At 48.7% G+C, this 72,089-nt stretch overlaps 2 protein-coding genes across 2 annotated transcripts in view; both read left to right on the top strand.

The window, feature by feature from the left end:
- SDE2 (SDE2 telomere maintenance homolog) overlaps positions 1 to 4,160 on the top strand; it is a 16,236-nt gene extending 12,076 nt beyond the window's left edge. The window contains exons 6-7 of the mRNA XM_073671844.1: positions 518 to 1,019; positions 3,829 to 4,160. Coding sequence (XP_073527945.1) covers positions 518 to 1,019; positions 3,829 to 4,044 — 718 coding nt within the window. The 3' untranslated portion in view covers positions 4,045 to 4,160. The remainder of the gene's footprint in view (positions 1 to 517; positions 1,020 to 3,828) is intronic.
- A 17,593-nt stretch (positions 4,161 to 21,753) lies between these two features.
- Positions 21,754 to 52,707, top strand: LEFTY1 (left-right determination factor 1). The gene is made up of 5 exons (XM_073673296.1): positions 21,754 to 21,813; positions 47,768 to 48,164; positions 48,715 to 48,958; positions 49,111 to 49,350; positions 52,234 to 52,707. The coding sequence occupies exons 2-5, from the start codon at positions 47,888 to 47,890 to the stop codon at positions 52,571 to 52,573; spliced, it is 1,101 nt and encodes a 366-aa protein (XP_073529397.1). The 5' UTR covers positions 21,754 to 21,813; positions 47,768 to 47,887; the 3' UTR covers positions 52,574 to 52,707.
- Positions 52,708 to 72,089: the final 19,382 nt, after the last annotated feature.

Consider the following 72,089-nt stretch of genomic DNA (forward strand, 5'->3'; position numbering starts at 1 on the left):
TGTAAGAAGCTGTAATCAGTCCGGAGCCTGTAGGTGCACGGAGGGGGCACACGTTTTACAGAATGTGGCTCAGATTGCACAGGCCAGTCTGCTCCCTGACCGCACGGCCCGTTCATGCCCTGCACCCATCTTATCCACTTACCTTCTCGTGCCGAAAGCACCGTACAAGAGGGAAGCCCCAGTGAAATGGTGATCGGTGGGGATGGTGTTATTCTTATTTAAAGTCACCTAACAATGACAGGCACGCATTAAATGTAAAGGTGTTGGCCCTTTATGATGCAAAAAGGTAAAAAAAAAAAAGTGAGTATTCCGGTCTCATTTTGTCTGCACCCCTAAAATATAATGAAATATAATACCGCCATACCCAAAAACTGTAAAACTTGAAAGCATTTACTGGGGAAAAAAAATCCCACAAAGCCTAGTTTATTAACATTGATGCAAAAATAAGTTTTATGATCCAGACTTAAAAAAATATATATATTTGTCTGTCCAGTCTAATAATTGCGTTCTCTCCTAGGACAGGATTGGAGGGCTTAGAGGCGTCATCCAGCTCTGACAGTGGGAGTGAGAGCGATTCGGAGTCCCCCTGTACATCGGCCTCAGGCAGCAGCTCCGACAGTGATTCTGATGGTCCGGCACAATGTCCATCCACTGATCCATCTTCCGAAAACAGCCCAGAGTGCAGCGGGGCAGGAAGTTCCCAGGCGGCAGATGTGGAGCAACCAACATGCGACCCTGAGGAGCGAGCACAGCGCTCCCCCAGTATTACAGTGACGGAGTCCGGTACTGAATACGGAGAAGCAGACAGATCCTTGCAAGAGTCTACAAATGTGGAGCAGCCAAAGGTTGATCCAGTGGAGCGAGCACAGTCCTCCCCCAGTATTACAGTGACTGAGCCTGGTACTGAATACGGAGAAGCAGACTGCTCCGTGCAGGAGTCTGCAGATGTGGAGCAATCAAAAGTCGAGCCAGAGAAAGCACCCGCTACTGGGGACGCGGAGCAAGAAACTCCCAGCGTGGTAAGTAACTGTTATATATTTATCAGGGACCACCACCGATCCTAAGAACTGGGGTCCCAAAGTCCCTGGTGTGAAGGGACAAACCCTTTATATCCCTCTCTAACATCTGCCATCTACAGTCCTGCTCATTGTTATTGACACCCATGAAGTTTAAGGACATAATGTGGAATATCTCCTGGAAAAAAAAAAAATCAAGTGAAACAGTTTTCTGTATAGAGACTCGTGTTAAATACAAAAGAGCAAAAGATAAACAATAATTTAAAACAAAAAACAATGGGCGGGAAAAATATAAAAACCTAAAGCTTGTGGTGTCACTGGTATTGGCACTCTTTACTGTAGTATGGAAACACATTTTGAGTCGCCTGTGGCAAATCACATAAGAGATTCACCTGTGATTAATAGTCGGTGTCCATGTGACATGAATTAGCCAATGAATGATGACTTCAGTGTTTTAAAAAGCCACATGGTGGGGGCCCTGTTCCTTTGTCACAATGGTGAAGACAAAGGAGCTGCCTGAGCACATCAGAACTGCTATTAGCAAGCTTAAAACTTCCAAAGGGTATAAGGCCATCTCCAAAGACCTTGGTATCCCAGTTTCAACAGTGCGCAGTGTTATTAAGAAGTTTGCCAAGCATGGAACCATCAAGAACCTCCCTTGACTTGAGGAAAATTGACTAGAGATGTGTTTGAAGGTTGATGCGAATGGTGGAAAAAACACTAGGTCACTAGGTCAAATATCCTAAGACCTGAAGGCCAACCTGGAACAGTCTGGGGTCATGGTTTCAACAAGTAGCATACACCACACACTAAACCAAGAAGAGCTTTATGGGCGAAGGCCAAGGAAAAAAAACATTGCTGAAGAAAAGACCTAAAAAGGAACAACTGATCTTTGCCAAAGAGTACCTTGGCAAACCACAATCCTTCTGGGAAAATGTTCTGTGGACAGATGAAACAAAAATAGAGCTTTTTGGCAATGCAAAGCAACAGTTTGTTTACAGACGGCGCAATGAAGCTTATTAGGAAAGCACCTTACCAACCGTTAAGCATGCTGGAGGATCCATAATGCTTTGGGGTTGCTTTGCTGCATCTGGTACTGGAGGCCTTGATATTTTAGAGCGAAATGTCCTACCCAGTATAAGAAAACTTGGTTTGAGTCGAAGATCAAGGGTCCTCCAGCAACACAATGACCCAAAGCACACATCCAAAAGTACACAGGAATGGTTAAAAAAGATAAAATGGACTGTTTTAAAATGGCCAGCAATTAGTCCTGACCTCAATCCCATTGAAAATCTTTGGGGTGAGCTAAAATCTGCCATTGGGAGAAAGACCCTGCAAACATTCAAGAGACTGAACAAACTGCAAAGGAAGAGTGGGCGAAAATTCCAGCTGAGAAGTTAAAAAGGAGCTTATAGATGGCTACAAGAAACGTTTGGAGGCTGTCAGCAATGCCAAAGGGTGTGCAACCAAGTGTTAATTAGGGGGGCCTTTATTCCTGCACATGCTGTTTATTTGGTTTCTTCTTTGAAATTGTAACATGGAAGTTGAAAATTGTATTACTTTTAGGGTATGTGCACACGATGCAGAAATGCTCAGGATTTTTTCCTGAGCGTTTCTGCATCTCTCTGGCAGGAAAAAACGCATGCGGATTGTACATGCGGTTTCCTGCCAGGGACATGCGGAAATGAAGCTGTCTTCACTATCATTTCCGCATGCGGGTTGACAAGCGCTTTCCAGGCGATTTTAGCATCACTTGGAAAGTGCTTGTCAACTTCACACTATATAAATCCATGCAACCGGCATGGATTTATATAGTGTGTGAATGTCAAAAAATAAAAAATAAATATATACTTTACCCTCTGATGGCCCCCGGTGTCCTGCTTCATCGGTCCCGGCTGCCGGCAGTGAAGACTGTAGGACCTTCCGACGTCAGCGTCACGTGACCCGGTCACATGACTCTGACGTCAGCGAAGGTCCTTCATTCAACCGCGAAGTGCGCGGGAAGCCGGCAGGACGCAGCGCGGGCCGTCAGAAGGTGAGAATATATATATATTTTTTATTTTATTCTTTTTTTTTTAATGGTACCTGGGTCTGGATGAGAGTCCTCTCCTCCACACCCGGGTACCATCCGCACATTAGACCGCATGAAAAGCGCATCAACATATACAGTGATGCGGATTCCATGCGGTCTAATGCAAGTCAATAGCGGCAAAAGAGCAGCGTTTCCGCAAAATTAATTGACATGCTGCGGATTTTTGACCGCAGCGTTTACGCTGCGGAAAAATCCGCATCATGGGCACAGCACATGCGGATTTCCATTGGGGAACATTGCTGCCCTTCTACCATGCGTTTTTCATGCGTTTACGCAACTGCAAAAACGCCGCGGAAACGCATGAAAAACGCATCGTGTGAACTCAGCCTTAGACAACTAATTAAAAAATCCTGAAGATATAACTTTGGTACATTTCCATTTATTTTTGAAGATATTGTACAGTCTATGAAAGAAAATGAAGGGGTGCCAATAAAGATGAGCAGCACTATATGGCGGCAGTATTATAGAAACTCCCTACAAAGCTCAGTGCACATTTGCTTAGGGTGGGTTGGACAGGACTAACAGTCCAGAACATGCTTCAGAATTACGTTACGTTATGAGGGTCTTTCTGCTGATCGGTGGGGTCTAGGGGGATCAGACCCCACTGCAGTTTGATGGCAGGTCCTCTGGCTCAATTAGTGGCCATCCTGTAGCATTATAATTTCTAATGAGCAGTCATTAAGGAATATGCATGCTCATGCTCTCTTGTCTTGCTGGCAGGTTACCGCTGCCTTCGACCTCTGTGCGGTCACCTCGGCTTCAGAGCTGGAAGTGCTGGGGCTGGAAAAGTTGAAGGTGGAACTCATGGGACTCGGCCTGAAATGCGGAGGAACTCTGCAGGAGCGCGCGGCCCGGCTCTTCTCAGTGCGTGGACTCAACAGAGAACAGATAGACCCTTCACTGTTTGCCAAACCAAGCAAAGCAAAGAAGAAATAGAAACTTCGTGGAGTATCAGACCTGGACTGTACATCAAGTGTTCATGGAGCCTCGCTCTAAAATAAGCCAAAAGCAATGTTTCCTGTGTTCATTTCTATTAAAGGTTCTATATTTTACATTTGAATTCTCCTTTACTTCTATCTGTGACATCAGCTGCTACAGGAGTAGGAGGAGGTGCGCTGTGATATCGGCGCTATTGTGAATCAGTCATTGTACCTGAGAAGGAGGTGAGCTGTGAAATCACGTTTTGTGAATGGTGGATCCTGTTAGCTACTGTATATAGATATCACAGGATTCACCTTTCACAATAGGTGATATCACAGCTCACCTTCTCCTGTACAATGACTGATAAGACTTCTAGATACCATAGGTACCAGGATCCACCATTTACAATACTTGATATCACAGCACACTACCTCCTCCTGTACAATGACTGATTGATAACACCTCTATATACAGTAAATAACAATCAGTCATTGTACAGGAGGAGTAGAAGGTGAGCTGTGACATCACCTATTATGAATGGGGGATCTCACAGCTCACTGCCTCCTGTACAACGACTGATAACACCTCTATATACAGTAGATAACACAGGATCCACCATTCACAATAGATGATATCACAACTCACCTCCTCCTCCTCCTGTACAATGACTGATAACACCTCTATATACAGTAGATAACACAGGATCCACCATTCACAATAGGTGATATCTACTGTATAAAGAGGTGTTATCAGTCATTGTACAGGAGAAGGAGGTGAGCTGTGACATCACCTATTATGAATGGTGGATCCTGTGTTATCTTCGGTATATAGAGGTGTTATCACTCATAGTACAGGAGGGGGAGGAGGTGATCTGTGATATGAATGGTGGATCCTGTTATCTACTGTATATAGAGGTGTTATCAGTCTTTGTACAGGAGGAGGAGGAAAAGTCTTCTATACAGAACATGAAGAGTGTGGGATAAGGTGCAGTGGCCAGTGTACAAACAGCAAGATTATTATTTTTTATTTTGCATGTCCCATTTCTTGAAGGAAGAAGAAGAAAAAAAAAAGCCTAATAAAATGGTGAAAAAAGTAACAAAAACCTTATTTAAACAATAGGTAATTTTCTAGTGATGCATTTCCTTTACATACCTGATTTAAGTCATTCCTTCATCTTACAGTGAGTACGGAAAGTATTCAGACCCCTTTAAGTGGGAGCCGTGTGGTCAAATCCTGACCAGTGAGATTGACAAAAATTTACTCCAGAAAATGGCTCATTGCTGTTAGATTTCAGTTACTGTCACACAGACATGCAATAGAAATGACAAAATATATTAAGAGGGATGCATCTATTAATTTGGTGTATCTTGCGCCAGCGGTGTATACAGTGGGTATCGAAACTATTCAGACCCCTTTAAATTTTTCACTCTTTGTTTCATTGCAGCCATTTGGTAAATTCTAAAAAGTTCTTTTTTTCTCATTAAAGTACACTCTGCACCCCATCTTGATTGAAAAACCCCCCAGAAATGTAGAATTTTTTGCAAATTTATTAAAGAAAAACTGAAATATCATATGGTCATAAGTATTCAGACCCTTTGCTCAGACTCTCATATTTAAGTCACATGCTGTCAATTTCCTTGTGATCCTCCTTGAGATGGTTCTACTCCTTCATTGGAGTACAGCTGTGTTTAATTAAACTGATAGGACTTGATTTGGAAAGGCACACACCTGTCTATATAAGAGCTCACAGTGCATGTCAGACTAAATGAGAATCATGAGCAAAGGAACTGCCCAAGGAGCTCAGAGACAGAATTGTGGCAAGGCACAGACCTGGCCAAGGTTACAAAAGAATTTCTGCGTTACTCAAGGTTCCTAAGAGCACAGTGGCCTCCATAACACTTAAATGGAAGAAGTTTGGGACCACCAGAAGGCTTCCTAGACCTGGCCGTCCAGCCAAACTGAGCAATCCTGGGAGAAGAGCCTTGGTGAGAGAGGTAAAGAAGAACCCCAAGATCACTGTGGCTGAGCTCCAGAGATGCAGTAGGGAGATGGGAGAAAGTGCCACAAAGTCAACTATCAATGCAACCCTCCACTAGTCGGGCCTTTGTGGCAGAGTGGCCCGACGGAAGCCTCTCCTCGGTGCAAGACATATGAAAGCCTGCATAGAGTTTGCTCAAAAACACATGAAGGACTCCCAGACTATGAGAAATAAGATTCTCTGGTCTGATGAGACAAAGATAGAACTTTTTGGTGATAATTCGAAGCGGTATGTGTGGAGAAAACCAGGCACTGCTCATCACCTGCCCAATACAATCCCAACAGTGAAACGTGGTGGCAGCATCATGCTATGAGGGTGTTTTTCAGCTGCAGGGACAGGACGACTGATTGCAATTGAAGGAAAAATGAATGCGGCCAAGTACAGAGATATCCTGGATGAAAACCTCTTCCAGAATGCTCTGGACCTTAGACTTGGCCAAGGGTTCACCTTCCAACAAGACAATGACCCTAAGCACACAGCTAAAATAACAAAGGAGTGGCTTCAGAACAACTCTGTGACCATTCTTCACTGGCCCAGCCAGAGCCCTGACCTAAACCCTATTGAGCATCTCTGGAGAGACCTGAAAATGGCGGTCCACCAACGTTCACCATCCAACCTGACGGAACTGGAGAGGATCTGCAAGGAAGAATGGCCGAGGATCCCCAAATCCAGGGGTGAAAAACTTGTTACATCATTCCCAAGAAGACTCATGGCTGTACTAGCTCAAAAGGGGGCTTCTACTCAATACTGAGCAAAGGGTCTGAATACTTATGACCATGTGATAGTTCAGTTTTTCTTTTTCACTAAATTTGCAAAACTTTCTACATTTCTGTTTTTTTTCAGTCAAGATGGGGTGCAGAGTGTACTTTAATGAGAAAAAAATGAACTTTTTAGAATTTACCAAATGGCTACAATGAAACAAAGAGTGAAAAATTTAAAGGGGTCTGAATAGTTTCGATACCCACTGTATACACCGCTGGCGCAAGATACACCAAATTAATAGATGCATCCCTCTTAATATATTTTGTCATTTCTATTGCATGTCTGTGTGACAGTAACTGAAATCTAACAGCAATGAGCCATTTTCTGGAGTAAATTTTTGTCAATCTCACTGGTCAGGTCATCTTCTTTTTAGCAAAGTAGAAAGCCAGTGCAAAACGGTACAAGCGTCCGACTCCTGTGCAGGCGGTTTTACTACACATGAGACTGATTCGGCACGCAAGCACAGGCTGGTGTCTACATTAGGCAGCCAATGGCCAGTCAAAGCTCTTCTCACAAAAAGACTGTCTCCGGCCCAGAGCCTTACTAACTCCGTACTCTGGTCTCCTCTCGGGTGTGCAGAGCCCAGCGGGTAGTTTATTTTGCGCTTCAAAATGGAGTAGGTTTTCCTGCAATCCTATGTAAATCCACCAATCTAAAGGCTCCTTGTCACCACCTGCATCATCTGAGGTTTTACATAGGACTGCAGGTAGAACCTGACAAACTGGGCTTTGCTACGCTGATATCAGCATGGCACAAATCACACTGCACAAATGTAGCCGAGTTAAGTCTATGCTTTTAGCCTTGATGTAATTGCAAGTAATGTAAAGTCCTGCTGTGCAACCTTGTAGTAGTGTTTGAGTTTAACTGTTTACTATGTGTTACGTTAGGACTGCAGAGAATTTATACTACCTTATCCTATGTAAAGCCGCATATATCAAGCACTTAATGTATAGAAATATAGCAGAGAGAAATTGACACAACACATTGAACATATCACCTTTCCTCAGTAGCTTTGTCATGGGACTGCAGGCGATTTATCACAACAATGTAGCCTCAGAATTAAATGTCAAGTTCAGCTCTTCTACATGGTGCAAGCATAATGCATTCCCCATGACTGGACCCTGCACTGGTCCTAAGGTAAAGTGGCTGGATCGGCCAGCTATATGATGTGTGGGGGCCTCCAACTCTGCCCGACAGATGATGAAGGGAGGGAGAAGAGGAGGAGGGCAGAGGAGTCTGGAGGGAGGGAGAAAGGAGGAGGGCAGAGGAGTCTGGAGGGAGAGAGAAAGGAGGAGGGCAGAGGAGTCTGGAGGGAGGGAGAAAGGAGAAAGGCAGAGGAGTCTGGAGGAAGAGAGAAAGGAGGAGGGCAGAGGAGTCTGGAGGGAGAGAGAAAGGAGAAAGGCAGAGGAGTCTGGAGGGAGAGAGAAAGGAGGAGGGCAGAGGAGTCTGGAGGGAGAGAGAAAGGAGGAGGACACAGGAGTCTGGAGGGAGAGAGAAAGGAGGAAGGCAGAGGAGTCTGGAGGAAGAGAGAAAGGAGGAGGACAGAGGAGTCTAGAGGGAGAGAGAAAGGAGGAGGACACAGGAGTCTGGAGGGAGGGAGAAAGGAGGAGGACACAGGAGTCTGGAGGGAGAGAGAAAGGAGGAAGGCAGAGGAGTCTGGAGGGAGGGAGAAAGGAGGAGGACACAGGAGTCTGGAGGGAGAGAGAAAGGAGGAAGGCAGAGGAGTCTGGAGGGAGAGAGAAAGGAGGAGGGCAGAGGAGTCTGGAGGGAGAGAGAAAGGAGGAAGGCAGAGGAGTCTGGAGGGAGAGAGAAAGGAGGAGGACAGAGGAGACTGGAGGGAGAGAGAAAGGCGGAGGGCAGAGGAGTCTGGAGGGAGAGAGAAAGGAGGAGGGCAGACGAGTCTGGAGGGAGAGAGAAAGGAGGAGGGCAGAGGAGTCTGGAGGGAGAGAGAAAGGAGGAGGGCTGAGGAGTCTGGAGGGAGAGAGAAAGGAGGAGGTCAGAGGAGTCTGGAGGGAGAGAGAAAGGAGGAGGTCAGAGGAGTCTGGAGGGAGAGAGAAAGGAGGAGGGCAGAGGAGTCTGGAGGGAGAGAGAAAGGAGGAGGGCAGACGAGTCTGGAGGGAGAGAGAAAGGAGGAGGGCAGAGGAGTCTGGAGGGAGAGAGAAAGGAGGAGGGCAGAGGAGTCTGGAGGGAGAGAGAAAGGCGGAGGGCAGAGGAGTCTGGAGGGAGAGAGAAAGGCGGAGGGCAGAGGAGTCGGGAGGGAGAGAGAAAGGCGGAGGGCAGAGGAGTCTGGAAGGAGAGAGAAAGGAGGAGGGCTGAGGAGTCTGGAGGGAGAGAGAAAGGAGGAGGGCTGAGGAGTCTGGAGGGAGAGAGAAAGGAGGAGGGCTGAGGAGTCTGGAGGGAGAGAGAAAGGAGGAGGACACAGGAGTCTGGAGGGAGGGAGAAAGGAGGAGGACACAGGAGTCTGGAGGGAGGGAGAAAGGAGGAGGGCAGAGGAGTTGGAGGGAGGGAGAAAGGAGGAGGTCAGAGGAGTCTGGAGGGAGAGAGAAAGGAGGAGGGCTGAGGAGTCTGGAGGAAGAGAGAAAGGAGGAGGACACAGGAGTCTGGAGGGAGGGAGAAAGGAGGGCAGAGGAGTCTGGAGGGAGAGAGATAAAAGGAGGGCTGAGGAGTCTGGAGGGAGAGAGAAAGGAGGGCAGAGGAGTCTGGAGGGAGAGAGAAAAAAGGAGGGCTGAGGAGTCTGGAGGGGGGGGAAAGGAGGAGGGCAGAGGAGTCTGAAGGGAGGGAGAAAGGAGGAGGACAGAGGAGTCTGAAGGGAGGGAGAAAGGAGGAGGACAGAGGAGTCTAAAGGGAGGGAGAAAGGAGGAGGGCAGGAGTCTGGAGAGAGGAGGAGGACAGAAGAGTCTGGAGGGAGGAGGAGTTTTCAAGGGAGGAGTCTGGAGGGAAGAGGAGGAGTTTGGAAGGGGGAGGAGGAGTCTGAAGGGGGAGGACAGAGGAGTCTAGAGGGGGAGGGGGAGGACAGAGGAGTCTGGAGAGCGAAGTCTGACAGTGGCTCTCTCATAGAGAACACAGGATTGCTCAGCTGTGACAAGTGCTGATGTTTATTTTTGGAGTTGCCTGTTGGGTGAATGATCAATCAGCTGATAACTATCTATTGTGTATGGCCAGCTTTATATTGTCAGAGGAACAGTGCAGGAAACCTAAGCACTGAGTATCGGGATACCCCCATATTCCTCTTTGGCTAAAAATATATCTCAAAAATGCTCAGCTGAGTATTTTTACCCTGCTGCAAAGTATGTAGCACGAGTTCTGGTCCAAAATTGTGCAACATTTTAATCCTGAAAATTGTACGGCCCATAATAAATGCACCACCCTCTTTTACATGTCCGGTGCTGATAGTCCCACATGCTCCGGCACTCAGTCCATCCTCGTGGATCCTCATGTCTGCAGGTGGTAGAGCGTCTCATCCGCACTTCCATCACTGCCACACATGTAAGCTTCATTCAGGTAACCGGTACAGCTGCAGAGATGTCTGCAATGAAGGCGACTCGTCTGCTTAATAGCCCAGAACCAAGAGAGATGCAGGTATGTCTCTATTCAGTCTCTGCTTGAAAATGTCCATCTTACCCAGGGTGTCAGGGCACCCCATTCTCCCAATAGTTGGGGGTCCAAGAACTGAATATGCCATAATTGTCACCTGTAATTGTAGTGAGCAGATCATTTCACTAGGTGGAGACATTTTACCTCCTTGATCAGAAAAAAAGCACAAAACTAGAAGAAATATAGACTAAAAAATGATTATTATTATTATTCTTTGAGATCTCTACAGACCCTAAAGCGTAATAAATATATGTAATGTAATTCCATGGATTATATTAAACTCATGCCTCTAGTACACCCACACATAGATCCTGAACAATATTGTATCTTTGTGTCCTTACATCATTTGTATGAAATTACAATTATAGTTTAGATTTATTTTTTTGCAACCTAAATTTGTATCTGCTTTTGCAGCTGCTGCCTGGCATTGAGTTCTAATATTAATTTAAAAAAAAAATTACAAATACATATGAGACTTACTCTTAATTTTAAGGCACCTAAACTTTTTTTTTTTTATAGGATCAGAATATAATTTGCGTAAAAATCCATCCTTTGTAGGACTGAAGGGCAATTTATTTTTTGGGCTGTTGAATAGTTTGTGGAAAATTGGAAGAGGGGAGCCATGACGGGCCTCTTAATCTTAAAGAGCCGCCTCAGTGGTCATGTGATGACGATAGGAGCAAGTTTCTGTTAACTTTTCATGAGGCCTCCTATTCGGCCTGAACTGACCCTAGTAAAGCAGGTGTATTGTCCCTCGGTCTGGCTGCTCCCTGCGGAGGTCGGGGAAGGTCGCAGGTGCAGGTCTGAATGGGGCGTATTCATGGAAGTGTTGATACAGAGAGATGCCACACGCCGTGAATCCCCGAGCTGTATGTACCTTGTCCAGAGGTTGGGAGAATATATACCATGCTGCTACATTGCTAAGTTTTTAGCATTATTTAATCCAAATTCTCCTTCCTTCCTGGACTAATTCTTCCAGAAAACAGCCATTAGTATGTACATCCCATTCTTTCCATGACCCATACAGACAGGAAAACAAACACGTTTACCAATATGCTTAAAAGTTCTTAACTGGGCAGGAAACTTGTTAACACTGCTGGGGATCAATGGGGTGGAAGTGCTGAAGGAGCCCATGGACAATGGTCTGAGCACACAGGAGCCATTATTTATAGGTAGGATGGGAATATAACATATATTTATTAGAAATGAGCAAAAAGATTTGCAGGACCCTGGTCCTCCGGCCATGTCGGCAGTCCGTGGTTGCTGACCAGAGACCTATGATTCTCCCACCACCTGCTGTGATCCCCGACACGTCTTCTTATTATTAGGCCATCCCTGTATAGTGACATCTCAGTGGCCAACTAGCCAAAGAGGTGCCGGGAATGTCGGCAGGTAGGAGGAGGATCATAGGGCTCTTGTCTGGCAACTATTGGCTGTCGACATGGCCGGTGGACCAGGTTCCGTGTCTTTATCACGTTCAGGTTCCACGTCTTTATTGCGTTTTTGACACTGCCGTTTTTGTCTTTTTTTTGGTTTGTCATGTTTTGTTTTTGAAACTTCCTAATATTTGGCTTTGACAAAATTTTATTGATACAGCCGTGTGCGGACTACATGCATTTTTAGTGCGTTTCTGCAGCTGAAATCCACAAAAAAAAACAGGTGTTTTTTACCTGCAAATTTTCCACATCGAATGCAATTCTATGGAGAAAATCCGCACGTAAAACTCAGCGTACTCGCAAAAGAAATGGTTTCAAACACGCACTGTAGGTCAGTTTACGCAGCCTTAAGAAAAAGCACAGTGTGCACGAGATGTCTATAGATCCCATTCACTTTGCTGGAACTGTAAGATGCTGCGTTTTTTTCACACAGCATCAAAAACGCAGTGTGAACTTAATCTTATAAGCCACATTTCTGCATGTTTTGGCCATCTAGGGGTCCATTTTTTTGCAGTGAGCAAATAGGTTAGTGTGGGCCACAATTTTATAACATTCATTCTATCATTGCAGGTTGTTCCATCTGCAAATCTTGCAACAGAAGTGCAGCACACAAACCCCATTTTTGCTGCCAAAATGCCCCCCCCCCAAAAAAAATACAACAGATTAACGGGCATATGATTTATGTGCCACCACGGATCCTGAGACTCTGCTATTCACTACATTAGAGAATAATATCCAATATAGTCGCCATTTGTTTCTTCCCTGCCAGTTTCGATAGAGCTTTCCCAGTCTTCCCAGTGTACATGAGATAATTCACTTTATAACTAGGTTAATTTGCCATTGATTTGGCTTGTACAAACCATGTGAAAACTATAATTTCCGCAGAATTAGCAGCTACTAAAGACCCCTCTGCTATATAAGAAAATGCCAGTATTTTACACCCCTCACTATTTATATTGCAACACCTAGAAGGAAAAGTTGTGGCATTCTGGAAATCACAGTGTTCATTTTCCACCACATTGCTTTTTGCATTTAGCCCAAAAAGTTCTCATTTGGTCTCATCTGACCAGAGCCCCTTCTTCCCCATGCTTGAAGTGTCTCTTACAGGGCAACTTCTGATAAATTGCTTCCAAAAATGTCTCTCTTCTTACCACCATAAAAAAAAGATTTTTGGAGTAAGCAACTAGTAGTTACCCTGTGGACAGATTCTCCTGAGCTGTGGATCTCTGCGGCTCCTCCAATGACCAAGGGCCTCTTGGCTGCTTCTCTAATTAGTGCTCTCCTTGCTTGGGATGTCAGTTTAGGTGGACGGCCATGTCTTTGTAGGTTTGCAGTTGTGCGATATTCCTTTCATTTTTGGATGATGGATTGAACAGTGCCGTGTGAGATGTTCAGAGCTTGAGCTATTTTTTTATAACCTAACCCTGCTTTACTCTACTCCACAGCTTTATCCCTGACTTGTCTGGTGTGTTCCTTGGTTTTCATGATACTGTTTGATCCCTAATGTTATCAAACCTCTGAGGCCTTCACAGAACAGCCGTAATTATACTGAGAAGAAATTACCCCCAAGTGGCCTCAATTTATTAATTATTTGATTTCTGGAAGAAAATGGTCACTCAGGATTTTATTTAAGGGTATCCGACTACAGGGGACTGAATACAAATGCACATCACAATTTTCAGATTTATATTTTTAAAATAATTAGAAAACCGTGTATAATTTCCTTTACACTTCACAAATACTTGCTTCTTTGTGTTCGTATATAACAAAATCACAGTAAAATACATTTAAGTTTGTGGGTGTAACGTGAAAAGAATGTGGAGAAGTTCACGGGGTATGAATACTTTTTCACCTCAAGGGGTAAATGAACCCTCCAACGCCATCCCTTTTGTAAGTGTATGGTGCAAACGACCTGCAGTAATCACACGGGCACCGTGCACCTGCAGAGCAAACCTCCAGAATCTAGTTGTGTCCTCGGTGGGATTCCCTGTCAGCCCCCCGCAGGGCACACCACTGATCCTATGTACTGTCTATGGGGTTAGGATTTCTCAGTTCAATAGCTCGCTATCTCCGGACGTAGAAATAAACAGATTATTACACTGGCTGCCCTTAACTGGATTATGTTAGACATGGAATCCACATCACATTAGGTGGACAACAAAAAACAGACTCATGTTTTCCTTTTGTGGTTTGGACAAGATAATGGAAGAATGATATAGGAGAAGACACAATGGCCGTCTGTCATTGCATCCAGTAGCCAAACTGCCCCACACGTCTGTTCATCCCCCTCTTTAACCCCCTCAGTGCTGACACCCTGTTGAGTCAATTGAGATGACTAAAGTAGACGGCGACATGTTCTTCACTTCTGCGTCTGCTGGGATCATTTCTGCATTCATTTCCTTGGGCTTCTTGCAATCCTCTCCTGGACATCTGCACCATTACAAGTGTCTGAACACTTCAGTATCTAACTTTTGTGGGGTTTTTTCAGATGCTGTTATATGCCGCTTCTGCATCAAACCAAGTTCACAGCTTGTTGCAAAGGTCCAGAAATCGCCCAGCAGAGCAGTCTGCATCTTGAACTCATTCACACACAGCACTTCTTCTCTACATAGAAAAACACTCAACTGGCCAGGAAGGAGACAAGGATCCTCATTTAATTTTTACATAACGGCAGGGCTTGTGGGATGTTCCCGGCATATGGCACGTCTTGTGGGGAGCTCCTGGTATACGGCAGGTCTAGTGGAGTGTTACCTGTATATGTCGGGTCTTGTGAAGTGTTCTCAATATACAGGGGGTCTTGTAGGGTGTTCTCGGTATATGGCAAGTCTTGTGGGGTTCTTCCGGTATACGGCAGGTCTTGTGAACTGTTTCCAGTAAACAGCAGGTCTTGTGGGGTGTTCCCAGTACACGACAGGTCTTTTGGGATAATTTTCGGCAGGTCTTGTAGGGTGTTGCCAGTATGGGACAGGTCTTGTGGGGTGTTTCTGGTAGATGTGATGTCTTCTAGAGTGTTCTCCATATAGAAAGGGTCATGTGGGGTGTGTTAAGTAAACATAAGCTTTTTTGGTTTGTTCCCGGTATATGGCAGGTTTTGTGGTCTGTTCCAGCTATATACAGCTAGCATTGTTGAATGTTCCTGATATACAGCAGGTCTCATGGGGGGTTCTCGGTAGACAGAAGGTCTTCTGGGATGTTCTCCGCCATTCAGTGCTGACACAAGGCTTACCATAGTGTCAGAGTCTGTGTTTCTATGGATTTGGCTGTGGGCTAAACCAGGGAGCCGAGTTTAAGATTCGACCCCTAGAGTAGTCTCCATTGAAATCCACTGATATGAAGACGGTCAGATGGCACAAGTTGCAGTATTATGTCGCTAAACAGGCTAAAGTTCAGGGCTAGCAAAATTTTTGCAACAAGAGTGACAGGCCGAGAGTCAAAAGCTGACGGCAGACAGAAGAAAGTGGTCTGGGGACATGGTGGGTGTATACAGAGGATCACAAAACAGAGGATACACCTTTGCACGTAACAGGAACTGAGGACACCCGTTTGCTCAGACAGTGAGTGTTGTGGGAAAGCGCCTTTAACTGGATAGAAATTTTCTGGAAAAGAAGAACTTTAGCGCATTCTGGCTAAGAGAGAAGTGCACGTCAGTAATAGGACTGGGTGGCTTTGATTTAACAGCTGCACCACCCTGTCAAAGTTCGGCACATTGCTTGGTGTAAAGGGGCTTATTATTGGACCTGACAGTTGAGACCTCAGGAGCACCTTAGAAATGACGACCATGGCCCATTACCCAGATCCAGACTGTAGCACAAGTTCTTGTTCTTGACACATCAGTTAATTACGTGTAATCTTTATCACTTTTGCAGTCTCCTCCCAAGGGCAGTGAGTTTAGATATCGCCATTTACACCTTTCGTGTCCCTGGAAAGTGTTAACTGAGTGTCATTGTTATGAGAAGGAAGATGCTTTTAGTGCAGGTAAGTAGTCAGAAGGGGGCATATAAAATAAAGGTTGCATCATTTAAAATAACATTTAACGAACAATGGTCCGCTGACAGCTCTCTCCCGATTCCTCCATATACAGGAGATGTCTGGCCGAGCGCTCCTGTGTTCTCTATCAGATATACATTGCCTGACTCAGATGGAGCCTTAAATCACAGAGAACAATGGGATCAGCAGTCTGAAATTGGACGTGCCAGATCCTTGTCTCCCCCTACATCATCTGTCGGGGGAGAGTCGGGAGGCCTCCATACACATTAGACATTGGATGAGCTTTGCAAGTATCTGTGCATTCGGCCAATGTTAATCCAATGTGTATGGAGGCCTTAAGATTCTTTAAAATTATATGACACTAATCTCATAGGAGGGATTTTCATGTTGTCCTTTACACTGGCCGATAATCGGCCCAACGAGCATTCACAAGATTGTTTGTTATTTTCCTCTGCAAACAGGGCAGCGATCAGCTAACAAACGAGCAAACAACTGATCGTTGGCTGATTGGATCATTTAGGTGGGTCTAAAAATTATCGTTGCCAACAATATGGAAACTGTATTGGGGACTGAATGATTGTATTAACAATCATTCGGTCCTGATTCTCTTTGGTTAGGCTCATGTGAAAGGGCTGTAAATGAGCTCTGATGAACTTTTTTATATGATCAATGCTCGCTATGGGCACAAGTACAAACCCACCTGCAGTTACACATCTATTACATGGCCAAAAATATGTGGACACCTGGACATCACATCCATATTCTCTTGAAGAACGCCATCAAAGTAATAAAAATTGGTTCAGAAAACCCAAAATATACACTCCATGAAGAAAAGCTAAAAAGAGTAAGAGAATGAAAACAGATCCCTTTAAATGAGAACAATGGAGATGACCGATCATTGTTGTCTTGAAGGTTCAACAATCCATCCAAAACACTAGTTAACATATGTGGATTGCGCCAGCCCTTTATGGAGCCCTGTTAGTCTGGGAGGGTTAAACTACAATGGTTCTCTTCAAAAGAGTCACCGGGGTGGAGAAGCCTAATACACAAGTGTTTTGGTAATGCTGAGAGCTACTGGAAGTATAAGCGCCATCAAAAACCTCCATTATCAGTCTCGACAGATCTGTAAGAAAGAATAGAGCTGAATGATCCTGACAAAATGAGGAAAGCCACTACAAATCCTGAAAATGCCCATGATAAGTCCACAGGATGCATATGTCAGATCCACAACAGCAGTTAGGAAGAATAGTCACAACACAGACTCAGAGAGTCGATTTCTTCACACAATTTCCAAGTCAAAATTTTAATTTTTTTTTTTACTTCGCTGGGTACCTCCTGCAATTAGCGCTAATCAAACTGATTCCGGATCAGTTTTTCTTTTTCTTCTATGCCCCTCTGTTCCAAAGTTAAGCCCCCCGGTAATAACGGTGCAAATTTTTCCTTCAACCAATTATACCAAATAACTTTTTTTGAGGGTGTTTGCTTTTTCTTCTCTAACGCTGGCCAATCAAAACACAGCCATACCCACAGAGACGTTCTGTGTATATACCCAGTAAAATTTTCAGTATTATTACCTTGGGCATAACTTTGTAAAGGAGGGGAACAGAAGGAAAAGATAGCGCTGTTTGAGAATCAGTGGTGCAAATTGCAGGAGATTAAAAGTAAAAAAAATCCAGTGAAAGGTCCCCTATAATAGGACATCTCTTAAGAGGGGTCTTGACTTGACAAAAGATACCATGTAATAAAATGTAATAAAAAAAATTAAATTGTCGATATTACTCCAGTTCTGGGTTTTGCTACAACAAAATTCATTTTCTGCTGGATTTATGTGTAATTTTTGGAATTATTTCCAATGCAATCTACTGACTGTATAATACAAGGTTTCAGTCCAGCAGATAGGACAATGTGTAGACGAGACAAAGCCATGGCAAACGCACACTTCCAATAACCAGATATAGAAAAGCATGTGGACTTGTAGACACTCAGTAATTAGTGGTCTTGGTGTTTACATCTGAAGGGTCATTTAGATGCAGATGTTTGGGCTGTGGAGTAATAATTCGTAGCTCCACTGATGAGAACCGTCTACTTCGTTGTCTCGGCTCTTCAGCCTTTCCTGTTAATTGGTGGCTGATGAGACTCAAAAGTCATCACTTGTGGAAATCAATATTTGGGGTAACACGGTGGCTCAGTGGTTAGCACTATTGCTTTGCAGTATTGGGGTCCTGGGGTTCACATCCCACCAAGGACAACATCTGCAAGGAGTTTGTATGTTCTCCCCATGTTGGCGTGGGTTTCCTCCAGGTTCTCCAGTTTCTTCCCATACTCCAAAGACATACTGATAGGGAATTTAGATTGACAGCCCCATTGGGGACATCAATGATAATGAATATGATGATGGTGCTATATAAGCAATGCATCAATAAAATAAAATTAAAAAAAATAGTCAAGCAAGAGAGGTTCTCCAAGCACTGAATTACTAGACCATCCTCTAACCAAATTTTTAGGGTACACGTCTTTTCTAGTTGCGTTTCGAATCACAGATATTTACCAAAAATTTCATTGTAGCTGAAAAGATGGTCCTTTACATGATTGTAGTCATCTGGGTTTTTTTACATTGGTCCAGTACATTTTTCCACTGGTGGAACAGATTTCAACATGGCCACCTTACCTATTTGTAGCTGCGATAGGGGGTCAGGTGGGGGGTCTGCAAACTAGAAATTGGATGGAGGATCCACCAAATGTGTGAGCCAAGGGCCCCTATCAACCTTTACTCAGGCCTAAATAACAAAGCCACCTTAACCTACACTTACAGACTTGGATCAGCACATTCAGAAAATAAACATTTGCTCAGTCCTTGTATGATGCTGTCAGAGTAATCCTTCCAGCTGCTAATTTATAGCATGGCGCCCTTAGGCTACAAGATTTATCCCACCTTAATTGTGGTTTTGGCACAAGCCTTAACACCTCTGTGCTGCAGTCACAACAAATCTATTATCACATGTGACAAGGTAGCCCGCATTTCCTGCCCCTCTAATATATACTGTATTTACCTATGATCGTACACATAGACTTTACTTGACTATATAAATTAATGTGTAATTAAACGGACCATGTTATATTTCATATCCAACTGTTATTTTTGCCCCCCAAAAAAAATTAAAAGAAAGGGGAGGAGACATTTAAGACCCTCATCTCTATAGAAAGCTTTTCTCTCTAGAAATTCTAGCATGCTCTCCAGTCACATGGGCTGCTAACTAATTTATTTGGGAATTGTGTAATACTTTTTTTGGCCTGCGGAGGTGCTGCAGATAAACTGAACACTCAGATTATAGTTACGGTAATTGTTTTTTTTTGTTTTTTATAAAACTGGACTGTTCAAAATCGAAAAACATTTTAAAGATAAATCCTGTACAATATATCCTAATAATATTTACAACTTGCTAATATATTACGTGCATTACCTACAAAGCACTAGTTCTCCTGGGTGAAAGCTTTGTAGTCACTCTTTAATCTTGCTAATACATTTGGGCACTGGGGATCCCCTTTCTATTAACTCAGAAGTCCATAATAGTTTGCAGTCTCTTTACTGACAAAGTGAAGTCCAAAAAATATCCTGAGATCCATGGATCAACAAAGGTAAACTACAATTTTTTTTCCACCACTCTTCTCACTGAGCATGAAGGGTATTGCAAACAAGATGACTATAGTAATCATATATAATATGTTATTTGGTATATGTATTCACAGAACAACCCAAACATACATGCAAAGATACATACATACATGTACATACATACTGTCAAGGGCTCAATAGGTGAAGTTGACGCGCCCCTGGGCCTGTGTCGCGCAGCGTTGTGTACGCGGGAGCTTACCCGGAGCCGGATCTGTTGAGGGTTGTAGTCTCGTGGCGGTGATCCGGTCCGTGCCCAGGGAGTCAGACTAAGTGGCGCTGTATCAGCGGTAGATGTTGGACGACTACGCCACCCGTTGAGTACAGCTAAGGAGCTGCTGCTGCAGGGCAGACCGCTGAGGCCGGTGGTAGGATTGTGCAGCGTGATAGTATAACCCCCAACGGGAGGGGTATGGCCTTAGGGCAGCCGACGTGGATGATGGGGGTAGCAGGAACCACTCGGAGACGGTACGGTGTAGTTCAGGGTCTTTACTGGTGACAAAGATAGACCCTCCCGTAGTACTGGCTAGCGATTGGGGCCTGGTCAGTCCTTGAGCAGATGGGATCTCCCCTGGCCAGGCGGAGTTGTAGGCCTCCCAAACTAACGATACTCTTCTGGCTACCTTGCTAGAGGCGGGTATAAGTAGCCCACGTCCCTGAGTGTACCGTGTGGTGCTCACCCGTATGGCCGGTGACTCGGGGCCTTCTAGTAGCTTTCGCTCCACGACGGCGGTGCTGGTCCCACGCGTGTGACCGTGCCTTCGGGTTTCTGGGCCAGAGGACCTGCAATCCCCTGCCGGTCGGTTTCTGCTGCTGGATAGGAGTTAGTCCCCACAGCCTCGGACTCCGGGTCCGGTGATAACTTCTCAGTCAGGGCGAGCTCTGCAGCTGCCAGCCCCTGACTCCTTGTAGCACTGCTCCCACAGAGCTCCTGTTGTTTCTTCCTATGCTGCTTCTCTTCTCTACTTCTTCTCTACTCACTCACCCTGCCTCAGCCCTAGGTTTATATAGGGGAAGTTCTTCCCCTCCCAGGACTGGGCAGGAGGTGTGGCATGCATAGGATCCCTGACCAAGAGACCTCCCACCTGCTCTCAGACGTAATATCTCTATCACTGTGGCAACCAGACCCCTGGGGTGTCACAATATGGGTCTGGGTGGGCACGCAGGCCATGGGCATTAGTGCAGAAGACAGGTGAGGTACACAGGACACAGACAGCAAACCGTTAGCAGAGGTACTGGAAGCCGCAGGCAGACCGAAGATGTCCGGAAGACCGCAGACAGGTAGCAGGGGAATTTAAGCGGCGGGCAGACCAGAGATATCTGGGAGAACGCAGACAGGTAGCAGAGGAATGGAAGCTGCAGGTAGACTGGAGACGTCCAAAAGACCACAGACAAGAGACAGGTAGCAGAGGAATAGAGCCGCAGGCAGACCAGAGCCGTCCGAGAGACTGCAGACAAGTAGCAGAGGAATGGAAGCTGCGGGCAGACTGGAGACGTCCGAAAGACCGCAGACAAGTAGCAGAGGAATAGAAGCCGCGGGCAGACAGGAAACATCCGGGAGACCGCAGACCGGAGACGTCAAGAAGACCGCAGACAGATAGCAGAGGAATAGAAGCTATGGGCAGACCAGAGACGTCTGGGAGATTGCAGACAGGTAGCAGAGGAATGGAAGCCGCGGGCAGACCTGAGACATCTAGAAGATCGCAGACAAGTAGCCGAGAAATAGAAGCTGCAGGTGAATAGGAGACGTCCTAGAATTAGAATTAAAGAATTAATAGTCAAGCAAGTATTCTGACCAGATCATAATTTTTATGCAGATTTACCATCTGCGCACTGAATAAATGTGAATGCTGATTGGATGAAGCAGAACAGGTAATGTGTACTTGTCAAATGAGGAAGGTGAGGCCTAAGGGAACATCACCCTTTATCAAGTTGCAGGGGCAAACACAGAGAGAAAGGGCCCCCCGTGCATGAATTGTGCATGAGCCTCCCCCCACCCCCCCTCTTAAAGGAGTCTTCCATTTTCTTTTTTTTTTTGGCTCATCGGCTTACGCTAGGGAAAAAATATTAGAGTTATTCATTTTCACCTGGTCCAGTGATGTCTGCTCTGCTCTGTCTATGTTTACAGGCGGCATTGGTAATGTCACACGTGGCTTGTGCCGTTGATCTTGGCATGTAGCTGAGCTCAGTGATTCGCTCCAGCAGTTCCTGTTTTTTAGTCATTACATAACAGCTGCAGACGGAAAACAAAGACCAGAGCAGTAACAAAGCGGTATTGCTGGCCCTGAGGAGGATGAGTAACCCTGATTTTATTGTTTTTTTTTCCTAGCATAAGCCTAAAGGCATTAAAATAATTAAAACAGAAAATCCCTTTAAATAACATTATTTCATATAACAAAAACATGATGCACACACATCAGAAAATCACAATACACATGTCATAAGTACAAAGCACATTGCACACACGTCACATCAATACAGTGCACACGTTCTATACATCACACAAGTAAAGTGCACATATAAACATCACACGAGTACAGAAGTGCAGGACACAATGAACACATACATCAGTCCAGCATAAACAGATATGGAATGTGCACAATGATAACTACACAAACTACATCATAAAGAAGTCACATATACTATATTTACACAGGCTCATACACATATACCATATATACAGTCACATAGACACATATACCATATATACAGTCACATACACATATACCATATATACAGTCACATACACACATATACAATATATACACAGTTACATACACACATATACCATATATACAGTCACATACACATATACCATATATACAGTCACATACACACATATACCATATATACAGTCACATACACACATCTAATATATATATAAAATTGTCTTATCCCGTCTGTCTGTCTGTCTGTCTGTCTTTCTGTCTGTCTGTCCAGGAAATCCCACGTCGCTGATTGGTCAGGCTGCGGCCAATCAGCGACGCGGGATTTCAGAACAAGATGACGGCCGTTAGCGGCTCACCCTCACACGCTCACCCTCTGACGCTCACCCTCTGACGCTCACCCTCTGACGCTCACCCTCTGACGCTCACCCTCTGACGCTCACCCTCTGACGCTCACCCTCTGACGCTCACCCTCTGACGCTCACGCTCGGACGCTCACGCTCACGCACTCACGCACTCACGCTCACGCACTGACGCTCACGCTCACGCACTCACACTCACGCACTCACGCTCACGCTCTGACGCTCACCCTCTGACGCTCACCCTCGGACGCTCACCCTCAGACGCTCACCCTCGGACGCTCACCCTCGGACGCTCACCCTCGGACGCTCACCCTCTGACGCTCACCCTCTGACGCTCACCCTCTGACGCTCACCCTCTGACGCTCACCCTCTGACGCTCACCCTCAGAAGCTCACGCTCTGACGCTCACCCTCAGAAGCTCACCCTCTGACGCTCACCCTCTGACGCTCACCCTCTGACGCTCACCCTCTGACGCTCACCCTCAGAAGCTCACGCTCTGACGCTCACCCTCAGAAGCTCACGCTCGGACGCACACGCTCACGCACTGACGCTCACGCTCACTCTCTGACGCTGACGCTCACGCTCACGCACTGACGCTCACGCTCTGACGCTCACGCTCACGCACTGATGCTCACACTCTGACGCTCACGCTCGGACGCTCACGCTCGCGCTCTGACGCTCGCGCTCTGACGCTCACGCTCGGACGCTCACGCTCTGACGCTCACGCTCACGCTCTGACGCTCATGCTCTGACGCTCACGCTCACGTTCTGACGCTCACACTCGGACGCTCACGCTCTGACGCTCATGCTCACGCTCTAACGCTTGGACGCTCACGCTCGGACGCTCACGCTCGGACGCTCACGCACGGACGCTCACGCACTGACGCTCACGCTCACGCACTGACGCTCACGCTCACGCTCTGATGCTCACGCTCTGACGCTGGGTGAACAGTGTAGAGGTTATTTCTCATAATGGGGGACAGTGTGGACTTCATCTAATATATATAATTGTCTTATCCTGTCTGTCTGTCTTTCTGTCTGTCTGTCCAGGAAATCCCACGTCGCTGATTGGTCCGGCCACGGCCAATCAGAGACGCGGGATTTCAGAACAAGATGGCGGCCGTTAGCGGCTCACACTCACACGCTCACCCGCACACGCTCACCCTCACACGCTCACCCTCACACCCTCAGACGCTCACCCTCAGACGCTCACCCTCAGACGCTCACGCTCTGACGCTCACGCTCTGACGCTCACCCTCGGACGCTCACCCTCGGACGCTCACGCTCTGACGTTCACGCTCGGACGCACACGCTCACGCACTGACGCTCACGCTCACTCTCTGACGCTGACGCTCACGCACTGACGCTCACGCTCTGACGCTCACGCACTGATGCTCACACTCTGACGCTCACGCTCGGACGCTCACGCTCACGCACTGACTCACACGCTCACACGCTCACGCACTGTCGCTCGCGCTCGGACGCTCGCGCTCGGACAATCACGCTCGGATGCTCACGCTCTGACACTCATGCTCACGCTCTGACGCTCACGCTCAAGCTCTGATGCTCACGCTCACGCTCTGACGCTCATGCTCTGATGCTCACGCTCATGCTCTGACGCTCACACTCGGACACTCGCGCTCTGACGCTCATGCTCACGCTCTGACGCTCACGCTCTGACGCTCACGCTTGGACGCTTACGCTCTGACGCTCACGCTCGCGCTCGAACGCTCACGCTCTGACGCTCACGCTCTGACGCTCACGCTCTGACGCTCACGCTCGGACGCTCACGCTCTGACGCTCATGCTCACGCTTGGACGCTCACGCTTGGACGCTCACGCTCTGACGCTCACGCTCTGACGCTCACGCTCGGACGCTCACGCTCAAGCACTGACGCTCACGCTCTGACGCTCACATGCTCACGCTTGGACGCTCCTACTCGGACGCTCACACTCGGACGCTCACGCTCAGACGCTCACCCTCAGACGCTCACCCTCAGACGCTCACCCTCAGACGCTCACCCTCAGACGCTCACCCTCAGACGCTCACGCTCTGACGCTCACGCTCGGACGCACACGCTCACGCACTGACGCTCACGCTCACTCACTGACGCTGAGGCTCACGCTCTGACGCTCACGCTCACGCTCTGTCGCTCATGCTCACGCACTGATGCTCACGCTCGGACGCTCACGCTCACGCACTGACGCTCACGCTCTGACGCTCACGCTTGGACGCTCATGCTCACGCACTGACGCTCACGCTTGGACGCTCATGCTCACGCACTGACGCTCACGCTCTGACGCTCACGCACTGACGCTCACGCTCACGCACTGATGCTCACGCTCGGACGCTCACGGTCACGCACTGACGCTCACGCTCTGACGCTCACGTTCACGCACTGATGCTCACACTCTGACGCTCACGCTTGGACGCTCATGCTCACGCACTGACGCTCACCCTCACGCTCTGACGCTCACGCACTGTCGCTCACGCTCTGACGCACGCGCTCGGACGCTCACGCTCGGACGCTCACGCTCATGCTCTGACGCTCATGCTCTGACGCTCACGCTCTGACGCTCACGCTCTGACGCTCATGCTCGGACGCTCACGCTCTGACGCTTATGCTCTGACGCTCACGCTCGAACGCTCACGCTCGGACGCTCACGCACTGACGCTCACGCACTGACGCTCACGCTCTGACGCTCACGCTCTGACGCTCATGCTCACGCTTGGACGCTCACGCTTGAACGCTTACGCTCTGACGCTCACGCTCGGACGCTCAAGCACTGACGCTCACGCTCTGACGCTCACACTCACGCACTGACGCTCTCTCACATGCTCACGCTTGGACACTCACGCTCGGACGCTCACACTCACGCTCTGACGCTCACGCTCTGACGCTCACGCTCGGACGCTCACGCTCTGACGCTCACCCTCAGACGCTCACCCTCAGACTCTCACCCTCAGACTCTCACCCTCAGACTCTCACGCTCTGATGCGGACGCTCACGCTCTGACGCACACGCTCACGCACTGACGCTCACGCTCTGACGCTCACGCTCTGACGCTCACGCTCATGCACTGACGCTCACGCTCTGACGCTCACGCTCGGACGCTCACGCTCACGCACTGACGCTCACGCTCTGACGCTCACGCTGTGACGCTCACGCTCTGACGCTCATGCTCACGCTCTGATGCTCACGCTCACGCTCTGACGCTCATGCTCTGACACTCACGCTCACGCTCTGACGCTCACGCTCACGCTCTGACGCTCATGCTCTGACACTCACGCTCACGCTCTGACGCTCACGCTCGGACGCACACGCTCACGCACTGACGCTCACGCTCTGACGCTCACGCTCGGACGCTCACGCACTGACGCTCTGACGCTCACGCTCGGACGCTCACGCTCACGCACTGACGCTCACGCTCTGACGCTCACGTTCACGCACTGATGCTCACACTCTGACGCTCACGCTCAGACGCTCATGCTCACGCACTGACACTCACCCTCACGCTCTGACGCTCACGCACTGTCGCTCACGCTCTGACGCACGCGCTCGGACGATCACGCTCACGCTCGGACGCTCACGCTCACGCTCTGATGCTCACGCTCACTCTCTGACGCTCATGCTCTGACGCTCACGCTGTGACGCTCACGCTCTGACGCTCATGCTCACGCTCTGATGCTCACGCTCACGCTCTGACGCTCATGCTCTGACACTCACGCTCACGCTCGGACGCTCACGCTCGGACGCACACGCTCACGCACTGACGCACACGCTCACGCACTGACGCTCACGCTCGGACGCTCACGCACTGACGCTCTGACGCTCACGCTCGGACGCTCACGCTCACGCACTGACGCTCACGCTCTGACGCTCACGTTCACGCACTGATGCTCACACTCTGACGCTCACTCTCAGACGCTCATGCTCACGCACTGACACTCACCCTCACGCTCTGACGCTCACGCACTGTCGCTCACGCTCTGACGCACGCGCTCGGACGATCACGCTCGGACGCTCACGCTCACGCTCTGATGCTCACGCTCACTCTCTGACGCTCATGCTCTGACGCTCACGCTCTGACGCTCACGCTCGGACGCTTAGGCTCTGACGCTCACGCTCGAACGCTCACGCTCGGACGCTCACGCTCAAGCACTGACGCTCACGCTCTGACGCTCAAGCTCACGCACTGACGCTCACGCTCTGACGCTCACGTTCACGCACTGATGCTCACACTCTGACGCTCACGCTCGGACGCTCATGCTCACGCACTGACACTCACCCTCACGCTCTGACGCTCACGCACTGTCGCTCACTCTCTGACGCACGCGCTCGGACGATCACGCTCGGACGCTCACGCTCTGATGCTCACGCTCACTCTCTGACGCTCATGCTCTGACGCTCACGCTCACGCTCTGACGCTCACACTCGAACGCTCACGCTCGGACGCTCACGCTCGGATGCTCACGCTCTGATGCTCACGCTCACTCTCTGACGCTCATGCTCTGACGCTCACGCTCGGACGCTCACGCTCGGACGCTCACGCTCGGACGCTCACGCTCAAGCACTGACGCTCACGCTCTGGCGCTCAAGCTCACGCACTGACGCTCACGCTCTGACGCTCACGCTCTGACGCTCACGCTTGGACGCTCACGCTTGGACGCTCAAGCACTGACGCTCAAGCACTGACGCTCACGCTCTGACGCTCACGCTCACGCACTGACGCTCTCGCTCACGCTCTGACTCTCACATGCTCACGCTCGGACACTCACGCTCGGACGCACACACTCACGCTCTGACGCTCACGCTCGGACGCTCACGCTCTGACGCTCACACTCGGACGCTCACGCTCACGCTCGGACGCTCACGCTCGGACGCTCATGCTCACGCACTGACGCTCACGCACTGACGCTCACGCTCACGCTCGGACGCTCACGCTCGGACACTCATGCTCACGCACTGACGCTCACGCACTGACGCTCACGCTCTGACGCTCACGCTCACGCACTGACGCTCACGCTCGGACGCTCACGCTCTGACGCTCACGCTCGGATGCTCACGCTTGGATGCTCACGCTCTGACGCTCACCCTCAGACGCTCACCCTCAGACTCTCACGCTCTGATGCGGACGCTCACGCTCGGACGCACACGCTCACGCACTGACGCTCATGCACTGACGCTCACGCTCTGACGCTGACGCTCATGCACTGACGCTCACGCTCGGATGCTCACGCTCACGCTCGGACGCTCACGCTCTGACGCTCACGCTCTGACGCTCACGCACTGACGCTCACGCTCACGCACTGACGCTCACGCTCGGACGCTCACGCTCACGCACTGACGCTCACGCTCTGACGCTCACGCTGTGACGCTCACGCTCGGACGCTCACGCTCTGACGCTCATGCTCACGCTCTGATGCTCACGCTCACGCTCTGACGCTCATGCTCTGACACTCACGCTCACGCTCTGACGCTCATGCTCACGCTCTGACGCTCACGCTCTGACGCTCACGCTCTGACGCTCACGCTCGGACGCTCACGCTCACGCTCTGACGCTCACGCTCGGACGCTCACGCACTGACGCTCACGCTCTGACGCTCCCGCACTGACGCTCACGCTCTGACGCTCACGCTCGGGCGCTCACGCACTGACGCTCACGCTATGACGCTCACGCTCTGACGCTCATGCTCACGCTCTGATGCTCACGCTCTGACGCTCATGCTCTGACACTCACGCTCGGACGCTCACGCTCTGATGCTCACGCTCTGGCGCTCATGATCACGCTCTGACGCTCACGCTCTGACGCTCACACTCTGACGCTCACGCTCGGACGCTCACGCTTGGACACTTACACTCTGACGCTCACGCTCGAACGCTCACGCTCTGACGCTCACGCTCAAGCACTGACGCTCACGCTCACGCTTGAACGCTCACGCACTGACGCTCACGCTCACACTTGGACGCTCACGCACTGACGCTCACGCTCTCGCTCTGATGCTCACGCTCTGACGCTCACATGCTCACGCTCTGACGCTCACATGCTCACGCTCTGACGCTCACGCTCTGACGCTCACACTCACGCTCTGACGCTCACGCTCGGACGCTCACGCTCTGACGCTCACGCACTGACACTCACGCTCTGACGCTCACGCTCACGCACTGACGCTCACGCTCGGATGCTCACGCTCTGACGCTCACGCTCACGCTCTGACGCTCTGATGCTCACGCTCTGATGCTCACGCTCTGATGCTCACGCTCTGACGCTTACGCTCTGACGCTCACGCTCGGATGCTCACACGCACGGACGCTCACGCTCACGCACTGACGCTCACGCTCACGCACTGACACTCACATGCTCAAGCTCGAACGCTCACGCTCTGACGCTCACATGCTCACGCTCTGACGCTCACGCTCTGACGCTCACGCTCGGATGCTCACGCTCTGACGCTCACGCTCGGACTCTCACACTCACGCTCTGACGCTCACGCTCTGACGCTCACGCCCACGCTCTGACGCTCACACTCTGACGCTCACGCTCGGACGCTCACGCTCACGCACTGACGCTCACGCTCACGCTCTGACGCTCACGCTCTGACGCTCATGCTCGGATGCTCACGCTCACGCACTGACGCTCACGCTCTGACGCTCACGCCCACGTTCTGACGCTCACGCTCACGCTCTGACGCTCACGCTCTGACGCTCACGCTCTGACGCTCACGCTCGGACGCTCACGCTCGGATGCTCACGCTCACGCACTGACGCTCACGCTCACGCTCTGACGCTCACGCTCTGACGCTCATGCTCGGATGCTCACGCTCACGCACTGACGCTCACGCTCTGACGCTCACGCCCACGTTCTGACGCTCACGCTCACGCACTGACGCTCACGCTCTGACGCTCACGCTCTGACGCTCACGCTCGGACGCTCACGCTCGGATGCTCACGCTCACGCTCTGACGCTCACGCTCACGCACTGACGCTCACGCTCAGACGCTCACGCTCAGACCCTCGCGCTCTGACGCTCGGACCCTCACGCTCTGACGCTCACGCTCACGCACTGACGCTCACGCTCAGATGCTCACGCTCTGACGCTCACGCTCTGACGCTCACGCTCACACTCGGACCCTCTGACGCTCACGCTCTCACGCTCACGCTCTCGCTCACGCTTGGACGCTCACGCTTGGACGCTCACGCTCGGACGCTCACGCTCGGACGCTCACGCTCTGACGCTCACACTGACGCTCACGCTCTGACGCTCACACTGACGCTCACGCTCTGACGCTCACACTGACGCTCACGCTCTGACGCTCACACTGATGCTCACGCTGTGACGCTCACGCACTGACGCTCACGCACTGACGCTCACGCACTGACGCTCACGCTGTGACGCTCACGCTGTGACGCTCACGCACTGACGCTCACGCACTGACGCTCACGCTCTGACGCTCACGCTCTGATGCTCATGCTCTGACGCTCACGCTCATGCTCTGACGCTCACGCTCAGACGCTCACATGCTCACGCTCGGACGCTCACGCTCGGACGCTCACACTCACGCTCGGACGCTCACGCTCTGACGCTCACGCTCTGACGCTCACCCTCGGACGCTCACCCTCGGACGCTCACGCTCTGACGCTCACCCTCGGACGCTCACGCTCTGACGCTCACGCTGTGACGCTCACGCTGTGACGCTCACGCACTGACGCTCACGCACTGACGCTCACGCACTGACGCTCACGCACTGACGCTCACGCTCTGACGCTCACGCTCTGATGCTCATGCTCTGACGCTCACGCTCATGCTCTGACGCTCACGCTCAGACGCTCACATGCTCACGCTCGGACGCTCACGCTCGGACGCTCACACTCACGCTCTGACGCTCACGCTCGGACGCTCACGCTCTGACGCTCACGCTCTGACGCTCACCCTCGGACGCTCACGCTCTGACGCTCACCCTCGGACGCTCACCCTCGGACGCTCACGCTCTGACGCTCACGCTCGGACGCTCACCCTCGGACGCTCACCCTCGGACGCTCACGCTCGGACGCTCACGCTCGGACGCTCACGCTCGGACGCTCACGCTCACGCTCTGACGCTCAGGCTCAGACGGTCACACTCTGAAGTTCACGCTCGAACGCTCACGCTCAGAGACTCACGCTCTGACGCTCATGCTCGGACTCTCATGCTCGGATGCTCACGCTCTGACGCTCACGCTCTGATGCTCACGCTCGCGCTCAGACACTCACGCTCTGACGCTCACGCTCACGCTCTGACGCTCACCCTCGACGCTCACGCTCGGATGCTCACCCTCGGACGCTCACCCTCGGACGCTCACGCTCTGACGCTCACGCTCGAACGCTCACGCTCGGATGCTCACCCTCGGACGCTCACCCTCGGACGCTCACCCTCGGACGCTCACGCTCTGACGCTCACGCTCGAACGCTCACGCTCAGAGACTCACGCTCTGACGCTCACGCTCGGACTCTCATGCTCGGATGCTCACGCTCTGACGCTCACGCTCTGATGCTCACGCTCGCGCTCAGACACTCACGCTCTGACGCTCACGCTCTGACGCTCACCCTCGACGCTCACGCTCGGATGCTCACCCTCGGACGCTCACCCTCGGACGCTCACCCTCGGACGCTCACGCTCTGACGCTCACGCTCGAACGCTCACGCTCAGAGACTCACGCTCTGACGCTCACGCTCGGACTCTCATGCTCGGATGCTCACGCTCTGACGCTCAGGCTCTGATGCTCACGCTCGCGCTCAGACACTCACGCTCACGCTCTGACGCTCACCCTCGACGCTCACCCTCGACGCTCACGCTCTGACGCTCACCCTCGGACGCTCACGCTCTGACGCTCACCCTCGGACGCTCACCCTCGGACGCTCACCCTCGGACGCTCACGCTCTGACGCTCACCCTCGGACGCTCACGCTCCGACACTCACCCTCGGACGCTCACGCTCTGACGCTCACCCTCGGACGCTCACGCTCTGACGCTCACCCTCGGACGCTCACGCTCCGACACTCACGCTCTGACGCTCACCCTCGGATGCTCACGCTCTGACGCTCACGCTCTGACGCTCACGCTCTGACGCTCACGCTCTGACGCTCACCCTCGGACGCTCACGCTCCGACACTCACGCTCTGACGCTCACCCTCGGACTCTCACGCTCCAACACTCACGCTCTGACGCTCACCCTCGGACGCTCACCCTCGGACGCTCACCCTCGGACGCTCACCCTCGGACGCTCACCCTCGGACGCTCACGCTCTGACGCTCACCCTCGGACGCTCACGCTCCGACGCTCACGCTCTGACGCTCACCCTCGGACGCTCACCCTCGGACGCTCACCCTCGGACGCTCACCCTCGGACGCTCACGCTCTGACGCTCACGCTCGGACGCTCACGCTCGGACGCTCACGCTCGGACGCTCACGCTCACGCTCTGACGCTCAGGCTCAGACGGTCACACTCTGAAGTTCACGCTCGAACGCTCACGCTCAGAGACTCACGCTCTGACGCTCATGCTCGGACTCTCATGCTCGGATGCTCACGCTCTGACGCTCACGCTCTGATGCTCACGCTCGCGCTCAGACACTCACGCTCTGACGCTCACGCTCTGACGCTCACCCTCGACGCTCACCCTCGACGCTCACGCTCGGATGCTCACCCTCGGACGCTCACCCTCGGACGCTCACCCTCGGACGCTCACCCTCGGACGCTCACCCTCTGACGCTCACCCTCTGACGCTCACCCTCGGACGCTCACCCTCGGACGCTCACCCTCGGACGCTCACCCTCGGACGCTCACGCTCGGACGCTCACGCTCGGACGCTCACGCTCACGCTCTGACGCTCAGGCTCAGACGGTCACACTCTGAAGTTCACGCTCGAACGCTCACGCTCAGAGACTCACGCTCTGACGCTCATGCTCGGACTCTCATGCTCGGATGCTCACGCTCTGACGCTCACGCTCTGATGCTCACGCTCGCGCTCAGACGCTCACGCTCTGACGCTCACGCTCTGACGCTCACCCTCGACGCTCACGCTCGGATGCTCACCCTCGGACGCTCACCCTCGGACGCTCACCCTCGGACGCTCACCCTCGGACGCTCACGCTCTGACGCTCACGCTCGAACGCTCACGCTCAGAGACTCACGCTCTGACGCTCACGCTCGGACTCTCATGCTCGGATGCTCACGCTCTGACGCTCACGCTCTGATGCTCACGCTCGCGCTCAGACACTCACGCTCACGCTCTGACGCTCACCCTCGACGCTCACCCTCGACGCTCACGCTCGGATGCTCACGCTCTGACGCTCACGCTCTGACGCTCACCCTCGGACGCTCACCCTCGGACGCTCACCCTCGGACGCTCACCCTCGGACGCTCACCCTCGGACGCTCACGCTCTGACGCTCACGCTCTGACGCTCACCCTCGGACGCTCACCCTCGGACGCTCACGCTCTGACGCTCACGCTCTGATGCTCAGACGGTCACACTCTGAAGTTCACGCTCGAACGCTCACGCTCAGAGACTCACGCTCTGACGCTCATGCTCGGACTCTCATGCTCGGATGCTCACGCTCTGACGCTCACGCTCTGATGCTCACGCTCGCGCTCAGACACTCACGCTCTGACGCTCACGCTCTGACGCTCACCCTCGACGCTCACGCTCGGATGCTCACCCTCGGACGCTCACCCTCGGACGCTCACCCTCGGACGCTCACGCTCTGACGCTCACGCTCGAACGCTCACGCTCAGAGACTCACGCTCTGACGCTCACGCTCGGACTCTCATGCTCGGATGCTCACGCTCTGACGCTCAGGCTCTGATGCTCACGCTCGCGCTCAGACACTCACGCTCACGCTCTGACGCTCACCCTCGACGCTCACCCTCGACGCTCACGCTCTGACGCTCACCCTCGGACGCTCACGCTCTGACGCTCACCCTCGGACGCTCACCCTCGGACGCTCACCCTCGGACGCTCACGCTCTGACGCTCACCCTCGGACGCTCACGCTCCGACACTCACCCTCGGACGCTCACGCTCTGACGCTCACCCTCGGACGCTCACGCTCTGACGCTCACCCTCGGACGCTCACGCTCCGACACTCACGCTCTGACGCTCACCCTCGGATGCTCACGCTCTGACGCTCACGCTCTGACGCTCACGCTCTGACGCTCACGCTCTGACGCTCACCCTCGGACGCTCACGCTCCGACACTCACGCTCTGACGCTCACCCTCGGACTCTCACGCTCCAACACTCACGCTCTGACGCTCACCCTCGGACGCTCACCCTCGGACGCTCACCCTCGGACGCTCACCCTCGGACGCTCACCCTCGGACGCTCACGCTCTGACGCTCACCCTCGGACGCTCACGCTCCGACGCTCACGCTCTGACGCTCACCCTCGGACGCTCACCCTCGGACGCTCACCCTCGGACGCTCACCCTCGGACGCTCACGCTCTGACGCTCACGCTCGGACGCTCACGCTCGGACGCTCACGCTCGGACGCTCACGCTCACGCTCTGACGCTCAGGCTCAGACGGTCACACTCTGAAGTTCACGCTCGAACGCTCACGCTCAGAGACTCACGCTCTGACGCTCATGCTCGGACTCTCATGCTCGGATGCTCACGCTCTGACGCTCACGCTCTGATGCTCACGCTCGCGCTCAGACACTCACGCTCTGACGCTCACGCTCTGACGCTCACCCTCGACGCTCACCCTCGACGCTCACGCTCGGATGCTCACCCTCGGACGCTCACCCTCGGACGCTCACCCTCGGACGCTCACCCTCGGACGCTCACCCTCTGACGCTCACCCTCGGACGCTCACCCTCGGACGCTCACCCTCGGACGCTCACGCTCGGACGCTCACGCTCGGACGCTCACGCTCACGCTCTGACGCTCAGGCTCAGACGGTCACACTCTGAAGTTCACGCTCGAACGCTCACGCTCAGAGACTCACGCTCTGACGCTCATGCTCGGACTCTCATGCTCGGATGCTCACGCTCTGACGCTCACGCTCTGATGCTCACGCTCGCGCTCAGACGCTCACGCTCTGACGCTCACGCTCTGACGCTCACCCTCGACGCTCACGCTCGGATGCTCACCCTCGGACGCTCACCCTCGGACGCTCACCCTCGGACGCTCACCCTCGGACGCTCACGCTCTGACGCTCACGCTCGAACGCTCACGCTCAGAGACTCACGCTCTGACGCTCACGCTCGGACTCTCATGCTCGGATGCTCACGCTCTGACGCTCACGCTCTGATGCTCACGCTCGCGCTCAGACACTCACGCTCACGCTCTGACGCTCACCCTCGACGCTCACCCTCGACGCTCACGCTCGGATGCTCACGCTCTGACGCTCACGCTCTGACGCTCACCCTCGGACGCTCACCCTCGGACGCTCACCCTCGGACGCTCACCCTCGGACGCTCACCCTCGGACGCTCACGCTCTGACGCTCACGCTCTGACGCTCACCCTCGGACGCTCACCCTCGGACGCTCACCCTCGGACGCTCACGCTCTGACGCTCACCCTCGGACGCTCACCCTCGGACGCTCACCCTCGGACGCTCACGCTCTGACGCTCACCCTCGGACGCTCACCCTCGGACGCTCACCCTCGGACGCTCACCCTCGGACGCTCACCCTCTGACGCTCACGCTCTGACGCTCACCCTCGGACGCTCACGCTCTGACACTCACGCTCTGACGCTCACGCTCCGACGCTCACGCTCCGACGCTCACGCTCCGACGCTCACCCTCGGACGCTCACCCTCGGACGCTCACCCTCGGACGCTCACCCTCGGACGCTCACCCTCGGACGCTCACCCTCGGACGCTCACCCTTGGACGCTCACGCTCTGACGCTCACCCTCGGACGCTCACGCTCTGACGCTCACCCTCGGACGCTCACGCTCCGACACTCACGCTCTGACACTCACCCTCGGACGCTCACGCTCCGACACTCACGCTCCGACGCTCACGCTCCGACGCTCACGCTCTGACGCTCACGCTCTGACGCTCACGCTCTGACGCTCACCCTCGGACGCTCACCCTCGGACGCTCACCCTCGGACGCTCACGCTCTGACGCTCACCCTCGGACGCTCACCCTCGGACGCTCACGCTCGGACGCTCACGCTCGGACGCTCACGCTCGGACGCTCACGCTCACGCTCTGACGCTCAGGCTCAGACGGTCACACTCTGAAGTTCACGCTCGAACGCTCACGCTCAGAGACTCACGCTCTGACGCTCATGCTCGGACTCTCATGCTCGGATGCTCACGCTCTGACGCTCACGCTCTGATGCTCACGCTCGCGCTCAGACACTCACGCTCTGACGCTCACGCTCTGACGCTCACCCTCGACGCTCACGCTCGGATGCTCACCCTCGGACGCTCACCCTCGGACGCTCACCCTCGGACGCTCACGCTCTGACGCTCACGCTCGAACGCTCACGCTCAGAGACTCACGCTCTGACGCTCACGCTCGGACTCTCATGCTCGGATGCTCACGCTCTGACGCTCACGCTCTGATGCTCACGCTCGCGCTCAGACACTCACGCTCACGCTCTGACGCTCACCCTCGACGCTCACCCTCGACGCTCACGCTCGGATGCTCACGCTCTGACGCTCACGCTCTGACGCTCACCCTCGGACGCTCACCCTCGGACGCTCACGCTCTGACGCTCACGCTCTGACGCTCACCCTCGGACGCTCACCCTCGGACGCTCACCCTCGGACGCTCACCCTCGGACGCTCACCCTCGGACGCTCACGCTCTGACGCTCACCCTCGGACGCTCACGCTCTGACGCTCACGCTCTGACGCTCACCCTCGGACGCTCACCCTCGGACGCTCACCCTCGGACGCTCACCCTCGGACGCTCACGCTCTGACGCTCACCCTCGGACGCTCACCCTCGGACGCTCACCCTCGGACGCTCACCCTCTGACGCTCACGCTCTGACGCTCACCCTCGGACGCTCACGCTCTGACGCTCACGCTCTGACGCTCACGCTCCGACGCTCACGCTCCGACGCTCACCCTCGGACGCTCACCCTCGGACGCTCACCCTCGGACGCTCACCCTCGGACGCTCACCCTCGGACGCTCACCCTCGGACGCTCACCCTCGGACGCTCACGCTCTGACGCTCACCCTCGGACGCTCACGCTCTGACGCTCACCCTCGGACGCTCACGCTCCGACACTCACGCTCTGACGCTCACCCTCGGACGCTCACGCTCTGACACTCACGCTCTGACACTCACCCTCGGACGCTCACGCTCCGACACTCACGCTCTGACGCTCACCCTCGGACGCTCACGCTCTGACGCTCACCCTCGGACGCTCACGCTCCGACACTCACGCTCTGACGCTCACCCTCGGACGCTCACGCTCTGACGCTCACCCTCGGACGCTCACGCTCTGACACTCACGCTCTGACACTCACCCTCGGACGCTCACGCTCCGACACTCACGCTCTGACGCTCACCCTCGGACGCTCACGCTCTGACGCTCACCCTCGGACGCTCACGCTCCGACACTCACGCTCTGACGCTCACCCTCGGACGCTCACGCTCTGACGCTCACGCTCACGCTCTGACGCTCACACTCACGCTCTGACGCTCACGCTCTGACGCTCACGCTCAGACGGTCACACTCTGAAGTTCACGCTCGAACGCTCACGCTCAGAGACTCACGCTCTGACGCTCACGCTCGGACTCTCATGCTCGGATGCTCACGCTCTGACGCTCACGCTCTGATGCTCACGCTCGCGCTCAGACACTCACGCTCTGACGCTCACCCTCGACGCTCACGCTCGGATGCTCACGCTCGGATGCTCACGCTCTGACGCTCACGCTCTGACGCTCACGCTCTGACGCTCACGCTCGAACGCTCACGCTCAGAGACTCACGCTCTGACGCTCACGCTCGGACTCTCATGCTCGGATGCTCACGCTCTGACGCTCACGCTCTGATGCTCACGCTCGCGCTCAGACACTCACGCTCTGACGCTCACCCTCGACGCTCACGCTCTGACGCTCACCCTCTGACGCTCACCCTCTGACGCTCACCCTCTGACGCTCACCCTCTGACGCTCACCCTCGGACACTCACGCTCTGACGCTGGCAACCACGACCAATCAGCAAAGCGGTGTTTAAATTTGGCGGCAATATAGGTGATTGGTCGCGGGCGGCGGCCGCGACCAATCAGCGAACCGTGTTAGTGAGGACTGGAGAGCGTGTTTAAATTTGGCGCCAAAATCGCTGATTAGTCGCGACCGCAACCAATCAGCAGAGGGGTGTTTAAATTTGGCGCCAAAATCAATGATTGGTCGTGGCCGGCGGTCGCGACCAATCAGCAGAGCGGTGTTTAAATTTGGCGCCAATACTGCTGATAGGCTATGGTATATCATAGTGCATATATGGGTGTTTGGGGTCATCATACTGTGTTTAGAGGGCCAAGGAGGCCATCATACTATGTATGAGGCTATGGGCCATCATATTGTGTATAGGGGCCATTTTGGCATCGAATTTTATATAGGGGTTATAGGTCATTATACGGAGTATAGAGGATGTTGGGGAATCATTGTGTGTTGGGGGGTGGGGCATCATACTGTGTATAATTCTGATTGGTCATGTTTGCAGGCCGCGACCAATCAGCAGAGGGATGTTAAAATTTGGCGCCAAAATCAATGATTGGTCGCGGCCGGCCACCGTTGTCAATGTCGCTGATTGGTCGCGGCCGGTGGTCGCGACCAATCAGCAGAGTGTTGTTTAAATTTGGCGCCAATCTCGCTGATTGTTCGCGGTTGGCGGCCGCGACCAATCAGCAGAGCGGTGTTTAAATTTTGCGCCAAAATCGCTAATTGGCCGCGGCTGGCGGCCACGCCAATCAGCAGAGCGGGGTTTAAATTTGGCACCAATAATGCTGATTGGTCGCGACCAGCGACCGCGACCAATCAGCAGAGCGGGGTTTACATTTGCCGCCCATATCGCTGATTGGTCGCGGCCGCCCACCGCGACCAATCAGCAGAGCGGCGTTTACATTTGCCACCCATATCGCTGATTGGTCGTGGCCGGCCACCGCGACCAATCAGCAGAGCGGTGTTTAAATTTGGCGCCAATAATGCTGATTGGTCGCGGCCGGCCACCGTGACCAATCAGCAGAGCGGGGTTTAAATTTTGCGCCAAAATCGCTGATTGGTCGCGGCCGGCCACCGCGACCAATCAGCAGAGCGGTGTTTAAGTTTGGCGCTAATAATGCTGATTGGTCGCGGCCGGCCACCGCGACCAATCAGCAGAGCGGGGTTTAAATGTGGCGCCAATAATGGTGATTGGACGCGGCCGGCGACCGCGACCAATCAGCAGAGCGGCGTTTAAATTTTCCTTCCATATCACTGATTGGTCGCGGGCGTCGACCGCGACCAATCAGCGTCGTATTAGTGAGGACCGGGGAGCGGCACTGCTTGTGCGGCTACTTCCGCTGCGAGAAGCCAGAAGATGAGCGGCTGCTCGCAGTAGAAGCATCCTGACGGGCGGCGCCGCTCCCCGGTCCTCCGTTCACACTTGCCGTCCGGACATCAGCGGGCCAAGCCGCTGATCTCCAGACATTAGCCGCATGGAGGTGAGCAGCGCCGCCTGTCGGGGTACTTGTGCTGCCAGCAGTGGGGAGATGAGCGGCTAGCGCTGCTCATCTCTCGGCTGCATCGCCGCTGACCTCCGTGCGGCAGATGAGCCGCTAACGGCCGCCATCTTTTTCTGAAATCCCGCGTCACTGATTGGCAGCAGCCGGACCAATGAGCGACGCGGGATTTCCTGGACAGACAGACAGACAGACAGAAAGACAGACAGACGGGATAAGACAATTATATATATAGATAGGGGTGATGATGTCTTATAGTTCATAAGGGTGGACAGTGTGGAGTCAATATTTTATAGAAGAGTACAATGTGGAGGCCGTGTACCATAACAGGGACAGTACATGAGTCATATTTAGCGCATGGAGCACAGAGAGGGGTAATTATTATTCAGGGGCACATGAGTAGATATTTTTATTCAAGAGCATTATAATGATACTGAAGATTTTAAGGCGACCATGTCGGGCTGTGCTTCAGAAGACCGGAAATGAGAGGGAAGTTTGCAGAGGCAAGCTGACGATTCCAGTGATGCATCATGTACTGACGGTTCTAGTGATGTATTCATGTACTGGTAGTGCTTCTGGTGATGCATTCATATACTGATAGTTATTCTGATGATGTTTTAATGTACTGATGGTGATTCTAGTACTGTATTCCTGTACTGATGGTGGTTCTGGTGATGTATTCCTGTACTGATGGTGGTTCTGGTGATGTTTTCATGTACTGATGGTAGTTGTGGTGCTGTATTCATGTACTGATGGTGATTCTGGTGATGTATTACTGTACTGATGGTGGTTTTGGTGATGTATTCTGTATTGATGATGCTTCTGGTAGTGCATTCAAGTACTTATGATGTTTCTGGTGTTGTATTTGTTGTATTCCTGCACTGATGGTGGCTCTTATGCTGTATTCCTTCATAGGAGACAGTAATTTGGTCTATATACTGCAATTCTGTGGAATTGCAGAATATAGTATAAGCATGTAGACTATCACAGGTTCATTCCTTAGGGGGGTTAAATAATAATGAATACCGTAAAGGAAAACCCTCAAAAAAACATTGATGGCATTGCTTTTGTTTGCTGTAGGTTTAAATTGCACTGGAAGGAGAGGCGCCAATTCAATTTACACCTCAGGCAGAAAAAAAATCCAGAATCGCATTGTGCATACATACACACACATATACATAGAAACACAGACATGCACACATAGATATCCATGCAGACTTAGTGTGTACAGTACATACACACACATAGCCACACAAGTGTAGACTTGCTTGTTACTAATACGTCTATATATACACATAATCTTCTGTTCTGGGACCATTTGCTGTCTATATTTCACTTTGTTCAGCCTGTTTAATCTCCTGTCTGACAAGCTAAAAGCACCACCTAACTCCCAATACACAAACCAGTCAAGAGCTTTTCCCAAATTCCAGGCTTCCCTTGTTTGCATGACAAGAGGAGCTAATAAATCCAGCAATGGGAACAGCACACTGTGAAGTGCACCCAATACACATCTTATTCTCCGCTCACTGTGTTTGCTCATTAATTTTATGCTATTTGAAAATCCCATAAAGCCACTTCTGCAATCCACACTGTAGGGCAAGAAAAAAAAAAGTGGGCCCCTACATGACCCAGGGTCATTAAGCCAGGCATTTTGAGTATCAGTGTCAGACATAAAGAAGTAGCAAAACTCATCATAGACCAGTGAGGGCAATCAGACAAGTGTAAACGGGCACAAGACATGTACATAGCCATGTCTGGGAGGTCATTTGCAGCATCTGCTGTCTGGGAGACTTCGAAAATTTTTCACATCTGCAATTCTTCATGATTATTCCTCCAGTCCTCACTCCCCAGTCCTTGTACTGTAATGTTTAAAAGCAACAGCACACAATTGGAGTTTTAAAGCTAAAAATATTTAGACTTTATTATTTAAAACACAAGGTCAGAACAATGAAGACGACATATCAGGTCATAGACAATAATGCAAGTGAGTATCACCTGTAAAGTAAGGATATTTGATCTCCTAAATAGATAAATCAATGTATAAATCTAATCAATAAATAATAGATACAATCATACCCAAAGTAGAGTGTGTTATGTAAAGTGAGCCCCAAATGCACCCTGATGCGCGTTTCGCTTAATCCCTCTTTCTTCCTCAGGGGGTGCAGAAAATAAATCCTCCCTTGGTCCCATAAATAGTAAGACATTCAGGTACGCACGTCCTCCTAGCATTGCACATGTCTGAGAAAGGAACACGGTATCTAAACTCCCAGACAAGCATGGGTGCTGGATTAATGCCAAGAGCTGAGCAGGGAAAGAGGGCATTGTGGCGCGCACATGCACCACCTATCAGATCTAGATGAAGAATCCCAGACATACATCAGCAGAAAACCAACCAAACACCAGACCGTGCAATAGTGCAAAAAAAGGGGTAAAGGGGGAACAGAGATAAGTGATTAAAATATACAAAAGCGCTCAGTGTTCATGCATAATAAAGTGCAAATCTAATAATTAATTTATATATCATAAAGTGCAATTAAATTAATTACATTTACAAACCACACAAATTAAAACATGATACATATTCATTTATGAAATGCAATGAAAATATAATAGAGAGATAGCAATGCATATATAAGTGTGAGAAGAAAAGGGAGAAGGCGGAGGAGACAACAGAGCATCAATAGTTGGATCAATACATCAAATTGGGTGAAATAATTCTGCCTGTTCATGTTCCAATTATTCTTTCTCTGAATTCAAAACATCTCATCTCAGTGGAAAACATCCAGACAAAGCTCCATAAAGAGCTTTAAGGTACATGCAAGGACTGTGGAGTGGGAAAAGAGCCAGTTTAGACAAAAAAAAGACGAACCATTGCAATTTAAAAGCCTAATTTACAAAATAAAAAAGGTGTTTCTGTAACCAATGGCTTGTCCTGTGTGTGTCCTGTCCCACGCCCCCTATGCACAATAGAGAAAAGATGTCCAAAGTCGCCAATGCCCAGAGCAATATACAAATGCGAATGGCCCAAGAAATTACATGTTCGTGTCTACTTGGCCTAAGGCCTTTTATATATCAGCCATTCAAAACCCCAATATGGACCGCGATGTCATGGGCATATACTATTTCGTTCGGGTCAGGAGAACTGATACCGGTCTGGACATCGCAACCCATAGTCAGACTGTGAATGTCGGACATGTGAAACTACCCTAACAGTGATGTCCAGTGGCATAAATAGAGTCTGATGGGCCACGATGCAAAATTTGGACAGCCCCCCCCCATCCTTGTATATGTTCTCCATCCTGGTATATATGTCCCTCATCTTGGTATATACATATGCCCTCCCTCCTGGCCCGCCCCACCCTGGTATATATATCCCTTATCCTGGGCCCAATCCTTATATATATATTCCTCATCCTGATATATGTGACACTTATCCTGAGCCCCATCCTAATATATGTCCCCCGCTCTGCCGCTGTTCTTTAATGCAAAAAAAAACAACCTTCATACTCACCTTCCTTCCCCTCCCCCGCCACGCGGCGTCCTTTTCTAATGCCGGCAGCTCAATGACTCCCCAATAAATTTACCCTTAATGTTTTTGTTTTTTTTACTTATTAAAAAATCAAGCAAAAAAAAAAAGTACAAGTTATTTTGCTTAGTAATAACAGCCACTATTTACTTTCACATATCTTTAGAAATAAAAACTTACTTAAATGCAAAAATATAAATTTGGTTGCAATTATTTTGTCAACATTCTCATAAAAATTCAAAATAATATTAATAATAGCCACTTATTTTACTTTAATGCATGGTAAGACCATTCAAAATTGTATCTAGAATTACCTTGAAAAAATTTTTTTTTACTCAAATTAGATTAGATTTTATTCCTAAATGTCCTAAAAATAATAGCCACATGTTTTACTTCGCATATAGTAGGAACTTAAAGGAAAAAAAAGAATTAAGAATCACCTTTAAAAGAAAAGTTGTCACATTGAAAGCACCACTCCAGCACTTTCAGCGCTGAAGTGGTGCCACTTAAAAAAAAAAAAGATTTTTAAAAATGTCTTTAGACTTTAGAAATCTTGATTAAATTAATAGTCACTGTCAAACATTATAAGATAGTGTAAGATAATATTGACATACAAAACATTTATAAGTAGTTTTAAACCCCTATTTGTATGGTGGGAAACTATAAAAAATTAGCTTAATAGACACAAATAAAAATGCAGTATCAAGTTTTCACATTATTCTTTCAAGACGTATATTTTAACCACCTATTTTTACTAAGATCACGAGATCTTAAAGTTTTGGATATGTTGTGTTGGCCGATGTTGTTTCCAATGGGAAACAATTCTAGCTATCTTTTGTATATAGTCTGTATGAGAGAGTCACCTACTCTGTGGACAAAACAGACCAAGCTGAATGTGTACTCTATTAGGACCCCAGGCTCCTTCAACAACTATTAAATGTGTATTTCAGCTCAAGGTCCATAAGGAGCTAATAAAGCCAAATAAAATCATCATTGTCTACATTTGTATATTTTCATCCTTTTTATCTTTTGGAAAACAAAACAGAGATATCCACACAGAAACTTACCATTAACAGGATATTCAGTATGTTTTGGTTTAGATCAAACATACCCTATATATTTACGATGCATCAAGATGACTTCTACTGTGTCTTGTTTAATAGAAGCCATTGTGTGGCTGCCTTAACCAACCAATTGAAAAGATATGGAACTCAAGACATTGTGAATGTCGAATTTCACTTTTACTGGCCTTCAATATTGTGAACAAGAAAGATATCATCAATGCGGAGGACTGCCGGCACGCTCTTCACCTGTATGCCGTTGTCTTGGCAAGATCTAAGAATATATTGGTAACAGTCTTTTTCATCAGATATCCTTGCGAATATCTTACCTTGAGACCCCTATGGCCAAAGGCACCCATCTTGGCTTTTGAGGAACTTAGAATTCAAAAGGTTTATTCTGTTGATACAAACACTGGTTGACAACAAATGGCTTTGAAGGAAATTAGAATCAATTTATCACTAACCTGTCAGTCACCAGTTCATTTCCTATCTGCTCAAATCATATCCTTGCAAGGTTCCCTTCTAGGAATTAACACCTTTTGAGCGGGAGCAGAAACATTCATAATAAGCACTATCTATGACAATGGAAGCTATTGTTAAAAGGAAAGGACTTGGCGCCAGGAGCCAACTGAAGACTAATGATCCCCCATGCACTGCAGATAGCTGTAAGACAAACCATAATTTGGATGATGATTCGGTCGACAGCTATGTCTCCTGACTCCTCCATATACAGTAGTTCTCAATGATAGAAACGATGAAAAGCTGGCCATACACATTAGACTTATGTCGGCCGAACTCGCCAATATTGACAAGATTGGCCAATAGTCTAATGTGTATGGGGTGCCGGCTGACTGATGGTTGGGAGAAATGTCAATCAAGAATGTCTGATCGTGGAGTGCCAATCGTATTATTCTCTCTGAGATGAGTCAGTTGACAGCTTTCTCATAGAGAACACTGGACCCCTCGACTAAATAAGTGCTGCTGGAAATTCGGCTGAGATGGCTGTCGGCTAAAAGATCTTTTGGACAACAACAATTTAATGGACATATAATATGCATGGCCAGCTTAAGACTCCTCTGGCGGTGGTTTATCTCATGGAGAACAAAGGCATCATCAGTCCGAAATCAGTCGAGAGTCGGAAGCCCCCATATACATCAGACTGTCAGCAGAGCCCGCTGATATCGGCAGGATCATCTGACATCCTGACTAACGTGTATGGGAGCCTTAAGAAGTGCATAGATGTGACCAATACCCCACAAGTGGGAAGGACCGAGGCTATGAGGTCATTTTGTTTTATTTTAGCGGCCTTTGACTCGATCTTGCGCTAGATAGATCCACCATGGTCTTCTTCTATCAAGTCATCGGGTTTCTGGTCTTCCTCTTTGCCTTGTTCCTTATATTCTTCTGACCATGATGTCCTTCTCCGGTGATTGCTCTCTTCGTATGATGTGTCAAAAGTGGCAAGTTCTAGCTTAGTGATCCTTGCTACCAGTGACATATCTGGCTTCATTTGTCCCAAAATTGATCTGTTTGTTCATTTTGCCATCCATGGCATTGATAACATCCTTCTCCAGTGCCACATTTCGAAAGCGCTGATTCTTCTTCTGCCTTGTTTCTTTACCGTCTAGCTTTCACATCCGTATGTTACCACAGTAAAGACCAAACTATGCACGAGTCGTGTATTAGTCGCCAGTGAAATGTTACTCCATTTGAAGACCTTGTCCAGTGACTTCATTGCTGATTTGTCCATAGCTATTCTCCTATTGACTTCCGGTGTCGCCGCTGCATCTTGAGTTATCATTAATCTGAGTATATTGAAGTCCTTTACAACTTCCAGTTCATCACCGTCCATCTCAAATGTGTCCCAGTTGTACCTGGCAGTAGTCAATATGTTTGTCTTTATGTTGAGTAGCAGACCCATGTTCAAGCTTTCCATCTTGACACTCCGTATTAAGAACTTCATTCCATCTACACTTGTAGCTATCAATGTTGTACATACAGTAGCTAAAAGCTTCAACCTCTTATATAGACCAGCACGTTATTGTTTAAAGTCCACTAATGTAACATAATCCTTAACACTTGGTTAAAAGACCCCATCAGTTCTCTGAAAGAATTTTATGGCCTGCAACAACAGACATTTGCATATAATATGTTTGTTACACCTGGGCGGTGTTCATCTTTTCAACCACAAGATTAAGATCAGTACACAATAGAGAATGGTCAACTCCAAAGTCAATGCAAAAACTAAAGTTTCATTTACAGGAGCAGATAATTTTGTAAACGATGAATGATACGATCATAACTCATGACCAGCAAACAATGTCAGACAAGTGTTTATGCAGGACGAAAATCATATCCTCTTGTATAAAAGTATAGTCACATTCTATAATTTTAGAAATATTCAGTTCCCAAACTTGTGACATATATTTCACCCCAATGTTTGGTTTAGAACATCAAGGAACATTTCTCTGGCGATGAAGACACGGCTCGTACAGAGTATGGTCTTTTCTGTGGTAACATACGGATGCAAAACCGGGATGATAAAAAAAAACAAGACAGAAGAAGAATCAACACCTTTGAAATGTGGTGGTGGAGAAGGATGTTATCAATACCATGGATGGCAAGAAGGACAAACAAATCAATTTTGGAACAAATCAAGCCAGACATGTAACTGAAAGCAAAGATCACCAAGTTATGACTTGTCTACTCTAAACACATCATATGAAGAGAGCAATCACTGGAGAAGGACATTATGGTCTGAAGAATAATGGCTTGATACTATCAAGATAACGGCGGAGAAGACCCTGGTGGACCTATCTAGGCTTGACCAAGATAGATATTCCTACATCCATCAAGTCGCCATGGCTGAAGAGTGAACCGAAGGCCGGTTCTGTATATATATATTTCTGTACAGTAAATTATATTTGATATTATAAACTTATTTTTCCTAGTAAATAGTCTATAAAACTAGGACAGCCTCAACGATTTTATTTGAATCAATACTAAGTTTATTTTAAGTATTTTATTTTATGTGTAATCTATCTATCTATCTATCTAATATTTATCCATTATTTATCTCTCTATCTATCTATCTATCTATCTATCTATCTATCTATCTATCTATCTATCTATCATATAGCTATCTATTATCTATCATCTATCTATTATCTATTTATCATATATCTATTTATTATCTATCATCTATTATCTATTTATTATCTGTCTATTATCTATCTATATATCTACTATCTATTATCTATATATCTAATTTCTATATATTATCTATCTATTATAGATCTATTATCTATCTATTATCTATCTATCTATCTATCATATATCTATCTATCTATGAAATGCAGACAATAATACACAATCTAAAAGCAATATATGCAAGTTATTTTTCTTTGCTGTTACTTAATATTTCCACCTTTGGAAAAAAATCTAGAAATAAAAACTAAAAAATAAAAACAGAATTGTTATAATAAAAAAATCTATTATTATTATTTTTTGATTTAAAAAATTGTTACACAAGACACAAGTTGATCTGTATTTTGGGTTTTGAAACATTTTTGAAAATAAAATTTAAACTGTATAAAAATTTGCTGAAAACCCACAACACAGCCTCATTAGTAACAGAATATATAAAAATTGACATAATCGACTAACTACACTACCAAACTGAAAAAAATGTGACTTTGATTTTTAGTTAACACTTTTCAAGTAAAGAATATTGTGAAATTCAGTCATTTTCTAAATAAAAATTATACAAGAAAATCCCCAAAAATCCAAATATGTATCAATTCATCCTAAAAAATATAGTCAGTCATTTCAGTGGCCGACTGATTAAAAAAAACTTAATTATTAGTGTATTTCTTGTCTGAAGATTAAGCTAAGAAAGTGTCAGACTCTTAATGGGGGTAATGTTGCCCTGTTGTCTTAGCTTTGCTTCTTCTTTTACATTATTGGCTCTCACAGCAGGGCGTCCTTAGGTTTCAATATAAAAGGAGGGCAGGTCTCCATCTGAAACCTTGAGAACAAGAAGATATCATATCCTCCTGACATCCTGGACATTTCTCTTGGCTTAGAGAATAAGTAATGAACTCCAATCTGGTTATGGGACTCATCGGGTTCCTCTTTGCCTTCCTCATATCGACGACTTGTGGGTTTACTCCTGATGACCTCAAAGACTCCCTGTTAAAGAAACTCAACGTAAATTATCTGCCTAAGCTGGTGAAGAGAGACATTGACAATCTGATGATCCCACGACACATCCAGAGCAAGTATATCGCCATGCTTCAAAAGTACAAGAAGAGGACAAAGAGATCTCTACCCAGCTTGGCCGGCATCCTGAGGGGCATCCCTGGCAATGCAGGTAGGTTCATGTATTTTTCTAAAGTTGGCCATTGTAGCTATATGATATATTTTATTTATTTCATTCACTTACATAGCGCCATTAATACCACAGCTCTTTACAAATATCATACTCACTGAGGTTCACAATCTAATTCCCTAAATTTGGAGAGTAAGAGGAAACTGGAGAACCCAGAGGAAACCCTCTCAAACACAAGGAGGACATACCAACTCTTTGCAGATGTTGTCCTTGGTGGGATTTGAACCCAGGACCTCAGTGCTAACAACTGAGCCACCGTACAGTGCCAACCACTGAGCCACCATACGATACACCATAATGTGCCAGTGTATTTCGGGGCAGTGTACCAGACAGGACTACAAGTTCATTACACAATATATAGACATTGTTATGGAAGGATAAGTTGCCTTTCATGTCCTAATCCAGAGCGTGGAACCATATGTCCATATGTTAACGACATAGTGATAGCTACAATAATTATGTGCCCCCTCTCCGGTAGAGCATTGGTACAACTGAGCACATACTGATGGGTTTATTTATTCATTCTTCATAGACATCTCTGGTGAGGTGCTATATGCAGATCCCATCAAGCAGACCTTGGCATTTGGGATGGACTCCAGGATACCCCAAAATAGCGAAGTAACCATGGCTGAACTGAAACTCTTCAAGTTGCCTCCTAATGCCAAAGAGCATCCTGATAGACGCTTCAACAGGCCTGTCAATAACGCCAGGGTCAGCGTCTACTATGTGGAGACGACGAAGGATGGAAACAACAGGACGTCATTGGTGGATTCCAGGTAAGGCAATTTTAGTTTTTCAAAACTGAAAGTGATAAATTAATTACGGTACTCTACATTTTTACTCTACTATCTTTTTTCTTTTTTTTTTTCTTTTTTTTTTTATACATTTGTAATTACAGGGATTTTGTTTTTTTTATGTAAATTTCCAGGCTTGTACCCATTACTGAATCGGGCTGGAGGAGTTTCGATGTCACCCACGCCGTGCACTATTGGATGAGGAGCAGTGGGCAATCTAATATGCATCTGGAAATCAGGATAGATGGAGAAAGACATGGAAACTATGCTGCCGAGATGGCAAAACTGGTCCAATTTACTACCCAAAACCCATCCGACAACGGGGTGGGCAAACCGGAGCTGGTCCTCTACACGCTCAACCTGGACGACCATGGGTAGGTTCTTGTCTCACTTATATGTAAATATTATTACTAGTATTATTAGTATAATAGTATTTATAGCTATAGTATAGTAGAAGTAGTAATATATAGTATAAATAGTGGTAATATAATGGTACAACTACTGCTAACAATAGTACTAGTATAATATTAGAAATGGTAATATAATAGAAGCATTAGTAGTGATATAATAGTAGAATATTATATAATAGTAGCAGTAGAAGTAATACTACTAATATAATAATATAAAAGTAGTAGGAGCAGCAGGAGTAGTAGTGATGGTAGCAAAATAATAATAGGAGTAATAGTATAATACTAGAAGTAATTGTAATTAATGTAATTGTAGCAATAGTAGTAGTAATATAATAGTAGTAGTAGAGAATAAAAAAGTAGCAGTAGTAGTGGTAGTAAGATAATAATAATGGTGGTATTATTACAGTAGTAAAACCAATAAGAAACAAACTCCTCCATAAGTAAAATATAATATAAATCTTTATTAAATATATATAATAATATAGAAAAAAAAAACATAAAAAAATACATTAAAAAATGTGTTTTTAATATTGTTATATATATAAAGATTTATATTATATTTCAGTTATGGAGGAGTTCATTTCTTATTGGGTTTTTTTTCTAGTTAGTTCTTGGAACTCCCATGTATATTTATTTCCCCTGTTTTTGGGTTATATTATTACAGTAGTAGCAGATAATATGAGAGTAGCGGTACTATTATTATTATTATTATTAATAGTTAAATAATAGTGGTAGAAGAAATACTGCTACTAATGATTATATAAAAGTAGTAGGAGCAGCAGGTAGTAGCAGTGGTGGTAGTAAAATGATAATAATAGTAGTAGTATAATAATAAGAGTGGAAGTTAATATATTATTGTTACTACTAGTAGTAATGATATAGTAGCAGTAGACAATATAACAGTATTAGTAGTGGTAATAAAATAGTGGTAGTAGTAGAAATGTAATAGTAGTAGAGGTTAATATATTAGAAAAAATAGTAGTAATACAATTGTAGTAGATAATATAATGTTATTAGCATTAGAAGTGGTAGGAAAACAGTAGCAGCAGAAGTTAATGTAATAGTGGAAGTAGTAATTTTAGAGTAGTCGTAGATAATAGTACAATAATAGCGGCAGTACAAATCCAATAGAAGGAGCAGAAGTGAGGAGGAAGCAATACATAGACATGATAATAGCACACAACTGTGACACGCATTACAATACAAGAGCAAAACACGAAGTGCAACACAAAACAATATAAAGATACAAAATCACAAAGACATCAAATGTATAAATAGTCAAAATAGTCTTTCAGGGTCTGGTGAGGGGAAGTCGCCCACGTGTGGGGTAAACATGACACATTTACCATTCTGGTGTTTTGCAAGTGGATAAAACACCTAAACTCCATGTCTGTATCAGATTACTAACCGGGAATATTTAATTATTAAATGTAATATCATATACCGTATATATCATTTACACAACTATTAGGATTACTGTCAATGATTACACAACAAAACTGATGTTACTAATAATTGTATTAGTGCTACTATTATTACTGATAACATTACAATAAGTTATACTACTACTAATAATAAAACATACATATCCTACTAAAATACTAATAAAATGCTACTATTAATAATAGACTGCTACTAACAGTAAAGTATTGATACTACTACCAAATAATAATAATAATAATAATAATAATAATAAAAAAGCACTGATACTACCAAATAATAGTAATGATAATAATAATAATTATAATAAAAAGTACTGATACTGCTACCAAATAATAATAGTAATAATAATAATAATAAATCACTGATACTATCAAATAATAATATAAAGTACTGATACTACCAAATAATAATAATAATAATAATAATAATAATAATAATAATAAAAGTACTGATACTACTACCAAATAATAATAGTAATAATAATAATAAAAAAAGCACTGATACTACCAAATAATAATGATAATAATAATAATAATATGAATAAGAATAATAAAAGTACTGATACTACCAAATAATAATAATAATAATAGTAATAATAATAATAAAGCACTGATATTACCAAATAATAGTGATGAGAATAATAATAATGTTAATAATAATAATAAAAGTACTGATACTACGAAATAATAATAATAATAAAAGTACCAATACTACAACCAAATAATAATAATAATAATAATAGTAATAATAATAACAATAAAGCACTGATACTACCAAATATTAATAATACTTTAAAAAGTAACGATAATACTACTAAATAATAACAGTAATAATAATAATAAAGTACACATACTACCAAATAATATTAATAATAATAGTAAAAATAATAATAAAGCACTGATACTGCCAAATAATAATAATACTTAAAAAAGTACAGATAACACTGCTAAATAATAGTAATAATAAAGTACATATACTACCAAATAATAATAAAAAGTACTGATACCACTGCCAAATAATAACAATAATAATAATAATAATAATAAAGCACTGATACTACCAAATAATAATATAAAGTATTGATACTACCAAATAATAATAATTATAATAAGTACTGATACAACTAACAATTATAATGCTAATACAATTGCTGCTAGTAAATATTGATACTAAAATAATAATTATACCACTGTTACCCTTAGTATGACTTATAATACAATTCTTATGATACTAAAACTATAATGATATAATGCTGTTCTTTATTCTACCGTTATTACTTATTATAAGACTTCTTTTACCACTGATAATAAGAATATTATATATAGCAATAATCATACCCACTCACAAACTCTAAAAAGTAAAATCCCCGGATGGTATAATGAGCCTTTCCTTTCTGTATTATAGCGCCCGTGGAGACTGTTCAGCCCCCGGAGCCAAGAAAGACAATATCTGCTGCAGAGAAGAAAATTTTATCAACTTCCGTGAGCTGACCTGGACCCAGTACTGGATCATCGAGCCGGCGGGATACAACGCATACCGCTGCACCGGAAGCTGCCGCCAGCCGCACTCCCAGGCCTTAAAATACAGCTATGGGGAGAGGACCTGCACCGTGGCGGAAAGCTCCCCTCTGCCGGTCATGTACTTGGTTAAGAAGGGCGACTACACGGAAATAGAAGTGGCAGAATTCCCGAATATGATCGTGGAGAGATGCGGCTGCACCGCGAACAATATTTCCATCCTCTAACGACATAACTCCATTGATGTGCTCCATATCTAACAATGTTTGATGTACATCCCCGCGGCTGCCAAACTCTGCTGGAAAAATGGCCGGACACATGAACGCTTCTGTCTTTGGAGTAATAGGAACGTTAATCATGGCTGAGTAGAAGCACTTACCTGTATATAGCTCCTGTTTATTTATCATTGTCACTCGATATAGCCTAACATGTTCATTTTGACTTTCTATGTCTGGATACAAATTAATAAATAACTTTATTACATGTGTGTTTACATTAGCATTTACGGACAAGTGTTCAATTTACCGTCAGCGCCTCCACAGGGTAAATGTAGCATTATACAGTTCCTAATGGGCTGTACAAGTAAAGCATAAGCGAGTCGGTCCTCCAAGGCAGGAGTCACTTTTTGTAACTGCCCTAGATGATAGTTGAGGGTTATAAAGAGGGGACCCCCAACGTTTAAGAATTTCCCATTGAGGGTAGTTGACATAGGGTCTTTAAATTAAGAAAACTTTTAAAGGGGTATTCACATCTGAGACATCTATGGCATATCCACAGTATATGTCATAAATGTCTGATAAATCTATGCCCCTGGATACAGTGTAATGTCCTATAATGTCCCCCAGAGTCCCTCAGACTTTATGAAGGTCAGCACAGTCTACGACACAGTATGAGGACACCCATATGTATCCCACAGATCCCCAAGCAGTATGAGGGCCCCTAAACCCAATATGATGTCCCTCACAGCCCAAACAAGCAGTATAAGGGCTCTAACCCACAATATGATGTCCCCCACAGGCAGTATGAGGGGCCCACCACCCCCACACAGTAGGAGGTCCCCCACACAATATGATGTCCCCTACTACTCAAACAAGCAGTATGAGGTCACACACACATAATATGATGTCCCACAACAGCCAATATAGGCAGTATGAGGGTACACACAGCCCCCCACACAGTAGGAGGGCCTACACACAATATGATGTTCCCCACAGGCAGTATGAGAGGCCCCTCCACACAGTATGAGGACCCCACACACAATATGATGTCCCTCACAGCCCAAACAAGCAGGATGAGGGCTCTAACACACAATATGATGTCCCCCACAGGAAGTATGAGGGGCCCACCACCCTCCACACAGTAGGAGGTCCCCCACACACAATATGCAATATGATGTCCCCCACTACTCAAACAAACAGCCACTACTTAAACAAGCAGTATGAGGTCCCATACACAAAATATGATGTCCCCCGACAGCCAATATAGGCACTACAAGGGTACACCCCCTCCCACACAGTATGAGGGTCCCACACACAATATGATGTCCCCCCCAGAAGCCCCACAGGCAGCATGAGGGCCTACACAGCCCCCACATGCTATAATAATCCCCATTGCCCCCAACACAGTATGATGCCCCCACAATGCATCATGTGACCCCAAGTACAAGTACTGTCAGGCTATGTGCCCACGATGCAGAAATTAAGTAGAAAATTTCTGCAGCGTTTCTGCAGGTAAAAACGCTTGCGGATTTTACAAGCGTTTTTACATGCGGATTTGACTTGCTTTTTTCAAATGCATTGGGACCTCAAATCCGCACGCAGAAACGCACAAATAATGGACATGCTGCGGATTTTTCCGCAAGGAAAATCCGCTGTGGAAAATTCCGCAGCATGGGCACAGAACATGCAGATTTTCATTGGGGATCATGGGTCACGGATTACCAAGCATTTTGCAAGCGTTTACGCTGTGGAAAATCTGCATCAAAAACGCTTGAAAAATGCATAGTGGGCACGCAGCCTCAATAATTCAATAATAAAAAAAATTAGAAACTGCTCACTTTCCGCCTTTCCCATGATGCTCCGGTCAGTGCACTGTGCAGACTGAGGCTCTGTCCACACAGGAGGCACGATCTAACGACGTCATCGCGCTTGCTGTGCTGAGTCACTATCAGACGCGCAGGCTGAATGGTGCAGCAGGGAGCTAACGGCTCCCTGGTTCACCATTCCATTCCCCTGTATCTACACCCTATAGATGCTGATACCATTGAAATTGTGACAACAGGCGTGGGACTGGGCCCCCCACAACTCACGGGCCCCATAGTGGCCTTGCAGTTTGCCGCTATGGACGATACACCCGTGATGCGGGCACAAAGAGGGAAATTGACTGCTGCATGGAGACACAAAAGAGGAACTATGACTGTGTGGAGGTACAGGAGTCACTTTATGGTGGTAATATAGGTCTTGCTATAGTGGTCTTTATTAAAGGGGTTGTTCAGATTATGGACAAAAGTCTGCAGGTACTCTATGTGACTGGAGACTGCTGAATTGTTACCATATAGTGGTAGATACCAGTTGTACAAAGTTGGTGTGTATACCATTTGCATTCTCTCTGATCAAAGTCATTCCCCTCCCCTGTTCTTCTCCATCCAGCCCAGACCGCAATGACTGCATCTTTCATTCCTTAGTATTGGCAGTTTAAGCGGGTGGTCACGTGACCACATGTATGTGATTTGCATAATTGCAGTCACAAGCTGAACAAACACGCTCGACTTCTCCCCATAGAAGTGAATAGAGAGAATATGGACAGGCCTAGTTAGCGCATGACCGCACGTATGTGACGCGCCCCTGGGCCTTCGTCGCGCGGCATCGCGCGCACGGGAGCTTACCCGGAGCCGGATCTGTTGAGGGTTGTAGTCTCGTGGCGGTGACCCGGTCCGTGCCCAGGGAGTCAAACTGAGCGGCGATGTATTAGCGGTAGATGTTGTACGACTACGCCACCCGTTGAATGCAGCGAAGGAGCTGCCGCTGCAGGGCAGACCGCTGAGGCCGGTGGTATGATTGTGCAGCGTAGATGATATAACCCCCAACGGGAGGGGTATGGCCTCAGGGCAGCAGATGTGGATGATGGAGGTAGTGATGGTGCAGCAAGGAGAGTCAGAAACGTATAATGCAGTTTCAGGGTTTTTACTCACAGGTGTTACTTCAGTCACTTCGGCCGGGAGTGACCACCCGAGCCGTGCTGCGTCCACCAGGTGCGGGACTCGGCTAACCCCCAGGCAATTCCGGAGCGTGGTCCTGAGCTCCCCTCTCTCTCTCTCTCTCTCTGGCCGTCCCCACCAGGGATCCACCTTTGTCCGGTTCCCTCGGGCCTCTCAATGGTAAAACCTTTTATGGCTTTCCTGACCCTACTCGTGGTGTACCTTCCTGGTGAATGTGGTGAGGGTCGTGGCAAAACTTGACCACGACCTCCGGTTCCTGACTAAGGATGTTTTGCCTCCGTCAGTTTGGGATCCGGTGCCCTCTTCTGCCAACCCTTCACCCTTTTGGTTCACTCGTGGGATCTCGGGGTTCCCTCTTGGTCTTATGTCTCCGGGCCTTTCTTCCTCCTTTTCTCTGCTTCAGGCCTGGCCCTGGAGCTGGGCCCAGCCGGAGCCACAGCTCCCTGTCAGCCCTCTCTGGCTGAGCTCCTTTCTGAACTCTCCTGGACTCTCCCTGTCTCAAGATGGTGCCCACCATATATACTCCCTCTATGTGTGAGCCCAGGTGACTAGCACCCAATGGGCTCCTACCTCTATGCCCAGAGCCCCTCCCCTATCTGCCCCTACACTACTGGGATGTTCCTCCCCCCCTCCCACTCCAGCCAGGGACAGACGCTGTCGTACCTGCACATCTAACTGGTGGGAGTACCGTAGTTCTGTCCCCCGGAAATGGGATGAGTGTAGTGCATGCAGCTTACTGAGCTCAGTCCCACACTCCATCCTTACCCGGGAGTGGAATACCACACCTCTGGTTTGAGGTGCAATACCCCTGTAGCAGCCGAGCCCTCGGGGTGCTACATATGCAAACTAGCTACCAACCGTCCTGGATCCAGATTGACTTTCTCGATTGGAGGAAGGTGTCTTGCTGTCCCGGGAGGTCAGGGCTGTGTTCCAACTTTCACTCGCTCTCTGCGATGTCTTCTCTCCTGCCATCTTCACTGCTCCTTAGCTCCTCCACATCGGGGGCCGGTACCTCTCTGCTCTCTACACACTTACATTCAAATAAATAAACAATTGATATCTATTTTCTTGTGATCTTGTGTTCCAGGGATTCAAACCCCCAACCTGCATCATTGTGGGCAGTAGCCAAACCTACACTGACAATAATGGGAGAATTTTCTATACTTGAATGTGCAGTGTAGGTTCTGAAATCACAGACAGATTATACTGGTACATAGAGATATATCTGTACATAGCAGTGTATTTCAATGTCCTTGCATTCTAGAGGGAAAATAAAAGTCGTTTTTTTTCTTACTAACATGACTAAAAAATTTTAATGCACTTTAAAAAATAAAATAAACATTACAAATCAGCAAATAACAAACACATTTGATATCCTTGTAATCGTAACAATCCATGCAAGACAGTGAACAGATTATTTACAGTGATCTGTAAATGTCGTAAAAAAAGTGGCATGATTAGTTTTTTTTTCTCCATTATCCTATAAATATGTAATGCTGGGGCCGTGTTCACGCGTAGCATAAATGCTGTGTCTTTTTCTACTGCTTTTTTTTCTGAATGTTTTCTGCAGGTGTCCGCACCATATGATGCAATAACAATCTTCTCTGATTATTGCATTTTTTATGCTTTTTCCCTCTTATTTTTTTAATTGTTTTTAGAATTTATACAAAGTATCCTGAAATAACACATCCTATATCAGGGACTTGACTATTTCTCAGAATGGAGCTAAATTAGCACATGACCAGAAGATATGTGGTAAGGTACCAACGGAGGACCCACAGCACCAGCAGAGATCTGAAATTTGGGGATTCATTTTATTTAGGAGGTCTGGTGTATGGTATCAAAACACGAGAATCTTGTATTGATTCTTTTTATACAGGGTACATATCGAAGTTTTAGCTGCTTTAGACCAAACAGTCTGCCAAAGCTGAGGTGCCAGTTCCTTACCCCAAAAAATCTCTCATTCAGTCACATAAGAAAATCTAATAAATGAATCCCGCTGAGGATATGGACACACCATCGTATTTTCTCTCATCCGAGAGAATCGGGCTAATTATGTTAATCACACAGAGTTTGATCATAGTATGATCTGATTTTCTTCACCTTCACTATTTTGTCAGTCGTGAAAATCGAACTGCAGTCAGAAGTCAATCGGGTGCAGTCCGATTTTTTCCACAGACTCATTGACTTGCATGGCCGAGTGCGATCCGAATACTGGATGCAAATCGAGTCTCCTCGGTCAGAGGAAAAAATTTGCCTTTTGCACGGCCTCAAGGAATAACATTGATCCCAGTGCAATGTAATATTTTGTTGGATTGCACTCGGACCAAAAACACGGTCGTCTGCACGAGCCCTAAAAGGGATTAATGATCCTTTAGATATCGAATATCAGCTCCTTTGTGGAAGGATCTCTTCTATGCAACCTTTCAAAATCAGTTGGGGATGAGACTCTGGAGGATCCAAACAAAGATACAAAGAAACTAACTGTTTGATCTGCATATATTGGAGGAATTCACAGTCACTAATAGAAAAATTAGATTTAAGATATTCAATGAGTGTAGTGCTAATGAATTCCTATCAACTAAGTCTGAAAATGTAAATTAACCCCCAGAAATCCAGGAGTGGACCATTGGCGCCTGAGCCGCGCCTCCATACTATGCCGAATTAAGATGCAAAGAAAAGAATGGATTTGTAAGGCTATGTGCACACGATGCGTATTTCATGCGTATTTTGTGCGGAAAATTCCGCAGCGTAAACGCATGAATTACGCATGTTAGCCTTCTGCCATGGTCCCCTATGGCATTCCGCAATTGTAATGCCCACGCTGCGGAATTTTCCGCGGCGTTTTGTTGTGCGGAAAATTCCGCAGCATGTCAATTCTTTGTGCGTTTACGCATGCGGAATTGCCATCTACAATGCAGTAGAAAACGCAAGGCAATTCCGCATGTGCAAAACGTGCAAAAAACGCATGCCAAATTCCGCATGCGTTTTCCAGGAAAAAGGACATTCGGAAATGAAGCGGAAATTTCCGCTTCAAATACGCATCGTGTGCACTTAGCCTTAGCCGGAGTCTTTCTTTCTTAGACTATGTGCCCACATAGCAGATTTGATGCAGAGCGTTTTTGCCTCTCTCTGGCAGAAAAAAACGCAGGCAGATTTACATGCGTTTTTTGTGCCAGAGAGAAGCGTTTTTACATGCGTTTCCGCATGCGTTTTTTCAAGCAGTTTTCCAAGTGATTTTAGCATCACTTCGAAAAGTGCTTGACAAGTTGGTCACACAATATAAATCCATGCAACCGGCATGGATTTATATAATGTGACCAAGTAATAGTTAAAAAAAAGAATAAGAATGGTAAAAAATAAAAAAAAAAGATTATACTCACCTTCCGGTGTCTTCCCGGTGTCATCTCTGCTGCGTCCGGTCTCTTGCATTGCTTGCGGTGGTGTGAAGGACCTGCGGTGACGTCATTGAGTCATGTGATGGGTCACATGACTCAGTGACGTCATGGCAGGTCCTTCACACCAGCGCGAACATTGCAAGAGACCGGACGACGTGGACAAAACACCAGGAGGACATCGGAAGGTAAGTATAAACTTTATTTTTTATTTTAAATTCTTTTTTTTACAGATTCTATGGTACCTGGGTGTGGATGAGAGTCTCCTCTCCTCCAGACTTGGGTACCATCCGTACATTAGAACGCGCCAATTAAGCAAGTACAGATGCAGTCTTGCGGAATTGGCGCATTCTAATGCAAGTCAATGGCGGCGATTACGCTGCGTGTCCGCAAAATTAATGGACATGCTGCGTATTTTTGAGCGCAGCATAAACGCTGCGGAAAAATCCGCAGCATGGGCATTGAAAGTGCAGAATTGCATTGGAGACCATGGGGGGGGGGTTACCAAGCGTTTACGCTGCGGAAATTCCGCAGCGTAAACGCTTGAAAAGCGCATCGTGGGCACATAGCCTTACACGACATGGTGGTTGTGAAGAAGAAGAATGACATTAGAAGAGCAGAGCTTACAGGATCTTCAGCTCCTCCATGGACGTCAGCCGTCTCCTTTGCTTCCGGACATGCACAGTGCCTCTCAGAAATCGAGAAGCGTACGCCCGGCTTCAGAGGCTCAATCACGTGTAGGATAGAAAGTCGCGCATTTGCGTGAGACGCCGGCTCTTGCAAATCATGTTATCATGTCCAGAGGAGTGTGATAAAATGCTGAGTGGGATGACAAGTTTGGGGAAACAAACGCCCCATCAACTAGTCAAAAGGATATTTGCACATTAAAAACGGGCTTTATGGCTGTGTGCCCACGTAGCATTTTTCAAGCGTATATGCTGCGGAATTTCCGCAGCGTAAACGCTTGAAAAACGCATGTATATCCGCACCCCATGGTCCCCAATGGCATTCCGCAATGTCAATGCCCATGCTGCGGATTTTTCCGCAGCGTATATGCTGCGGTCAAAAATCCGCAGCATGTTCATTAATTTTGCGGAAGCGCAGCGGAATCAATGTGCGGATGGTACCCAAGTCTGGATGAGAGGAGACTCTCATCCAGACCTGGGTACCAAAGAACCTGTAAAAAAAAGAATAAAATAAAGTTTATACTTATCTTCTGATGTTTTCCCTCCGTCGCGCTGTTGTCTGAAGGACCTGCCACGTCATTGAGTCATGTGACCCACCACATGACTCAATGACGTCACCGCAGGTCCTGCACACAATAGCGTGAGCCGCTCAAGCCTCCGGACGGGGCAGAGAATGCATCAGAAGGTGAGTATAAAGTTTATTTTTTTATTTTTTACCTTTCTGAACAAGTTGTCAAGCACTTTTCCAAGTGATGCTTGGAGAAGTGCTTGATAACCCGCATGCGGAAATGCATGCAAAGACGCCTCACAAACGCTTCTACCTGGCGGGAAAACCGCATGTAATATCCGCATGCGATTTTCCCGCCAGGGAGAAGCGTAAAAAATATGCTTCAGGTCCGCAACGTGGGCACATAGCCTAAAAATACTTTTCAGGATAAAGGGTATTAACCCCTTTACCCCCGAGGGTGGTTTGCACGTTAATGACCAGGACAATTTTTCCAATTCTGACCATTGTCATTTTATGAGGTAATTACTCTGGAATGCTTCAACGGATCCCGCTGATTCTGAGATTGTTTTTTTTCGTGACATATTGTACTTCATGATAGTGGTAACATTTCTTCAATGTCACTTGCGTTTATTTGTGAAAAAAATCAGAAATTTGGCGAAAATTTAGAAATTTTCAAAATTTTAATCTTTATGCCCTTAATCAGAGAGATATGTCACATAAAATAGTTAATAAATAACATTTCCCACTTGTCTACTTTACATCAGCACAATTTTGGAACCATTTTTTTTCATTAGGGAGCTATAAGGGTTAAAAGTTGACCAGCGATTTCTCATTTTTACAACAAAATTTACAAAATCATTTTTTAGGGGCCACATCACATTTGAAGTGACTTTGAGGGGCATTTATGACATAAAATACCCAAAAGTGACACCATTCTAAAAACTGCACCCCTCAAGGTGCTCAAAACCACATTCAAGAAGTTTACTAACCCTTCAGGTGCTTCACAGGAATTTTTGGAATGTGGAAGAAAAAAATTAACATTTAACTTTTTTTCACAAAAATGTTACTTTAGACCCCAATTTTTTTATTTTTGCAGGGGTAACAGGAAAAAATGGACCCCAAAATTTGTTGTACAATTTCACCTGAGCATGCAGATACCCCATACGGAAAAAACACTGTTTGGGCGCACGGCAGGGCTCGGAAGGGAAGGAGCGCCATTTGACTTTTTGAATGTAAAATTTACTTGAATAATTAGCGGACGCCATGTTGCATTTGGGGAGCCCCTGATGTGCCTAAACAGTGGAAATCCCCCACAAGTGACACCATTTTGGAAACTAGACCCCATAGGGAACTTATCTAGATGTGTGGTGAGCACCATGAACCCTCAGGTGCTTCACAGAAGTTTATAACATGGAGCCATGAAAATAAAATTTTCACATTTTTCCCACAAAAATGTTTTTCAGCCCCCAGTTTTGCATTTTCATAAGGGTAACAGGAGAAATTGCACCATACAATTAGTTGTGCAATTTCTCCTGAGTAAGCCTATACCCCATATGTGGGGGAAAACCAATGCTTGGGCGCACGGCAGGGTTCGGGAATGGAAGGAGCGCCATTTGACTTTTTGAATGTAAAATTTGCTTGAATAATAAGCGCACGCCATGTTGCGTTTGGAGAGCCCCTGATGTGCCGAAACAGTGGAAACCCCCCACACGTGAGACCATTTTGGAAACTAGACCCCTCAGGGAACTTATCTAGATGTGTGGTGAGCACCTGGAACCCCCAGGTGCTTCACATAAGTTTATAACATGGAGCCGTGAAAATAAAATGTTCACATTTTTCCCACAAAAATGTTTTTCAGCCCCCAGGTTTGCATTTTCATAAGGGTAACAGGAGAAATTGCACCATGCAATTTGTTTTGCAATTTCTCCTGAGTAAGCCGATACCCCACATGTGGGGGAAAAGCAATGCTTGGGCGCACGTCAGGGTTCAGAAGGGAAGCAGCACTGTGTGACTTTTTGAACGCAAAATTGGCTGGAATCAAGACCGGACGCCATGTCGCATTTTGGGAGCCCCTGATGTGCCTAAATAGTGGAAACTTCCCACAAGTGACTCCATTTTGGGTAGTAGACCCTTCAAGGATTTTATCAAGGGGTATAGTGTACATTTTGAACCCAAAGGTACAACAGAATTTGATAACATTAGGTCATCATATTGAATAAGTTGTCATTAGTCTTGAGCTTAAGTGCTCACTACTTGAGTTTGCATCGGGTACTCGGGTATGCACCATGTATCACGGGTGCTCGAGTGACATGTTGGAGTCCCCACCCCACACGTTTCATGGTTGTTAGACACCCCACAAAAAATGAGGGGATTGCTCGTGTATTGCAGGCGATCCCAGCAACTTTTTTTTTGGCTGTGAAGCATATGGGGCAGAGATTCGAGCATGTCACTCGAACACTTGCGATACTCAGTGCATACCCGAGCACCCGATGCAAACTCAAGTAGCGAGCATTTGCGCTCAACACTAGTCGCCATATCGTCATCATTTTTTTTTCTTTACTTTTGAAAAAATCCCAACCCTAACCCCAACCATAATACAACCCCAACCCTAACCCTAGCCCAACCCTAACCCTAGCCCAACCCTAACATAACCCTAACCCTAATACAACCCCATCCCTAACCATAGCCCAACCCTAACCCGACCCCAACCCTAACCCTAGCACAACCCTAAAACTAACCCTAGAGTTTATTTTTTACGCCGTTCCTCGTGCGGTATTATTATTATCATTTATTATAGCGACATTTATTCCATGGCGCTTTACATGTGATAGGGATATACATAGCAAAAACATTTACATAATCTTAACAAAACGAGTCAGCGACTGGCACAGGAGGAATGAGGACCCTGCCCGTGAGGGCTCACAGTCTACAAGGGATGGGTGAGGATACAGTAGGTGGGGGTAGAGTAGGTCATGCAGTAATGTGGTGGAGCGGTGGTTACTGCAGGTTGTAGGCTTGTCGGAAGAGGTAGGTCTTCAGGTTTCTTTTGAAGGCTTCCATGGTAGGCGAGAGTCTGATGTGTTGGGGTAGAGAGTTCCAGAGTAGGGGGGATGAATGGGAGAAATCTTGTATGCGATTGTGGGAAGAGGAGATAAGACGGGAGTAGAGAAGGAGATCTTGCGAGGATCGGAGGTTGCGTGCAGGTAAGTACCGGGAGACTAGGTCACAGATGTATGGAGGAGACAGGTTGTGGATAGCTTTGTATGCCATGGTTAGGGTTTTGAACTGGAGTCTCTGGGCAATGGGGAGCCAGTGAAGGGATTGACAGAGGGGAGAGGCCGGGGAATAGCGGGGGGACAGGTGGATTAGTCGAGCAGCAGAGTTTAGGATAGATTGGAGGGGCGCAAGAGTGTTGGAGGGGAGGCCACAGAGCAGGAGGTTGCAGTAGTCAAGGCGGGAGATGATGAGGGCATGCACTAGTGTTTTTGCAGAGTCTTTGCTGAGGAATGCACGGATCCGGGAGATTTTTTTGAGTTGGAGTCAGCAGGAAGTGGAAAGGGCTTGGATGTGTGGTTTGAAGGAGAGATCAGAGTCCAGGGTTACCCCAAGGCAGCGAGCTTGTGGGACTGGGGAGAGTGAACAGCCATTGACGTTGATGGATAGGTCAGATGGGGGATATGAATGAGAGGGTGGAAAGATGATGAACTCTGTTTTATCCATGTTGAGTTTTAGAAATCTGGAAGAGAAGAAGGATGAGATGGCGGACAGACATTGTGGGATTTTTGTTAGTAGGGAGGAGATATCGGGTCCAGAGAGGTAGATCTGTGTGTCATCAGCATAGAGGTGATACTGAAAGCCGTGAGACTCTATGAGCTGTCCCAGGCCAAAGGTGTAGATGGAGAAAAGCAGAGGTCCTGAACCTTGGGGGACGCCGACAGATAGGGGGCAAGATGAGGAGGTGGTGCGTGAGTGGGAGACGCTGAATGTCCTGTCTGTTAAGTATGAAGAGATCCAAGATAGGGCCAAGTCCGTGATGCCAAGAGATAAGAGAATCTGTAGTAAGAGGGAATGGTCCACTGTGTCGAAGGCAGATGACAGGTCCAGAAGGAGGAGGATGGAGTAGTGTCGCTTGGATTTGGCGGTTAGTAGGTCGTTGGTGACTTTGGTCAGGGCAGTTTCAGTCGAGTGATGCGGTCGGAAGCCAAATTGTAGGTGGTCGAAGAGGGTACAGGAGGAGAGGTGGGAGGACAGTTCAAGGTGGACATGTTGTTCTAGTAGTTTTGAGGCAAAGGGGCGGTAGCTAGTCAGAGAGGATGGGTCAAGGGAGGGCTTTTTGAGGATGGGTGTGATTGCGGCATGTTTGAAACATGAGGGGAAGACACCGGTTGTTAGTGACAGGTTGAAGAGGTGGGTTAGGGTTGGGATGAAGACTGTGGTAAGGTTAGGGATGAGGTGGGATGGGATTAGGTCAAGTTTGCAGGTGGTGAGGTGTGATTTGGAGAGTAAAGAGGAGACTTGACCTTCTGTAATGGTGGAAAAGTGGGATTTGGAGGAGGAAGGTTGAGTAGATATGAGGAGGGGTTGTGCGGACTTTAGGCAAAAGCTTTCTCTGATGGTGTCAATCTTCTGCTTGAAGAATGAGGCAAAGTCTTCGGCTGAGATGAGAGAAGAGGGAGGGGGTGCTGGGGGACGAAGGAGAGAATTGAAAGTGTTAAATAGCTGTTTAGGGTTGTGAGACAGGGAGGATATGAGATGAGAAGTAGGTTTGTTTTGCTGTAGTGAGTCCGGACTTGAAAATAGTGAGGGACTGTTTGAATGCGATGAAGTGCTCGATGGAGTGAGACCTTTTTGATCTCCGCTCCGTAACTCTGGAGGCCCGTCGCAGTTCTTTAGTAAGTTTGGTGTGCCAGGGTTGCCTTTTGATTGTTCGAGATTTGGTATGTGTGAAAGGGGCGATCGAGACGAGAGCTGCAGCTATTGTGGTGTTATATGAAGCGGCAGCAACATCTGCATTGTGTAAGGAATTTATGTCTGTAAGAGGGAGGAGGGATTCAGAGAGTGAGTGTAGGTCAAGGTGTTTGAGGTTTCTGCGAGCGTGTGTAAGTTTGTGCACCTAGAGAGGAAAGGGTAGAGAATGTGAGGAGGTTATGGTCAGAGAGAGGGAGAGGTGAGTTAGAGAGGTTAGATAGGGAACAGAGGGGAGTGAAGATGAGGTCCAGTGTGTGGCCATCTTTATGAGTAGCTGCAGAAGACCATTGAGCAAGGCTGAAGGAGGAAGTGAGGGATAGAAACTTAGAGACAGACGAGTGGGAAGTGTCAATGGGGATGTTGAAGTCGTGCATTATGATAGTCGGGAAGTCAGCGGAAAGGAAGTGAAGCAGCCAGGTGGTGAAGTGGTCTAAGAAAGTAGTGGCTAGCCCTGGGGGTCGGTAAATGACGGCCAATTGGAGGTCAGAGGGGGAATAGATGCGCACACAGTGCACCTCAAAAGAGGGGAGTGTAACGGAGGGTGGCAGTGATATTTGGGTGAAAGCGCAGGTATCTGACAGGAGAAAACCTACGCCTCCGAAATGTTTGCCGTTGGGGCGGGGGGTGTGGGAAAGGTGGAATCCGCCATATGAAAGTGCAGCTGGGGAGGCTGTGTCAGAGGGGGTGAGCCAGGTTTCGGTGATGGCGAGGAAGGAAAGTTTGTTAGTAATGAAAAGGTCGTGGATGTAGGAAAGTTTGTTGCAGACGGAGCTAGCGTTCCATAGAGCTCCTGTTAGTGCAACTGAGGAAGTGGGGATTAGTTGGATGGGTATGAGGTTAGAAGGGTTGTGACAGTTTGTGGAAGGTCGTGGATAGGAGGTAGAAGTAACTGTAGGGATATGGCGAGGAGGACCAGGATTTGGAGAGATATCTCCAGCAGTGAGGAGGAGCAGAGAAAGTGTTAGCAGGTGGGAGCAACAGAGGGCATGAGGTGGCTGTCTGTGTTTGGAGATCCAGGATTGAATGTTGAGGAATAACTCGGAGGAGGAGGTTGTAACATACCTGGCGGCGTCCTTGCATAGTGGTCCATCTCCCACTGTGCAGGAGCGCGCACTTGATCTCCTGTCCAGAATGTCTCTCTGGCTTCCCTCCATGCTGTCTGTTTGTGTCTGTCTCTGCTGCTTAAGGGCGGCGCCCGATCACTTCCTGCTTTTTGTACCTGCTGTGGGTCACACCCCTTGTGCGTCCTCAGCCTATTGCTGTCTGACACTTGGTATATAGCTCAGCAGCTCCCTTCTATCCCTGCCTGAGCATAGTGTTTTCCTTCAGTGTGTGCTTGCACTCTGAAGGTGCCAGGTCCCGTCTTTGTTTCCTTGTCTGCCTTTCCTGGAGGCTGTATTTCCAGGCCTGTCTGAACTTAGTCCTGTATGTCTCCTGCTTTGCGGTATTAGTTCCCGTGTCTGAACTAAGTCCTGTATGTCTCCTGCTTTTTGTATCAGTTCCCGTGTCTGAACTGAGTCCTGTATGTCTCCTGCTTTTTGTATCAGTTCCCGTGTCTGAACTGAGTCCTGTATGTCTCCTGCTTTTTGTATCAGTTCCCGTGTCTGAACTAAGTCCTGTATGTCTCCTGCTTTTTGTATCAGTTCCCGTGTCTGAACTGAGTCCTGTATGTCTCCTGCTTTTTGTATCAGTTCCCGTGTCTGAACTGAGTCCTGTATGTCTCCTGCTTTTTGTATCAGTTCCCGTGTTTGAACTGAGTCCTGTATTTCTCCTGCTTTGCGGTATCAGCTCCCGTGTCTGAACTGTGTCCTGTATGTCTCCTGCTTTGCGGTATTAGTTCCCGTGTCTGAACTAAGTCCTGTATGTCTCCTGCTTTGCGGTATTAGTTCCCGTGTCTGAACTGTGTCCTTTCTTTGTATCTTGTCTGTCCTGTCTGAACACGCTCCTAGCCTGTTCCTCCTGCCTTCTAGGGGCCGATTACCTAGACCCGCTCCTGTATCTTGTCTGTCCTGTCTGAACACGCTCCTTGCCTGTTCGTCCCGCCTCTCTGGGGGCAGTATTCCCAGACCCGCTCCTGTATCCCGCTGCAGTGTCGGTCTCCTCCGTACACTCAGTTCCAGTCTGAACTCTCTCCTATCCTTTACCTGTTTTGCCTCTATGTCCGTTCCCTTCCTTTTTCTGCAGAGTCTGAACTCGTACCTAACTCCTGCTTGTTGTCTCTGTACTCCCGTTTGTGAGTTTGTGGTCCACTCGCTACTTCACTGCAAGTACCCTGTGGGTGTCTGGCTCTGCCTTTCCCTTCCTGTCTGTTCCGTGTGAACAGAGCCCTGTCCCCCCTACTCAGCCTAGCCTGCTCTGTCTCCTTTGCTCACCGCTCCGGCGGTTCTAGCCTGCTCTGTCTCCTTTGCTCACCGCTCCGGCGGCTCTAGTCTGCTCTGACTCCTTTGCTTACCGCTCCGGCGGTTCTAGCCTGCTCTGACTCCTTGCTCACTGCTCTGGCAGTCCTGTCCTGCCCTGCTTCTGCCCGCTGCTCTGGCAGTCCTGTCCTGCCCTGCTTCTGCCCGCTGCTCTGGCAGTCCTGTCCTGCCCTGCTTCTGCCCGCTGCTCCGGCAGTCCTGTCCTGCCCTGCTTCTGCCCGCTGCTCCGGCAGTCCTGTCCTGCCCTGCTTCTGCCCGCTGCTCCGGCAGTCCTGTCCTGCCCTGCTTCTGCCCGCTGCTCCGGCAGTCCTGTCCTGCCCTGCTTCTGCCCGCTGCTCCGGCAGTCCTGTCCTGCCCTGCTTCTGCCCGCTGCTCCGGCAGTCCTTTCCTGCCCTGCTTCTGCCCGCTGCTCCGGCAGTCCTGTCCTGCCCTGCTTCTGCCCGCTGCTCCGGCAGTCCTGTCCTGCTCTGTTCTTGCCCACCGCTTCGGGCGTTCCCTCTCTGCTGTGGTTGTCTACCGCATCTGCGGTTCTGTGACCCAGTCTGTACTGGGTCTTAACCTTTCTGTGCTCCAGCCCGTCCTTTCGGCCAGTACCTCCCTGCCTGCATACTCGCCTGTATCCACCCATCTGCATACCTGCCGTGTTTGCTTATATCCACCAGTCTGTGCCAGCCTAACCTGCCTGTTCCTGAGTCCCAGTGTGTACTGGGTCCTATCCCGCCTGTGTTCCTACCTGCTAGTGCCTCCCTGTCTGCACTCTAGCTGTGCTTGCCTGTACCCCTCTACCTGTATTGTTCCTGAGTCCCAGTGTGTACTGGGTCCTATCCCGCCTGTGTTCCTACCTGCTAGTGCCTCCCTGTCTGCACTCTAGCTGCGCTTGCCTTTACCCGCCTGCCTGCATACCAGTCGTGCCTGCCTATACCCTCCAGTCTGTGCGCCAGCCTAACCAGCCTGATCCAGTAATCCCTGTGTGGGTCAACCCCCGTGTCCGGAGTTTGACCTGGAGTAGCACCTGGTCCCTCTGCCCGGTTTCTCCCTGGTGCACTGGCGTCGTATGCCGTCGTGCCATCTTGGTCGGATCGGCCAGATACTTAGTCACGCCCCTCCAGGCACTCTCCGGTTCATGGTCCAGTGGAATCACTACAATCACACGCACACGCCGCTCAGCCCGGGCGTGTGCATAACAGCATGCTCAGGCCATGGTTCCCGTTGAGCCCCACGGCCTTCGCCCTCTGAGAAGTTTTCCAGCGAATATATGCATTAAAATAAATAAATAAAATTTTTTTTTTCCTCTTAGCGGAGTTCCAGGCGAAATTACGCACCGTCCAGATGGATCTATCAGCTCTCGTTCCTGCGGATCCGCCACGTTACTATGGGGATCCAAGACAGTGTCGTGCATTCGTGGAGCAATGCATGCTACACTTTAAGGCCTACCCTCTCTATTTTCCTTCCGATTGGGCTAAAGTGGCCTTTATTATGTCTTACCTGGCGGGTGATGCCTTGGAATGGATCAACCCCCTATATGAAACACAGGATCCGATCCTCCGGGACCTAATGGCCTTCCTGGTGGCCTTTCTAATGGTCTTCGATGATCCTAACCCGGAGGCTCCTGCTGAAGCTTCACCTCCCAATATCCCGGAGCAGCCCCGATGGGTAATGTGTGTGGGTAGCGCAATAGTCCTCCAGCCCAATGAGACTACTGCCCACCCAGAATCCTCACAGGGTGACTACGCTTTCCGGAATACTTCTCTCAACCTCAAGAGGCAGTCCAGACGTGCTAGACTTAGAGGCAAGCCGTCACGCCAGGGTCTGTCCTCCCTGAGACCTCCTGACCCCAACCTTGAAGTCCCTACTGAAGCTTCACCTCCCTGTATCCCGGAGAAACCCCAATGGGTAATGTGCGTGGGTAGTGCACCAGTTCTCCTGCCCGAAGAGACTTCTGCCCATCCAGACTCCACACAGGAGAACTTCCTGCACCCGGCATCAGATGCTTCTCTCTCTTTAACCGGTGTGCATGTCCAAGTGTACTCTGAAGCAGAGGTTACCTGTGAGTCTCTACACCCCTCTGACCAGGCGGAGGACCGCCAGCTGTCTCCAGAACCCTTCGGGGTGCCACCTGGTGGTGAATGGACAGAGACTTTCCTATACTCGGTACCCGATACCTCGCCTGCTTCCTCCAGTGAGTCCAACCTAGTGTACTCCGAAGCAGAGGTTACTCCCGAGTCTCTACACCCCTCCGACCAGGCGGAGGACCTCCAGTTGTGTTCAGAACCCTTCGGGGTGCCACCTGGTGGTGAATGGACAGAGACTTTCCTATACTCGGTACCCGATACCTCGCCTGCTTCCTCCAGTGAGTCCGACCTAGTGTACTCTGAAGCAGTTGTTTTCTCTGAGCCTCTGCACTCTTCTGACCCGGCGGAGGACCTCCAGTTGTTTCCTGAATCCTCCGGGGTACCACCAGATAACAAAGAGACAGTGACTTTTCCTCATTATGTACCTGATAACCCGTCTATTTTTTCCTGTGAGCTTGACAAGATGTACCTCGAAGCAGAGATTACCCTCAAGTCTCTGTCCCCCTCCAACCCAGTGAACGACTGGTCCTCGAATTCCCTGCGGAAGATTCTGGCAGGCCTGAAGAAGAGGGGGCGTAAGGGGGGAGGTACTGTAACATACCTGGCGGCGTCCTTGCATAGTGGTCCATCTCCCACTGTGCAGGAGCGCGCACTTGATCTCCTGTCCAGAATGTCTCTCTGGCTTCCCTCCATGCTGTCTGTTTGTGTCTGTCTCTGCTGCTTAAGGGCGGCGCCCGATCACTTCCTGCTTTTTGTACCTGCTGTGGGTCACACCCCTTGTGCGTCCTCAGCCTATTGCTGTCTGACACTTGGTATATAGCTCAGCAGCTCCCTTCTATCCCTGCCTGAGCATAGTGTTTTCCTTCAGTGTGTGCTTGCACTCTGAAGGTGCCAGGTCCCGTCTTTGTTTCCTTGTCTGCCTTTCCTGGAGGCTGTATTTCCAGGCCTGTCTGAACTTAGTCCTGTATGTCTCCTGCTTTGCGGTATTAGTTCCCGTGTCTGAACTAAGTCCTGTATGTCTCCTGCTTTTTGTATCAGTTCCCGTGTCTGAACTGAGTCCTGTATGTCTCCTGCTTTTTGTATCAGTTCCCGTGTCTGAACTGAGTCCTGTATGTCTCCTGCTTTTTGTATCAGTTCCCGTGTCTGAACTAAGTCCTGTATGTCTCCTGCTTTTTGTATCAGTTCCCGTGTCTGAACTGAGTCCTGTATGTCTCCTGCTTTTTGTATCAGTTCCCGTGTCTGAACTGAGTCCTGTATGTCTCCTGCTTTTTGTATCAGTTCCCGTGTTTGAACTGAGTCCTGTATTTCTCCTGCTTTGCGGTATCAGCTCCCGTGTCTGAACTGTGTCCTGTATGTCTCCTGCTTTGCGGTATTAGTTCCCGTGTCTGAACTAAGTCCTGTATGTCTCCTGCTTTGCGGTATTAGTTCCCGTGTCTGAACTGTGTCCTTTCTTTGTATCTTGTCTGTCCTGTCTGAACACGCTCCTAGCCTGTTCCTCCCGCCTTCTAGGGGCCGATTACCTAGACCCGCTCCTGTATCTTGTCTGTCCTGTCTGAACACGCTCCTTGCCTGTTCGTCCCGCCTCTCTGGGGGCAGTATTCCCAGACCCGCTCCTGTATCCCGCTGCAGTGTCGGTCTCCTCCGTACACTCAGTTCCAGTCTGAACTCTCTCCTATCCTTTACCTGTTTTGCCTCTATGTCCATTCCCTTCCTTTTTCTGCAGAGTCTGAACTCGTACCTAACTCCTGCTTGTTGTCTCTGTACTCCCGTTTGTGAGTTTGTGGTCCACTCGCTACTTCACTGCAAGTACCCTGTGGGTGTCTGGCTCTGCCTTTCCCTTCCTGTCTGTTCCGTGTGAACAGAGCCCTGTCCCCCCTACTCAGCCTAGCCTGCTCTGTCTCCTTTGCTCACCGCTCCGGCGGTTCTAGCCTGCTCTGTCTCCTTTGCTCACCGCTCCGGCGGCTCTAGTCTGCTCTGACTCCTTTGCTTACCGCTCCGGCGGTTCTAGCCTGCTCTGACTCCTTGCTCACTGCTCTGGCAGTCCTGTCCTGCCCTGCTTCTGCCCGCTGCTCTGGCAGTCCTGTCCTGCCCTGCTTCTGCCCGCTGCTCTGGCAGTCCTGTCCTGCCCTGCTTCTGCCCGCTGCTCTGGCAGTCCTGTCCTGCCCTGCTTCTGCCCGCTGCTCTGGCAGTCCTGTCCTGCCCTGCTTCTGCCCGCTGCTCTGGCAGTCCTGTCCTGCCCTGCTTCTGCCCGCTGCTCTGGCAGTCCTGTCCTGCCCTGCTTCTGCCCGCTGCTCCGGCAGTCCTGTCCTGCCCTGCTTCTGCCCGCTGCTCCGGCAGTCCTGTCCTGCCCTGCTTCTGCCCGCTGCTCCGGCAGTCCTGTCCTGCCCTGCTTCTGCCCGCTGCTCCGGCAGTCCTGTCCTGCCCTGCTTCTGCCCGCTGCTCCGGCAGTCCTTTCCTGCCCTGCTTCTGCCCGCTGCTCC

This window comes from Phyllobates terribilis, unplaced genomic scaffold (genome assembly GCF_046119375.1).
Source record: "Phyllobates terribilis strain yellow unplaced genomic scaffold, ASM4611937v1 Scaffold_3__8_contigs__length_932513732, whole genome shotgun sequence".
Taxonomy (NCBI): domain Eukaryota; kingdom Metazoa; phylum Chordata; class Amphibia; order Anura; family Dendrobatidae; genus Phyllobates; species Phyllobates terribilis.

What these genes read in the sequence shown, in the direction of transcription:
- LEFTY1 (XM_073673296.1), top strand. Translation starts at nt 47,888, where the DNA reads ATGAACTCCAATCTGGTTATGGGACTCATCGGGTTCCTCTTTGCCTTC. An exon ending in GGGCATCCCTGGCAATGCAG is followed by an intron (nt 48,165 to 48,714) that starts GTAGGTTCATGT and finishes CATTCTTCATAG; the next exon opens with ACATCTCTGGTGAGGTGCTA. An exon ending in ACGTCATTGGTGGATTCCAG is followed by an intron (nt 48,959 to 49,110) that starts GTAAGGCAATTT and finishes GTAAATTTCCAG; the next exon opens with GCTTGTACCCATTACTGAAT.